Raw genomic sequence first — 72,089 nt, 5'->3', positions numbered from 1 at the left:
ATCACAGGACAGCATTATCACCTAAAGTATATCTCTTCCTGCTACATCAATTCTGAGTCAAGTTTCCTTCACTTTGAATTTATTTCCAATTGGGTTACTTTTCCCTCATAATCTTACTATTGCAAAACATCCCATTCTCTGCTCCAAATGACACCATATCTGTCCTAGCCTTTATCCAAGGAAAGTGCTTTCTCCACCATTTGCAGATTCTGTGAAGTTATATAGAAGTCATAAGTATCTTCTCATTTGAAATTTGTTCTTGTCATCACTCAATACATGCATCACATTCTTTATTGTCTGTTTCTTTGAAAACACTCTCATCTTTATTCAACTCTTAAAATCTAGGTTTATTTTTCCACTTTTTTTTTTTTGCCATTGACCTAAAAGACTTGCAAACCTTGACTATCATCTGTTCCTTGAGAAAGACATTCCTTGGTTTTAAATCTAGCAAGAGACTGGGAAAATATTTACGTCTCAAAGGGGCAGAGGAAGAATTTATAATTGTAAGTTTTCTAAAGTGAATATTTTAAGGGAAAGGGAGGTCAGGGGCCTATTGTTAAGAAGAAACCTATCTTAAGTTTAGTCATGGTGAGGGAACATTAAGGTCATCTTGATCAAGTGTCTTTGTTCAGGAAATACTCTCTGTGAGACCAGAGGTAAATCTTATATGAATTGCTTTTTGTCTCTGGGATGGTCTAAATAATGCCCTCATATAAGGTGTGTTTATAGTCTCTGAACTATCTCCTGAGTAATCAATAATAGAAAGGAATAAAAAGGACCCTTAACCCGTAGTTTCTCCTCAGCTGCCCCATGGCCTTCATTTATGAAATTGTTTACTATAAAACCTCTAAGGAGATTCATAAATTTTTTTAGTAAATATAGATTTTGAAGGGGAAATGTAGAGGGGATTTACAGAAGAAATTTGGATGGGTCCCAAAAGGGTTTGTAGTCTAGAATTTTCAAAATAGGTTTTCTATAGGAACCAAGATCATCACAAAACTGTTTCTAGACCCCCACAGGGAAGTAAATATTTAAATACTTATTTTTCTTCTCTTCCTGCAGCTTGATTTTTATAAATCAAGATTATATATCCAATTTCATTTCAAAACATCTATAATTTCCAAAGTTTGAAAATTGCCAAAAATTTTCAACTCCATATCTTACTGTTGAGAAAAGAGAAATACAAAGGAATGATATGATATGACTAAAGTTTAGTGGCTATGATTATATATTTTGGATAAAAGAAACCAGAGTAAGAATTCTAGTCCTTTGACTTTGTGATTTTGGGCAAGTTATTTACCTCCTCTTAATCCATAAAATGGAGGAAATAGGACCTACCTTATAAGGTTGTTGTGGATACTAGATAACATCTCTAAAGCACAGCCCCTGATTCATAATAAGCTTTCAAGAAGTGATAATGATTATGAGGATTTTGAAAATAATTACCACTTATCTGAAAAAACCTAAATTAAAGATTACACTTGCCATTGACAGAAAAACGAAAAAGAAAAGAAAAGAAAAAAGGGCTGGGTGTTGCACAGCTAAAATACATAAGCTTAAATTTACTTCTAGGGCCAGCATTACATGCACAATTAGGTTAGAAAACAATTTCCATGTTTTTCATGGATTTAAACCTAGCTCATAAGGACTTCTGGTCAATTGGCACTAACATTTTTTTTTGTTTGTTTTATTTTGCCATTTTTCCCATTCTGATTTGGAAAATGTAGGTTCAAAATAAAGATATTCTAATTTGCTGTAGCCCTTGAGCAGAGGAATAAATCTCATACTTTGGGAAGGAATAAGAAAGAAAATCATTGAAATGGTCTTTTCTGTTAGTCTCTGTTCTGGTAGCAAAAGGATGTTTTACTTAATTTGTTCATGTATTTGGTGACTCACATTAATAATCATTTTTATTCATAATAAAATTAAATTCAGTGTGTTGTTTACCATGGGTTTTGAGCAGGATCAGGTATCTGAAATTTACTTAGGGACAGGCTGATATCCCCTTCATGTCAACTGATGGAAAAAATTCTCACTCTTTTCTTTCCCAGCAAGAATATGTGTGAAAATCAAGTTCCAAGTACTGAAAGTGCTAGAATTCCCCTCTATTATATGGGGGAAAATGAGGAGGAAATGAGAACCTGGGCAAATCACTTCATCTCATTAGTTATCGGGGTTCCTGTATGGAATCTGTATGCATCCTGAAATTATTTACTATTTTATGACACCGTGGTTAATAATTTTGTTGCTTCTGAATAGCAAACATGAGTAAAAATTATTGAGACTCCTAGGACTGATCCTACTCATCCCCACATTCCATGCACTCTTGGAGGGTTGTGAACAGAAGTAATTGATCTCTTGTTTTCAATACTACCATCAGAGGACTAGAGTTAAATATTTTTTTTATATAATAGCCTATAGAAATTTAAAGCGTGGATAAGAAATAATTCTGAGTTATTTAGGAAAAAATCAGAGTCGGAATTTGATTTAAAAAAATGTCTATTATTTGTTGTAAGATTTACTTTAACAACTTTTATCAAAATAGTCCAAGGTTGGCTAGGTACACTTACAAAATCATTGGTGATTTTTACTTTTAATAAATTATAAAGAATATGTTACAGTACATCATGTAATCTTTTTGGGTCTCAACGTCTTCCTCTATAATTTTATGTGTTCTTTAAATTACTTTAAGTTTTAAATTGTTGTGATTCAGATGTGTCTGAACATGAAGATTCAACATTCTGATATTAGGAGTATAAAAATGCATATTCAGGGTTCAATTAAATTAGTGCAGCATAATTTTAAAATGATATCTTAAGAATTTAAATATGCATCCTTTATAATCATAAAGTTTGTCTCCAAAGTGGTCTTGAAGTTATAGTAAGCAGATGGTATATTTTCTAGGAAAATGGAATTTTTCTTTTCTGACCATCTTTCTTTGAACATGGCACTGTTCCATCAAGCATAGAATAGTTCTCTTTATTAATAAGCCTCAGTAGTCAAGACTTTCCAGGAGATTCTATAAATAAAATGGTTCTCTGTTTCCTTATTTAAGCAAGATCTGAACTCAGATCATGTCAATAGACTCTTTACATCCAAAAAATCATCAACAGTATAAAAACTCTTCTCTTGTTCTTTATTTCTCTGTTCTTTAGGGTTATATTTATCAAAATCAACATGGAATTTTTTAGTGGACTTATTTATAATACTAAATTGGAGTGGGGGCCAAGAATTTCATATCTAAAATATAATATCACTAGAATTATATCAATTACAGAATTGATTCATTAGTATAATCGCTATCATCAGGCAACATTTATTCAGAATTCACTATTATACATCTCTACCTTGACTGAATAAAAATTTGAATATTTTCTTTAACACTCTTCACTGACTGTATCTTTAACTTAATATTGACCTCTTCCTTTTCCTTCACATTATTGCCAATGAACTATTTCAGATTTGTAGAAAACTTAAGCCTACTCTATATGGGAATTGGAGGCAGAGCATTCTACTAAGGGTCTTTAAGTTTTATTTGTCATTACTATTCGCAAAGCATGAGATTGTTTTTGAATGCAAATACATTATCTCAAAACTATATTTTCAGTTTGATTTTTCTTTCCTAGGGAAATATCAAATCCAGTATCTCAAAAGGTCCTAAAATTATATATGTTGTCCCTTAAGGGTAGTATATATGTGAATGCCTCTACAGTGACCAGGGCTGTACGTGTTCATTATGATAACGTCACATTAGAAAATGGGATGGCAGAGATTCAATTAATTAATGACATATGAGTCTACTGAAACACTAATTTGTATATAATATGTACTTAAGAATTAATAGTCTGGATATGGAAAAATGTATTTAATATATGGGTAAGGATTAATATTTTGGATACATAAAATGTACTTAATATGTAGATGAAGATTAATAGTCTGGATATAGAAAAAAATGTTTGAGGCTGGATATAATCTTACAAATCTTCTAGGTCAAGCTCTTCGTGTTTTAGCTAGAAAAACCAAGTTAGGTAAAGTAATATTCTCAACATCCCATAATTTAGTATGTTAGAACTAACTAGATTCCCATCTGACATTCTCTTTACTGCTTTGTTTGGGACACCAAAAATAAAATAGCCAATGGAAATTATAAAACTATAGTAAAAAATCAAAAGTTGGCTATTCTTACTTTGACTAGTAAGTGAATCATATACTCAGCACCCATCATCAAACAGCAATAACTTTTTAGTTGATTATTTTTCACTAAAGGAAGGCAAGTGAAGAAATGACCCCCAAATGTGTAAACCAAGATATAGCATTACGTTAAACAGGAGAATAATTTCCTCTTTATTTTCTTCAGAAATCTCAGTGCTTAATTGTGAAGATTCTTTCGGGCTATAAATATATCAAAAAATGATATTAGACAATCATACCTATGATAATGATAAAAATAACTAACATGTATTGAGTCCCTGCCAATCATTTTCCATGTGCTAGTTTACTATTCCTTCAATAGCCATATGAGGAACTCCATTGGTAAACAAATCATTCATGCATTTATTTTTTCATTTATTCCTTGAACACACTTCAAAGAAATGTGTACCGTAGAATTTTTTTTAAGGGGCAGTGAGGGACACAGAGATTGTGACTGAAGATAAAGAAATAGTGTTATTATTTCTGCAAGCACTTTTGCTTATACTCTCTAATAAATTCATTTTCTTTATAGTGGATTCCCACCAAGCTTATAGAAAACTCTTGCCAAGACAACAAAATTCATGACAACCAAATGTAGATTGAAGTAGAAGGAAAATTCAGAAACATACCAGTATTTTCCATAAAATGTTTGTTCATGTGTAATATAGCAAAAATATACAAAGATGGAAATTATTAAAGTGTCTAGAACATTATAATTTACCAATAGATTTTTTGTTGTTGTTCAACTGATCAAAGGTAAATTCATTAAGTATGTATTTTATGCTTAGCTTTTTGACTTCTCACTTCTCTGATTTTACAATGTAAAATTTCCTATAAAATATGAATCAGGACGTTTTTAAATGCCAAATAATAAGTCTTATGATAAAGTCATGTCTAGTTTTCCAGCCATAATTTTTTCTAAAAGACAAATTTCCTGGGCATTATTTTCACTATTTTTCTTCTCTCAGTAGATTCAGTGCCAATATGCCTTGGAGCAAGGTGATATTTCACCCTCATCACTTTATCTTTTAGATGACAAAAAGTCTTGTTACCAGTCAACATTTTTATAACCGTGGCATATATTTTGCATATTCTAAAGAATATTGATGGGTTGAAAGAATTGTCAGGATGTATTTACTAATTCTAAAGATGGTGCAATAATGATTGCTTGAAGGAGTAAAATACAGACTAGTGACAAAAATCTGGACCATTGGAAGACTTAGTTTGTAAAGAATTTTTCCTTGTTCTGGCCCTAATCTAAATGGGGCTTAGGATTATCATTTAGAGAAATTTCCTCTCAAGTTGCAGCGTTGTAAATTATATATGAATGATGCAAAATAAATACAATAGAAGGACAAAGGAGGTGATAATCATTTTTATGAGAGCTCTCAGAGGATTTGACTGAGCAAGTTCCACCATGTCATTACCTGGGTTCTAGCCATTGGAGTTTCTAAAACCCTGATCAATGCTTGGCATATAATAGAATACATATAGTAAGAAATGAAGATTTCCAAATATAGTAGTGTAGCTTTTCCCCATTGACATATTGCTTTCTGATGTTGCTTGGTCTGTTTTATTTTGGAACTTGTCATAATGGATTTTAATTCCAGCCATTCTTTCCTTATTTCAACTGAAAGTAAAGAATACAATTATTGTGGCTTGGATTTGTAAAAGGCATACCAAAAAAAAATATATATATATGGACAATGTAATAATCATTGTGGCAAACAAGAAATTAGGATTGTTTACTGCTTAAAACCTACAACCCAGACTGTATATTAGCCAACCCAAAGTAAGAAATTAAGATGATGCAGAACTAAGGATAATAGAAACCAGAAAAAAAAAAAAAAGGAACAGAACACCCACAAAACAAGAATTCAGTATGTTTTTTAATAAAACTTTCTCAGAACTTCCATTAAGGACTAGAACTCTTCATGAATTTCTATAATAAATAAAGGATGAGAAATAGAATACATATGCCTGAACAATTCAGGAGTAGCAGTCATTCATACATAAACATGAAACCTCTGCCATTCAGTTCTCTGTTCAAGGTATAGTATAATAACAGAAGTAAGGCAGAGTTGATTACTGATAATTCAGGGACACACTTCTATTTGTTATGGAATTAGCTACAAGAAGTAATATTGAACCCATAGGTGGATTCAAGTATGGGAGAAAGTCTAATTCTGAAAGGCAAGTCTCATTAGAGTTTCTCTGTCATGTTGTCTTTAAAAAATTAGTTCATAAACCAATCTCGCTCCACCAGACTTGGGGCACTAGACGTGGATATTTAGATCTTTCTCATGAATGGGACAAAGTAGGTTAATGACTGGTATATGGAAATTGAAGAGATAAGAAAAGCCAATGTCCCTGGGGAGGGTTTTTTTTGTTGTTGTTATTTTTTGTCTTTTCTGTTTTGTATTTTTCTAATTGTCAAACCAAAATGTGAGACAAGGAGCAACAAGAAAGGGGGTAAGAAGCAAGAAATCAAAGTGGGAAAGAAGGACATTCAATATAATTACCTTTCCCAATAAGTCAGGAACTTTAAACAATGATTTATCAGAATACTTTAGTCCTTAAGATGGTCCTACTTGAGGAGATAAATTAAAGAAGGAGGGACAAGTGACTTTGCCCTGCAGCTTCACTCTTCCTCAATTGACCTCATCACTACTCTGAGGGTCCATAGCATTCTTCCCCCAAACCTGTCAACAAATTATCTGTTGCTTACAATTTCCATTCAAAATGTAATTTGATACTTTTTACATGTTTAGAAGTTAACTTGAATCATGTTTTATTCAAGATGCTTAGAAATAACAGAAAAATAATAAAATGAAGGGAAAAATAGTAGATTAACTCCCCAGTATTCTTGACTAAGAGATGAGGGTGCTTAGAGAGCACAAATATTTATTGACCTGTAAAAGACAGTCAACATATTCTCTGATTAGTCATATTAACAGAACACACAATTCCCATGGGAGAGTTCATCATCAGAAGCGCCAAAGTATTTTTTCAATTAATACCTAGAAATGTTTATGGGGTAGACAGTTAAACAATTGAGCAATTGTTCAATCTTAGAACTGTTCATCAATTTTAGATGACTTACCATCTATTTTTTTTCAAAATTTAACTCTTACATATAAAAGGTAAAAACACAACTCTTAGAAGTCAATCAGACGTATGTTTGTTGAACATCAATAAAATATTAGGGCTGAGCTAGAACCATTTAGATATGAAGATAAATGAATGTCATTTCTACCCTTGAGGAGCTCATCTCTAATTAGGAGAGAGAAAGATAGAAAATGAGATAATTTGAAGGGGAGTGGACCTAATACACTGTAGCGATGATGGTCACTGATAAAAATGATACCCATATTGAGAATGAGGAGATAATAGGAATTAGCCAATGGAATAAGCTTGGAAGGGCATTTATGCTGAAGAAACTATATGAACAAATTAATGAATCCATGAATAAAAGTCCAAAATAAATGTAAACTTTCAAATGAAATATCTTATTTTAATTGCAGTGGCCATATTTTGTGAGCTTCCAAATTAGACATGTAGTTTTGACATGTGCACTTAATGTTAATAGAGATAATGTGATAGAATGGTGCAACTGTACGTACCTGGAAATTTCAGCATTTATAGTTTCAAGTAACTATTATAATTAGGATGTACCTCCTCAGGACTAAGAACTGGAAAAAGAGATCTTTGGAGAGGGGGGTGGACAAAAGAAAGGGAGCAGTTCTGAGTTCAAACATACAAGCAGAGAAGAAAATAAAAAAGATTTTCTTATTCCTGTTTCAGAAAGAATTGAAAGAAAATAGCTAGGGCAAGTTTGGCAAATATTTTGCCAGTTCGATCAATTGGTAATGGCAATCTAGACTGCTGAGCTAGAGGACTGTAGGGCCAATTCTATGTTCAGCGGGAAAGAGTATTGTAACTGAATGGTGATGCATATCAAACACTCTGAAGAAGGAGAGTTGCTAAAGAAATATCAGATATTTACTATCTCTATACAAGAACCACGCAGAATCATGGAATCTGTTTAATTTTCTCATATGTGTTATTTTTTTTCCCTGTTTGTCTACTGTGATTATTGGAGAAATTTCTAAAAGGAAGGTAATTAAGTTCTAGTATTTAAATCAACCTGCCATGCCGGTCTTTAAAGGACTGAAATCCTCAGGGGATAAATAGCAAGAGACTCCTTTATGGAAAATAATGAGTAGATCTCTGGAGTGCGGAAGGAAAGAAAGGAAAGAATGGAAAGCCCACCTGTATGTGAGAAATAACCTTATACCTTAGTCTATGTTAAGCCCTAACAGAATCCCAAACATTCAATTACTTTGATTGATTGATAGAACTTTGCTCTTTGCCCCATACCAAAAATCTTGCTATGCTCTCATTGGATAGCTCTTAAAATTGAAATACATTTTACTCACAAAAGTTGTATAAATTTATCCACACAAGCTCTCTGTTTCAGTTCAGCAAGGCTTAGCGCAGGGAAAGATACAGATAATGACGCTGTCTTAAAACTTCTTCTGGTCCTTAATCCTTCAGGGTTCTCTGAATTCCAGACATTTGCCTGGTATCTTGTCACATTCACCTTCACATAAGCAGCTCAGCAACCTCAAGATGACGGCAGTCAGACTTCCCACAAAGCAAGAGTGTGCATTGATGCACAGGACTTAAGGAGATGGGTTATGACTTCAAATTTCTGTTTTAAAAATTGGAAAATTTATATCTGGATGAACTTAAGTATATTAATTTACTTTTTTACCTCAGTGCCCTTACCCAGGTTTTTGGAAGAGTTATAGTATTTACCTTATGACATAATACAATATGAGATGTTTTTAAAAGAGTGCCTGGTATATGGTAAGTGCTCCATTGAGGTTATTATTATTATTATTATTATTATTATTATTAGCAGGTCTGCACTTGAAGCTACAAATGTCTATGATTTCTTCAGATATATAGATGGCAGGGCTGCCATCACTAGTATTTAATTATTGAGAAGTAATGTGTAAGTCTACTGAATTCCACTCTAATGAATAAATGAATAAACAAATAAAGAAGGGAACTTGGTGACTCATGAATTTATGGTCCATGATACTGATGTTCCTCACAGTAATAAGTAAAATTAGGCTAATTTTTTTTTTGAGAAGAGCATTTGATGATTATCTAGCTATTTCCATTCACACAGAATTATGGTATTGAAGTTTAGAACAGAAGCGACAAAGGAACAAAATGGCCATGTGTTTAATAACAAGGCATTTGAATATGAGCACAAGTATGTTGACTACACTCGATCTCTCTTTCCTTCTCTCTCTCTCTCTCTCTCTCTCTCTCTCTCTCTCTCTCTCTCACACACACACACACACACACACACACACACACACACACTCCACACACTCTCACACACACTCAGCTCCAGATAAGATCAGAAGCAATAACAGTTAACTTCTGCTGTACCTTTTTTTTCATATTCTTTCATTCATTTACTTTACACTGGTTTGAGAGTCATTATTTTGTAAATTCTTGATATTCTGTGAAATACAAGGAATCAGAAAGTATGTATTTGGAATCGGAAACTATGTATTTGGAGTTCCTACTCTCCAGAAAAAGAAATAAACAATAATTAATATTACAAGTTTATTATAGTAGATAGCAAAAGAAGATTAACTGTATTCTGAACTTTTTAAGAAAAGAGTACTTATATACTAATAGCTACTTTATAAGGTAATAAGTGAGGATTAAATTAAATCTGATTTTACTCTTTAAGACAAAAAGATTGAAAACATAACAGAGTGAATGATATTTTATTTTCACTTCATTGTCTGTAAATACTACTTCTTCAATCCTTGTAATCATTTCTTATGCACTTTGAACATCTGAACTATAAACTCAAAATCAGATGTGGATAGCAGACTCTTAGTACTATGGAAAAAAAGAACCACTGTTGATGGTTGCAAGGAAAGAATGTAATAGAAAGGTTGATGAGGATAGCTCACCCTTTTTATTTCTGCTGCCAATTATGAATCGACATGGGGTGGCAGGATTTTCTCATTAATGGTATCCATTGATTTTGGATAGTTAATGTAACAGTTTTGACACCACAGTTCGACAAGAAACAACTTGTTAAATTTGAGAGTCTCCAACTCTATTTTCATAGCTGTCCTTTTAGAGTTGATTTCTTAGTTTGGATTTGTTATTTTCTTCTTACTCGTTTCCCCTAAAGTGTCTGAAAAAAATTAAAATTCCTTTTTATATTTTAAAAATAATAACATATTTTTTTAGGAATAAGGCAAACTCAATTGGGTAGATTTTCCTTCTGAAGAGGACATTCCCAGTGTTCCTTAACCAGCAGAAGGCAAATTCAGTTTGTGCATTTTTACTACTCAAGATGGTGTGGTTTTTTTTATAAACCTAAATATTGTAGACCCCAAACCACTCACTGTAGAAGTAATTTGCTTCTAGATAATTTAATAAAGAACATTGGGAAGTGAAGAGAAAATGAAGCAGGATAAAATACTTACTTCAATATACCCAGTGTATTATTTTTTCTTTAATTTCCAGTCTATATTTTCTTATTAGATCCACAAAATCCCTAGTCCAGAAACACTGTAGTATTCCATCTTCAATGTTGAACTTTGTGCTGTAGGAGGGAGAATACTGTATTCAGAAGACACATAAGAAATTATTGTATTACAACTTGTATAATGGTTATCCTATTGACTTTTCATACATTTATTTGCATGTCTTTTCAAAAATAATTTGAGTTTCACAAAACATTGTCAATGTCTTATCTGTTTGACTACTACTATCTATACCTGGAATGACTATGAGATGATCATAGAATGGTGATCAGTGAATCCAAGCATTCCTAAATTATCCAGTTATGTATGATTTTAAAATTCTTTATTTCTGTAAACAAAAACAATTTGAATAATGTGTATTCTCATATCCAAATAATAAATGTTGAAAGGAATAGTCTAGTTCTGCTTTGTGATGTAGATTCTGTAGAATGTGTTTATCAATCATGTTGGACATCCTGAGCAAAAGACTGAGATGATAACTTACCTGTTCAAAAAAGAGAATGGTTTCCCTGGTCTACATGAGACCTGTGTCACAAAATAGACTAAATGAATCAGCAATAATGTTTTCATTTTGCCCTTTTTTTCCTTCAGATTTAGTAAAGGAAATATCCAAACATCCATTTCTAATTGGCTTCAGTCCTTGGAGAAAGGTAACAATATTGCACCTTTGTCATATCTTTGGAAAGGACTGGGATAGAAAATTAAAAAGGAGTTATAATAACAGAGAAGGTTCCAACAAATTATTTTTAGTAGAATTTGAAATTTAGTTTTAGTGAGTCAACTAGTACTTATTTTCATCCACAATAATCAAATCAAATTCTTCATAGTTATACTACAGCAACTAGAGCAACAATAGACTTACGTTAGGTATTTGATTAATTTCTATTGAATTAATCTTAAGTGAAGACAGGCTTAAAAGGTCTTACTCTATGTCAGATGATGGTGACATTCTCAATCATGTTCTAAGCTTTCAATAGAAGTTCTTCATTTTTAATTCATATTTTATAGAGTGAAAAAATTGGTTGTGGAAAGAAATAATTCTTGGACATGTCTCTTTATTACTTTGTTCAGGAAGGCTAGCCAAGATTCCGAATACTGGTGCTTATTTTAATAGCAAACACCTCTGTTGCTGTAGAATAAGGATGATTAATGTTCACTGGGATTCTTTTATACCCAGATTCTTAGTGCCCTCTTTGGGTATATCTAGTAAGACAGAATCAATGAACTGTTGTTCCTAACATCTGCTTATGGGGTCTGGAGAACAATTTCAGCTGCTGTTCTCCAGTGTATACTATAATAGACTGTAGAAAACTTGAAAACAAGGTAAAAAATAAGTCCAAGCTATATAGAAATAAAAAGAGAAATGCAGCCTGACTTTATGGGATGTTTATGCATAGACATTTATGAATCTTTCTTGAGGGGATAGACCTCTCTTCAGGTAGAACTAAGCTATTTATAGTAATTTCCAAACACATTAGTATTCTGTCATTATTTGTCTTCATATATATTTTAAATAAAAATGGTATAGATTGTGGAATCACCTGACCACTCTGAATCTCAATACTTTTATGTGTAAAATTAAATATTCTCAATAGTAATTTCAGTCCAAAATTTTATTTTGGATTCTCATTCCACTGAGATTTATTTTTTTATATTAGGGACATTAAATATTAAATGTGATTATATAAAACACATACTTCTGCAATATAGTGTGAATTAATGCAGAATTGTTTTCAAACTTGGTCACTCAGCAATTTATACCCATAATCTGGTAACTGTTAAAGTTTCTTAGAGATACTGACCTCAAGAGGAATCAGCAGATGACATTTTTCTAGTGACATTTTTCTGTGGCAATGAATGCACCAGCTTTTTCTAGCCACCATCTCTTTGAACATGGCACTATTCAACCAAGCATAGAAATGTTCTTATTTTTAGTAAGTCTCAATAATCAAGACAATGCAGAAGAGTTCTATAAATGAAACAATTCTTTTCTTCCTTATTGCAACACGAGTTAAAACAAAGTATCTTTGGACTTTTTTCTCCTAAAAAATCATTAATAATGAAGACACATCTCTTTTTCTCTGTTTTGTTTTTTTGGTGTCTTCATTACACCAGGTAACACAAATATTATTGCCAGAAGGGTCAGCATTTAAGGGGGAAAGGGAAGTCAGAATATTTTAAAGTGAATATCATTAATACTATAGAATTATAGTATGCATACCATCAGCAAGACCACAGTATATTTATTTTAAACCCCTAGATGGAGATAACATTTGAATACTTTTTAGGGGCAATACATGAGTAAAAGCTATAATTCACTTTGATGACACGAGATTATACATATATCTATCTATATCTATCTATCATCTATCTATCTATCTATCTATCTATCTATCTATCTATCTATCTATCTATCTATCTATCTATCCATCCATCTATCTATCTACCTATATGTTGTTGGAATAGTGCTACAGTAATATAATCAATCTCTGAAATGTATGTTTATTCAGTATTCAAATTCTACTAAATTTAATATGCTAATAGATTTGAAAAAATAAGAATACAATAAATTTATGCTTAGAAATTATCCGTCCCACACTTACAGTGATAACAGAGGTGAAATGAGGTTAAATGGCTCACTAAAAGTACAAGTTTTATTGTATTCGTAACCGCGACTAGCTGCACATCTACTCACTTCCACTTAAATTCTCCTTCTTTGTCTTGCTACATTCCCTGGATCACCAAGATATCTGTCATTATTGAGTTCAGAGGAGATCAACATAAAATAAATCTATTGTATCCCATTCTCTCACTGCTACTCTTCTCTAATAATACTCAAACATAAATAGCCTTTAGCTGACAGTTTCTCACCAAAAGTGGACAAGTAAATGAACTTCAATTGATAATATAACTCAAGGAGTGGAAATGAAGTTAAATAAGAATTTTTCCCTCCATCATCTTCATAAAAATTCATTAGAACATGCTCATTAAAATTTCCTCTATATCTAGAAATTTTCTGAGACATTATGTAGAATTATCTAGATTTCATTATGGGCTGATGCTTTTTCTTCTTAATCATGACTTTAATAGCTAGCATATGTTCTGCCTTTTGCCCACATTAACTTTTTGCCACATTAATTCATTATTTTTCACAATAGCCATGTGAGGTAATATTATTAATATCCAAGTCATTCACTTACATATTTAACCCAATTTTAAAGAAATGTGTACTGTGTGTATCATGTTCTAAAACCTCTTGTATTATGCAAGACAATGAAATAAAGGCAAATATATTAGTGTCCCTATTTCAAAAAAATTTTTTTTCTTATACTTTTGAAGAAACTTTTTTCTTTTACAGTAGGCTCTGACCAACCTGTTAACAATCTTGTGCCCTTATTGATGACCATATGTAGTCAGAAGCTTGAGAAATGAAATTTAAAGACACGTAATTCTTTCACAACATTTGTAAAGGCACAAAATGGTACAGAAGAAAACAACACAGACACAATAAAACAAGTAGAATTATATCTTGCACATTTTAATTGTTCTCTGTCAAACGAAAGGAAGGAAACACTCTTGATAAGTTCTCTGTTCCAGTCCCTATTTATTTAGCTCTTCCTGTCTTTCACCTTCTAGTTTTATGAAGGCTGAATTTCATGTTCAAAATGCGAAAGAAGTCTTATTTTAAAGTCATAGGGTCTCATGTTTGATAAAACTGTCCAGACAAATGTCCTTGCTACTGGCGAGAGGGAAAATTCTCCAGTCGTTGCTTCTATCATTCTTACTAAGTTTGTGAGTGCCACGATTGCATAGGACTCAGACCGCTGTCTCAGTTTGCCTCTTAATTTCTGTTGTCAATCACCACCGTCCATTGTCCATAACCCTGATATCTTTGGATACATAAAGTATATTGTTATATAGAAAGAGTAATTAAAGTGCTATTCATTTCAAGGATAGTGTAATTAAGATAACTTGAAGAAGCAATTGAGCAACAAGAGTCCAAACTGGGTGTTAAGAAGTTATTTAAAAAGGAATTCTTCTCTCTTTTAGTCTTTATCCAACCGTGTTTGGCATCTCATTTAGCAAAATGACTTCTCTAGTTAGAATCTTATAAACGCCTTGTGAGTAATACAAATAAATTTCTATGGGAAGGTAAAAAAAAGAGTTACTTTGTAGCAGTGTTCAGAAAAATAGTTAGCAATGAGGTCTTTGGTTAGTTTATATGAGGATCACTTTTGTTATGGCCAATATATCATTGCTAAAGCCTATCATGGTGCTTGATGAAACGTTCTCAATAAAAATGTATTTAATGAATCAATGAATGAATTAATAGAGGAGAGAGAGGGAAGGAAGAGAACCAAAGAAATAGTCTTTAGAACTGCACCTATTTAGAGAGAACAGAAACAAAACAAAAAAAAAAAATGAAGAAGATAAGGATATTTTGCAAACAAGAAATGAAGCCAGAGCATATCCAAGACTGCTGATTTGTTGGACCATAATGACAAAGTTGAGGATTATTCTCTGAAGGAAAGGTACTATTGGCTAAGTTAGACTTTACTCACGTTTATCACTCTTAAGAAGATTCCAAATGGGTTTCATTTCAGGAGCTGCAAGAGTTTAGTTACTGAGTTAAGTACTGATGTTTAAAATTTAATATGTAAATAGATAGAAAAAATTTTTTTCTTTGGTTATTCTATTTGTTTAAGTTTTGTTGTATACCACATCACTTCAGTTATGATACGAAGAAAGTCAATTTAAAGAAGAGATATCTTTTATCACACTTCACACTTATCTATATCCAGTAACAGCTCTTGCTTTAAAATATATATATTTTTAAATAAATAACAGGAGTCACCACTTTTTGACGACAAGCTATTGTGGCAATGTGTATAAGTGGAAAGGCTTGTATTTATGATGTAAAACAATAAAAAAACTTACATTTACTTATTGTCTTTGACTATGACTAAAAAACATAAGTTTAAATTTTCCCCTGGTCTATGGTTTGTACTTCTGGAGTTCTTACTCCTCAAAATCAAAATTACCTGGGTTATAATATATATTAATTTATCTATATACTATATGTATCTCTAAATGTCTTTTTATTTCACTATATATCTATATTTCTCTATCTATACTTATATTAACTTAGATAATTACATTAATTTTTAAAGTAAAAATAATTTAACTTACATTCATTTCAGAGTTACATTAATATAGAGAGATAATGTGTATTATCTCAGGTCACCTTCATCTCAGACTTAGGCTTTGGGACTCACAGGCTTCTGAGGTCCCTCTGTCTTGGCCATAACATCACTTAATCAATAACCTCAGCCTCCAAAATTTCCTTTAGTTCTTATATATTTGCTTGGTCAAGACATAGAATGGAATATTAAAATTGCAACATATATGGATGCAAAGTACTTATATAGAGAATATGTAAAGAATTCTAATAAATCAAAAGAAAAAGGTAAATAATTTAGTAGACATATGGAAACAGACTTAAACAGATAATTTGAAAAAGTGGGTATACAAACCCATTTAAAGTGTTTATTCTCATTAGCAATCAGGAAGATGCACATTTAAACCATGATACCACCATACATTAAACAGAATACTTAAAACTTAAAAGTTAGATTATACAAATTTCTGTGAGACAAATGAACAATAAGAATTTTCATACATTGCTGAAGAGAGTGGAACTGGTAGCACCAAAAGGGAAAACAATTTGTCATAATCTATTATAGCTGAATGCATTTATAATTTATGATCTAGGATTTTCATTGGGAATGTATCAACCCAACAGAAGACTGTTACACGTACTCCAGGAAACAGAACAAGAATGTGAACAGCAGCATTATTTGCCATATAGCAAATAACCTATATGGTCATCAAATGTGAAATAGATGAATAAAGTGATTACCATGTATTAATGAAAATCAGTAAGCAACAGCAACATCCAACCACATAGTTGAAGCACATAAATTTAATATTAATTGAGAAAAAACAGAAACCAAAGAAAAATCTACACGATTATCTATTCCTTGGAGATTTATATGTATATCTATATATCTATATACAATGCCTATGTATTTTGAATATATATAAGTATATATATATTCAGAAGCAAGTGTGAAGAATACATACCTGAGTTATAAAAAGGTAAGGAAAAGTAAAGATGTTAGCACTTAATTCAGGATAGTGGTTACTTTTAAAGAAGACAGGGAAGGGGCTATGATCCGATGGGGGTATGTGTAGAACTTCTGGCAATGTTGAATTTCTTAATGTAGGTAGTAATTACATAGATATTTGATTGATAGTAATACATTAAGCTTTTCATTTATATTCTGTGTTTTATTTTATGATATGAAAAAATATTTTTGAAAAGAAAAGAATGCAAGGGTTTGGGCAAAGTTGTTCTCTCAGAATGTCCTACCCTTGTAATATGTTTCTTGTGTTAAGGCCTATGCTGAGGTAATTTGGTTATGAAACATACCTTTCCCACCTGAGGATAAATATCAGATATTTTTTTATTATTGTTATTTACAAACAATGTGCAATTATTCGCTAACAGAGCTGCTTAGAGTGTTGGCTCTTAGGAAACCGAGTTAACACCACTCAGCAAACCCAGTGTATGATAAAAGAATAAACAGTGTAGCCTCAAAAATCTTCATTACTGAAAATGTTTGCTGCAAAATTTATCAGTAATATCTTTATTTAAATGATATGTATATGAAAAATCTCTATAAAAATATTGTACTAGAAAGAAAAGATGGACAAGGGTTTGATGAATTACAGAATTAAAAGGTCTTTTTGGGATGAAAGCACGCTTATCTTATAGACATCAGTGATAATGGCTCACCCATTCTGGCTAACCTTTGAAAATATGTCCAATAGGGCCTGATTACATTGGTCCAGGATGGTAGATATGCATTTTCTAACACAAAATACTTCATGATCATTATAAAAGCTTTAAATATTAAAAAGTCTTGTATTACATGGCGCCAAAACTTGGCTCTCCTTGATCTGCACCATTTATTTATAGTTCTGTTCTGTTCTGTGGGAATATAAGGAATAAACGAAAACCTTCCCCTACATTTCAGAACTTCTATGAGTGACAGAAACAACTTATATCTAGATCTCTACCTCATTTTTCATGATTGTTCATGTTACAAAAATCAAAGGGATTATAGTGCAAAGTGAGACTGGGAAAAGGAATTTTTAAAGATTTCATAGCTTTGGAAACCTTAGGGTGAGAGAGAAGGAAAGTAAGGCTGAAAAATTTAGAACCTTGCTGAAATGTTCACCATGCTCATTCCTTCTTTATTCTTTATGCTAATGAATTTCCTATTCATTATGATAATCTCCCAAAGTGTCTGTTTTTAAGCAGAACTTTTCCTGGGGTGAGGGTGTGATACAAATCCAAGAAGAGTTGAGATATTTAAATAAAATAATACACTATTTTTCAGTGTTTTAGAACCGCTGAAAGTCAGGATACAATGAAAAATAAAATCTTACGGAGAAGGAAATGATTCACCATAGGACAGAACTAAGTGTAAATAATAAGTGAGGGAGAAGATGGAGCTTGGCCCACTCATATTTAGTGGTCCTAGGGGATGAGCTATATAGACAGAGGAAGGTGTTCATGAATTGCAATCGCTCCAGGTATCCCTTATTAATACCTAACAAGGTACTACCACATCAGTTGAAATATGTAAGTGTGAGACATCTAGCTTGGAATTGGGTGCTTGCTGATTTCCTTAATTTGCTCTGATATTGATAAGGACAGAAAGATTCCAAAGAAAAAATGTAAGCAGTCTTTTCTTTTTTCTTCCTTCTGTGATTTGGGTTTCTTTGTGTGTCTTCTGTTAAATCTTAGTATTTCTTACCTTGATTATTTCCATCCATTCTTGCCTTCTTTCAGTGACAAGTAAAGAGCACTATGCTGTTTTTAATCGGTTGGACATATACCGGGAAATGTATACAGATGACTTGTATTCATCTTTTGTTATCGGTGTATATTGAGTATTACAATTTTAATACAGTTTTTTTTTCTTTCTTAAAATGTTTTTTTTTTTTTTTTGGCACCCTCTCTATATAAAGCTGAGTAGTCAATGTAAAAAGCAATGTAGTGAAAAAGAATTTAGGATGGCATACTGGGTAATACTTACAATTGCTACACGAAAGAATGTGACCTTATGGAGCAATTGAAGAACCCAATTCTCAAAAACAGGACCAACATTAACTGTCTTCTCATTATTTCTATTACTTCATTCATGGCCTCGTATTTCTGTCAAAACATGCCTCTAATGAACAAAGAATTAAACAAAGCATAGTTAAGTCTGAATCATTCATGAGCATTGTGCCGGCTTGGAAGAGTCAGAATGCAATGTGGAGTTCTGAACTCAGGAATAGAAACAGAGTGAAGAACAGACCATGATGGCACTACTGTGTTAAATGAGATTCTGGGACCAATTCAATTTAAACATTTAAACAATTCTATGTTTAGTGTGCAAAGAATGTTGTAAATGATTAGTGATGTATATCAAGCATTCTTTGAAGAGAGTCAGGAATGGGCGGAGAGTTGATGAGAGATAGGAAATATGTGTTATCCCAGACTTAGTGGAATGATTGCAAGAGCTTTGAAGTATTACGAGTTCTTGTATATTTCTCATATTAATTATAATCTTTTTCCATTTATTGATATAGTTCTTAAAATAAAAATAATTCAGTTTCATAGCCAGCCTTTTGAGAAGAATAACCTCAAAGAGTAGAATAGAGGGAAACTAAGGAGGAAAGAAAAATAAGATATCTCTGTAGCTTGTGACAATAATAATAATATAATAAGTTTGAAATGTCATGATTACAATTAACTTTTTTATTTCGTTTTGTGTTTTTAAGATATTCCCTCATATCATCAGATGATTTCTACATGCTAGTTATTGGAATCTTATTATGTTTGCTTGTATATACTAACTTCTGGGATACAAGACTTTAATATAAATATATATATGTATATATGTGTGTGTGTATACATACACATATAAACATTTTCTATATATAAATTATATATGTACATTTACATATAAATTTTATGTATATATGTATAGCTTCTATTATACTCAGGAATTGTGTTGATGAAGGCTAAAGAATGGCTTTGAAGGAAAAGGATTAACAGCTCGTCTTATTGCAGCATCTAACTAAAAGTTATGGGCTTATTTAAACATCTTGCTACATGTATTCTAAAAATAGGTCATGGATCTGCAGGGCCTGCCATGTGCTGAATACAACTCAAAGAATGTTCTTTATGCTGTGCCCTTCGCTGGTGGGGTTATTTATTATGTAACTTGTAATGTGTGGACTAAAGCCACATTAAGGAAAGGGTGCTAGTCATTTAATCTTACAGGTGTTAGCAAGGTATTTAAGCTGGGGCACCATATACCTGGTGGCTCTTTTATGCTGCTGTGATATACACACCTATCATCCTTGGGCTAACCTTCCAATAAAAACATATCTTATGTACAGTGCCTGGGGATATTGAAAAAGGAATCTGAGTATTTATCAGGATGTTGCTGGTATACAGTGCTGTGTTCTCTGGTCTGTGTCAAACTGGACTTAAAAATAGCTTTATTGGGGTCTTATGAGTTTAGTGTGTGATTCACATCTTTAATTCCACTGCAGTGGTCCCACAGTATACCAAAATACAATTTATGTATCCATTCTATCATGGATGGAAATGATGAATAAAGCTAAAATTTGTATTTCTATACACATTCATTATTAACAAGTGTATGCCTACCTAGGGGATTGTTTTAAAATAAGTTATTCGTATGTTTATCTTTTATTGATATTGACATTTTCTCAAAGTAATTATAGCAAATTATATTTACAGAAGCAGTATATGAGAATTCAAGTTTGGTTCACATTTTTCCAATTTTAGCCATTGTTCTGTGTGTGTAAATGCCATATCATGTTGGTTTTCACTTACTTGTTTCTCTCAAATAATGTTGATAAACTTTTCCACATACTTATTAACCATTAGATATGCTTTTTTTGTAAATTTCTATTTGAGTTTTGGGGCCATGTTTTTACTGATTTTTTTTCCCCTACTGATTGGTAGGAGTCATTTAACATTGGCTTATGATAAAATCTCATATAGTTGGAATCATACAGTATGCGATCCTTTCAGATTGGCTTCTTTCATTTTGTAACATATTTAAAATTCCTCCATGTCTTTTCATGGCTTGACAGCTCATTTCTTTTTATCTCTGAATAATATTTCATTGTCTTAATGAACTACAGTTCATTTATCCATTGACCTCCTTAAGGACATCTTGGTTCCTTCCAAGTTTTTGCAATTATGAAAAAAGTTGCTATAAAGTTCCATGTGCAGGTTTTGGTGTGGACATAAGTTTTCAGCTCCTTTGGGTAAATACTAAGGATCACGATTGCTGGATTTTATGCTAAGGATACTTTCAGTTTTGTAAGAAACTGCCAAGCTGTCTTAAAAGTGTCTGTACCATTTTGCGTTCCCATCAGCAATGAATGAGTGTTCCTGGATGGCACGTTGATCCACGTCCTCACCAGCATTGGGTGTTAGTGGTCAGCTTTTGGCCATTCTAATAAGTGTGGCGTGGTATCTCATTGTTATTTTAATTTGTATAATGCAGAACATATTTTTGTATGCTCATTTGCCATCTGTATATATTTTTGGTGAGGTGTCTGTTAAGCTTTTTTCCCCATTATGTAATCAGATTGTTTGCCTATTGTTGACTTTGAAGAGTTCTTTGTATATTTTGAATAATAATCCTGTATGAAATATCTCTTTTACAAATATTCTCTCGGTCTCTGGCTTGTCTTCTCATTCTCTTCACATTGTCCTTCACAGAGCAAAACTTTTTTTTATTTTAATGAGTCCATTTTATTAATTATTTCTTTAATGGATTATGCCTTTGGTGTTTAGATATCTAAATTGTCATCATCATACCCAAGGTCATCTAGGTTTTCTCTTATGTTATCTTCTAGTAGTTTTATAGTTTTTTGTTTTACATTTAACTCCCTGAACTATTTTGAGTTTTGTGTGTGTGTGTGTGTGTGTGTGTGTATGTGTGAGTACAATGTTTGTGTTTAGATTTGTTTTTTGCATGTATTGGTCTAGGAGATTTTCTTCTCCACTTGACCAGCAAAGAGAGTATACATTTTAAAACTATTTTTATTATCCAAGATGGTGAGGTTTTGATAGACCCAAAAGGATTGGATGTTATACTACTATTAAAATAGGCAATTCGTTTCTCTAATAAGTGGTGAATACAATTAAATCTATGTCATACCAAACTCAGAAAAAACAATCAAATGAGGATAAAATGGGTGAAAAAACCTACTTCTTTCAACCTACTTATATTTGACATATACAATATTTTATATTTTAAACTTATTGTCATTCTAAATTAAATAACTTTCTGTTGCTTAAATTTCAATGAGATTCTTTTGTATTACTTCTTCTTAAAATATGGATGTCATGAGTTTGATCAAGAAGATCTTTCAGTTCAGAGCTCTTGTTCTGATGTTAGACAGGAATGGACATTCAAACACTTATTCCTTCAAATCTTTATAAGTAATTAAATCTTTAAGACCTTTATTTTCATAATTTCTAGAAAAAAATATTCTCAGTGAGCTATGAAGAGTAATTGAAATAATATAGAAACAATTTTTCCCTGGAAATTTTTTTAACATTCATTAACGTTGTAGATAATCTGCTTCTAAATATCATTGGCTGGGTCCTCAACATGTGCCTACGTACTACATTTGTACATGCAAGCACATTGGGGGGATATCAAATTAGTTTATTAAAAGGAATGACAAAAATGCAAGGAAGATGAATTGGTACAATTGATGAAAGGAATAGGTAAATCAAACGTGTGTAGTGCATTGGAAAGTCACCCCAAAGGCTGTGGGAAGGCCAGCTAGGGCTGAGTTCTAATTTTTACTATCGCCCCATGTGTACTTGTCAAAGTGATTGCTGTGTCATATTCCAGGTCCTCATCTTTGCAAGTTGATTACACAGCCAGCCAGCTCTGTGACAGATTTTACCTGTTCTCTCACATTGTAAGTCCCAAGGAAGTCATATAAGTGAGGTCACTTTTTTCAGTGGGCTGTTTTTACAATTCCAATAGTGACTAATTCACACATTTTCCCAAGTGTCGTGTACACTCCACTGCATTCAGCTCACTCTCCCATTCTTCCCATTCTGGTTTCTTGGTATCCTGGAGTAAGATTTGGCCATCCCCTTGTTTTGTATCTTTATCAGTTTCTCAATATATTCTCTCCCTTTATAATGTTTGGTAAAGCCGCATCATTATAGTCAAAGAAGTAAGACATGAAAAAGTAAGCATGGGAGGCATAGAACTCCAGGTTGATGTGACAGTTGATGATGACCTCCAAATTCTGTTGCTAGGTCTGGCGCATTCGTTTTTGGGGATGTGTGCCAAGTATGAATAATGGTTCACATTTGAACAGTATCAGAAATAAATCTGAGAAAAGAGAGCAAAAATCAGAACATAGTATTGGGATGCATGATATAAGGTTTTTGTTTAATGACATGCATAGTTCTGCTTACAAGATATATATAACTTAGTTAGGATGACTTCTGGAGTTGTTAGCAAATCCCCATTCTTATTAACATATACACTTTAAGTTAATATATATAAAATGGACTGTGATAATGCACTTGTCCTTTTTTAACCTCAGTGTGTACATCTATGCAATAAAATAATTTCTATGGTAAATTCTAACTTTAAGCTCCTAGGTGTCATAATATTCAGCATTTTGACCATTTTGATATTTGAATGAGAAATATATTTAAAATGTGTGTGAAAAAAATTGATGGACTTATTGAAGCCTCATTTTTAGCTGGATGTTTTACCAAATCAAATTCACTACCGTGTAATTATAATGTCACTTACAGTCTTCCACAAAAAGGGCATTTTCAGATTAGAACAGACAGATGATATTTTTTATGAAAATAAAATAGACTTTTCCTCGTGATGAGTTCTTTGCACATGACACTATTCAAAGCAGAAAGCAAATGGTCTCAAAATTGATCAGCCTCAGTAGTCACAACTATTTGCTGGGCAATATTTAAAATTAAAAGACTGCTTCCTTAATTCGTTAATACAGCTCTCCTTCTCTGTGTATTTTGTTCTTTTATGCAATAACTATAGTCATTTATTTCCAATATTTGGAGAAGCATGATATGGGAGAGGAAAGAAAAACTGAAAATATAGCAATAAAAATAATGTATGAGAGATAGTTAATCAATACATGATGGTGAGGCTAAAATTAATGACATTTTTTTCTCTTTTTATATCTTAACTGTTACATTTCTTCTTACAGCTTTTTGGAGATTTAAACTTTCTGTTCCAAAGGAATTTCACAAGATTAATTTTATGATATAACTCTGGATAGACAAATGTCTTTTTCTTTATAAGGAAATTTTCTAGCAGACATTTTCATTGTTTTTCTCCTTTTTCTGAGGTTTGTATGGTTGTGTGTTAGGGAAGTTCTATATCAAAGTAGATGTAGTAAATGTCATATAGTGATTAAAATAAAATGCTGTGATGCGTGGAGCTGGTCAAAAGGTATAAACTTCCAGTTATAATTTAGTCGTGGGGATGTAATATACAGCATGGTGACTATAATTAGTAATACTGTATTGAGTATTTGAAAGTTGCTAAGAGTATATCTTAAAAGTTCTCATCACAAGAAAAAATAATTTGTAATATGTATGGTGATGGATGTTAACTACACTTATTGCTGTGATGATTTTGCAGTGTATACAAATAAAAAGCATTATGTTGCATACTTGAAATAAATATAATGTTATATGTTAATTATATATCCAAAATTTAAAAAGAGAGAGTGAATGGCAGAAGGACCTCTGGATCTACTGTAGCTATATTGAAATATAGGGTGAGGAGCCTTCTGGGGAAAAAAAGGATAATATATATTAGAATGTTTTGTATTCTTGAAAATGTTATTGGAAGTGCTTCCCGACCCTTAAAGTACTCCCTGTGAAATAGGAAAGAATATGGTTGCTTTATATCAGCAAGTATGAACCAAATTTGATGTGACATCCTGGGACTAATGTTGGCCCCTGGAGGTGACTTCACATGTAAATCAAGAATAGCTGGATCACGGTATATCCTCTCTGGACATTGACACCTTCTACTCCAACTGGTTGCTGCTATAGACTGAATTTGTCCTCCCAACATTCAAATATTGAAACCTAATCGTCAATGTGATGGTATTTGTAGGTGGGGCCTTTGGGAGATGATTCAGTCAGGAGGGTGAAGTCATGAGTGGGATTAATGCCCTTATTAAAGAGGCCCCAGAGACCTTCCTTGCCCCCTCGTGCTGTACGAAGACACAGAAAGAAGCAAGCCATCAATGAACCAGGAAGCAGGCTCTCACCAGACACCAAATCTGCCGGCACCTTGGACTTCCCAGCATCCAGAAATGTGAGAAATAAGTTTCTGTTGCTCATGAGCCAAAAAATTAAATAAATAAAACATTTTTTAAAATAAATAAAATGCTATGGCTGGAAAAGGAGGAGGTAATCACTTAAAAAAATATGCAAAGAAGACATCACATAAAATGGATGAGATTTGGTATTAAACAAATTCCATGAAGGCAGAAATCATCTGTTTTGTTTTCTTGTCTCACGAGAGGACAGCCGAGTATGTGACATATAGTAGATACTTAATACACATTAACTGACTTACTAGGTAGATGGACGGATAGAAGAAAAGAGCAAAACTAAAGATACAATCTTTAGGAATCCCCAATTTATGGAGCAGGAAAAAAAGAGGTACAAAGTAGGGAGCTTTCAGATAAATGCAACAGAAACAGACATGGGCCCATAAAAGGGAAAAAATCATTTGCAGGAAGACTTGTTGGACAACAGTATCAAATGTTAAGAATTGCCAGAAGATGAGGCCCTGTTTGATAAAGTGAGCATAAATTAGGTATCTCATTTTAAGAATATTCCAAGTGTGTCTGACTGTATGATCCTCTAAGTACTAAATTACAAGGATAAACAATAACACTTAAGAGTTGAAATAAGAGTATTCAGAGTAACAATTTACTTTTCAGTACTTCTACGTTTATGTGCCTTGTTGTGTCTGCATCACTTGAGTTTTAATGAATAAAAATCCAATATTAACAACAGAGATATGTGTTATCTCAAGTCTCCATGCCTACTGAAAGCTTTACCTTGAGTTTACATAATCACTAATAGGTGTCATTATTAACTGTCTCTTAGCTATTAGAAACGTGGGCAAAATGTCTAGATGGACAGGCCTGGCTGTCCAAGAATTAGATAGAATATTCACATACATAACGATAATGGTAAAATTCACTTATTTACTTACCACAATCCATATAAAAAAGGTTTGGGTCCACCCTTGGGTTAGTAGCCTGAAAATTGTGGAATTCCTACTGCACCACCTTGCTTATTATCACTATTAAAATCATTTACTAATTGCCTAGCCATGCATGACATTACACGACCAATTAGACAAAACAACTTATAGTAATGATTTTTGACACTTCCAGTTGATGTGGAAATGCAAGTTCAAAGTATTATATCACACAGAATTTCCTATAATTCTTTGTGCTAAAACTTGTATTAAATCTTTTGACTATGAGATTACTAATTGCAAGACTGCAGAGAAAAATTCAATCTGAGAAATTCTTCTCTTTGGTATCTATGTTTATCTTCATAAAACTGCTTGTCTTCTGTTTACACAAATGTCTTTAATAGAGATTTCTCAGTTTACTTAAATCTTTAAGGCGTTCTATCTCAATTGCTATTCACTTTATATTATTTATCTTTTAAAAATCTATGCATTTGGATTTTATATATAATGAATTTCTCTTAAACTTTTAAGTTAAGGCCCTTGTCTCCATTAAATAAGAAAATTCACATTTTAAATTTTACTTTATTTTAATAGACTTGCTTTTTTAGAGCTTTTTAAATACACAGCAAAAGTGACAAGAAGGTAGAGATCCCCCCTGTACCTCATGCCCCCACCCCAATGCACAACCTGCCCCATTGTCAATTTCCACCACCACAGTGGTATATTTGTTACAACTGATGAATCTACATTAAGCCATCATCACCCAGAATCCATTGTTTACATTAGGGTTCACACTTGGGGTTGTACATTCTAAGGGTTTTGACAAATTTGTAATGACATCCGCCATTTACAATGATGGATTTACACCTACATACAGAGTAGTTCCCTGCACTAAAAATCTGTTATACCTATGCATCCCTCCCTCCCCCAACTCCTGGCAACCACTGATTTTTTACTGTTTTCATAGTTTTGCCTTTTCCAAAATGTCATATAGTTGGAACCATATAGCATATTTAGTCTTTTTATGCTGACTGGCTTCTTTCACTTAGTAATGTGCATTTTAGGTTCACCCATATCTTTTCATGGCTTGATAACTCATTTATTATAGCATTGAATAATATTCCATTTCTGAATATATCATAGTTTATCCATTCACCTACTGAATGCCATCGTGGAAGCTTCCAACTTTTGGTAATTATGAATGAAACTACTATAAACATCTGTGTGCAGTTTTGCTGTTGACATAAGTTTTCAGCTCCTTTGGGCAAATACCAAGGAGCGTGTTTGCTGCATCACATGGTGAGAGTATTTTAGTTTTGTAGGAAACCACCAACCTGTCTCCCAAAGAGGCTGTATATACCATTTTGTATTCCCACCAGCAATGAAGGAGAATGCTTCCCATTCTCACCAGAATTTGGTTCTCAGTGGATTTTGGTCATTCTTAGATATGTAGTGGTAGAAATTCATTTTTTAAAAACGTCATATTTTGTACTTGTGACCCTGTGTTGGCCTTTTTGCTGGACTCATTATCTCCATGCTATTACACACCTCACTCCACAAATAAAAATTAACTCATAGTATGCCAAAAATATAAAAGTAGAAAGCTCAAACACTAAAACTTCTAGAAGAAAATATAGGTAAAAACCTTTGCATCTTTAGATGTGCCATTTCTCAATAAAACTGCATGGAAAAAAATCTGATGACTATTCTGTACACGAACCCTTCTGCAAGAGGCAGAATACCCTCCTGTGCCATTTCTAGATGCATCAATTAAACATACACTAATTTTTTCCTTCTGTAAATTGATTGCTAGGAACAGTATAACGGAGGTTCTACTTCTCAAAGATTCCAACCATCCTGGAATTTTTTCTATTCATTAATCTGTTCTCCTGCCAAAATCTGTCCACCTTTCAAGACCTGTCTCTCTTTTTAAATCTTTATTCCATCTGCCCTCCAATCAAACCAAGTATTATTGATTTGTAAACAGTTATTTTACAAGAATAACAGGGGCAATTGGCCCCTGCAACAAAAAGGCAAATCTGATGTGGCAAATAGTGTCACATAATGCTGTTTTCAGAGAAAGAGTGTTTAGAGTTCCCTTGAGCTGTCTGTGGAGTGGGTAGAATAAGGAAGAAGACTGACCCGCAGTTTCTTCCCCTACTACTCATCTATGAAAGCTTATATGTCTTTCACACCTCGTATATTGAATTCATTCATCTAATCCCTCACTGACAGCAGACTGAAAGGACGATATTGAAAAGAGTATAAATAACGTGAGAGTAAGAGTGGAATATAGTTTAGGTCCTTTGTGAGTGTCTCTGACTGAATTTTTCACATTGGGTTTTCTTCAAAACTCAAGATCTTTACAGCTTCATGAAATAAGAGAATTTTTATGGCACGCATAGAAACTGTTTCAAAGATACACATAAAAGTTGGTGATTTGAACTTCCATTTCATCCTAAATCTTTACAAATGTTATGGGTTGATAATTCATTAAAACCTCTCTGAACATCATTGTTTCTCTGAGTGTGTTTCCGATGTTTTCTTTGTCTCTTCAGATTGTATTCTTTTTGGTTTGTTTGCTTGTTTTGCTTTTTAGCATACCTTGTCATTTTTTAAAGCTGGAAATGATGTAGTGGAACTGAGGTAAACAAGCTTTTAGCATGTGCAAGTGTTTGTGTTTATATGGCTTGGAGTTAAATTGTGTTTACTGTAACTGTAACTAAAATTTCCTCTGTTTTCCTTGATTTGGTCTCCCTTGTCTTTAAAGCCTTCCTAGAGACTTAAATAGTGTAAATCTTGTCTTTCTTGTATCCTAATACCCTACTCTGTTAATGTGGAAGTAAAATACGGGGCAAAGGAGCATTCTATAATTCTATGATTACGTTTCATCTTTTAGTAAGGCTATGTCCTGGCTGTGAACTTCACAAGTGCTCCTCAGTTTTCCCCACCCACCCCCCCGCCCCCCCCCCCCCTTAGGTGAGATGGGAAAGCTAGAGAAGGCTGGAGTTGGTTATTTCCATTTTCTCATATTGTTTAGGTTCTGGTTAAACCCGTGATGGTTAGGCTCTGGGGTAAAATAATTTTCTATAAGAAAAGGCCTTTGTTAAGGAGAACAGAACACACTGGGAGTATTTCAAAATGGCTATTTTGAAAGCATGAGCAGATTTTTTCCAATCTTCGTCCTGATATGGCAGTGAGGCTCTTGATGGTAAAATGCATGGAAAAAAAGTGTGAGGTCCTCAATAAAACTGGGCTCCCAGGAGTGTTTACCCCTCTACATTCAGTCTCCGTCAATCAGTGAATTATCCTTGAAGGGCTCCTACCAGTTGGTGAGTGTAGCAGCAGCTTCTGCTCCCAGGAAGCTATGATTCTCTTTTCCTACCTGTCTCTCCAGGTTTCAGGATTGTCGTTTGTTTGTTTGTGAATTCAATACTTAGATGGTTATAAAAGTAGTTATTGATTTTAAGTTTATTCAACATTTTTGTTATTGTTGTGAGGATAAGAATGACGATTTCCAAGCTCCTCCTGGTCATGTTGAACCAGAAACCAACATCAGTGTTTTTAATCACAAAATGAAATTATCTCTAGGGTTGCTTTCAGGTCAAATACTGTATGTTTTGAATTTCACCTTATTATAGAATACTAAAATAATTTTTAGATATTTGGTACTAATACAATTGAATGGTAAATGTGTATATGACTGATGTCAGGGTTCCATTATATCACTGTGGTGCCATTTTCCAGAGCTGTTTTTAAAATATGAACATTTGCTCCTAAATTGCAATGTTTCATTAAGAGGTCGTTCCAAGGAGTTCTTACCAAGAATAGCACACGCAGATAGTGTTTCCATTCACAGTTACTGACTAGCACGCTGAGTGTTTTATTTGAATTCACTCTATTAACCTTTATAAAAGATCTAGGAAGTTGTCCATATGGTAATTTTAAAAAATTGTATCAGCCTCCTTAAAGTCACTTGAAGGACTGGGGGAGGAAAAGAAAATGTTCTTTTCATTAATTCTTTAACCATGCTTTCTCTTACTCTCAAAGCACGCACATTTGTCCATTTTAGAGATATCTTTGCAATCCATTTAGAGAGCTCTTACTGCTGTCACAATCAAGTTCAACATGTGGCAGCAGAGCAATACGTACAAGCATATATTTCTCCCACAAAATTTGGAGAGGCATGATACAGGACGAGTTTTTAAAAAAATGTAATAAAATTATGACTTTCACATTAGGATTCATAAATACATATTGATTAAGTAAAGTAAATAAAATAAATTTCATGAATATCTGTCTTGTGCCAGTGTTTAGAAATAAAATTTTAATTTCGTCTTTCTCATCTTGCAAAATTTCCAAATACCCATCACACTTTTATATTACTTTGATATATATTTTGTATTAGGACCAAGTAGTGTTGTGTTGAAAAGAGTTTTACAATTTTCTGATTCATTTCAAGCACAGTATTAATTATTAAACCTGAAGAAGAAAATGTAGAAGAGTGACAAAATCAAAATTGAAGGTTGTGATAATATTGCCCATCAGAGATTTTATTTCCAATCAAGATTTAAAATATTGTTTCCCGGAATTCCTAATCAAGAGAGGATGACATAAAAGCACAATGAGTCAAACAAATAAAGACCTAAGGGAAGATAAAGGTGGAGGTAGCCATGTTTGCGAGGAAGTTCTAGGAAATTTTTCACAGAAAAGATAATACTGGAGCAAGGGGCATGGACTCTATTGCTTTTGTCTTTCATGGTAACTAGAGCCAAACTTAAGACTCTTAATAAGCAATTGATGAACTAATATTTGAGGAGGATGAAAGAGGAATTCAAGAAGGAAAAATAAAGTGATAAGAATAAAACTTATACTCTCTCCTAAAAATGCCCCCATCATATTAATTCAAAAGCCTAAGTCAGGGATGGCAAACTTTCTGTAATGGTAAAGTGTCAGGTAGTAAATATTTTGGGCTTTATAGGCCACTACTTTCTCTGTTGCAATTAACTATGTCATGGACAGAAACAGCCATAGACAACATATAAACAAATGACTGTGGCTGTATTCCAATAACATTTTATTTACAAAAATTATCAATGGGCCAATTTTGCCTGATAGTCATTTCCTGACAATTGATCTAAATCCACATGGTTTGGAAAAACTTCCTATGTCGTGGCTGGATTATAATTCCATTCTATTCTTTCCTCCCAGAAGCCAGAAGTAGAAAAAAATGTCACAGCAATATCGTGAATATGAACTATGAAACTTTTAATGGTGAAGGTGAAATGATCTGCAAAGAACAGGAAAATATTTCTTTCTTCATTAGATCTGTGACTTATTTTGTAGGCCATTACATAAGTATTACAAACAATGGATAACAGAATGTAATAAAGAGATATATAAGACTGGGATAGGATCATTTTATACCATCGTTCAGAGGTGAGAACATCTGCTCACGTATCTTTGTAATGAATAAGAAAGAAAATTGAATATGAAAACTTGAACAATACAGAAATAGCTGTCATGAAGTTACACAACACTCAGAGAGTTGTTTTTAAGGCAGTGTAATTCCAAGAACCAGTTCCATTTCCCATGGAGTTAGTGGCTACGAGTAGATCATGGTGAACCCTAGGCAATCCAAAAATTTAGAGGAAGATAATTTTTGAAAACAAGATTTCAGTAGTTCTACCCTGTCCTTCACTTTTCAGAAGCCACTTTGGAGTTAAGAAATGAAAGACTCTAGATTTGTGTGATTTCAAACGCTGTGGCAAAAACAAATGCCCTTTGTGAGTGATCCTGAACAAATGCAAAAAAAAAACACTGAATGTGTAGAACACTTGCAATATTCCCTCGCCCGTTGTCACTTTGAATAGATATGTGCAGCAACGTTCAATGGAGGAAAGTATTACTATTAAGGATTCAAACCCCTTTAGACAAAAGTTTGGGTCACATCTCCAGAAAAGCCACCAAACCTGGTGATGTGACAGCTAAGGGTGAAGAATGTTTAGAATGGACAGTTGGGGAAGGGGAGGATAGGTATCAATTGAGACTCAGTGATGAATCGTAGTGAAGGAGGCTGAGATTCCGCCTACTATTATCCTTTTTAGGCTTGGCTGTAGGAAGAAGGATCCATGAGAATCACAGAGGAGCTGCTGTTCAAACCTAGGTGGAGAAGTAAATTTGCATGACACAAAGGGCTGATTTACTTATTTATGTATTTATATTTATTTATTTTAATTGATGTTTATTGGGGTGACAAGTGTTAGTGAAAGTACATAGATTTCAGGTGTATAATTCTGTATTACATCATCTACATATATATATCATATTGTGTGTCCACCACCCAAAGTCAGTTCTCTTTCCATCACCATAGATTTGATTCGTTTTACCCTCATCTACTACTCTTCTCATCCTCTACCCTCTTGTAGCCACTAAACTATTGTCTGTGTCTATGAGCTTTTGTTTCTTCATTTGTTTCTCTTATTCCTTTGTTGTTTTCCGTTTTAGATACCACACATCAATGGAATCATATGGTTCTCGACTTTCTCTGTCTGACTTATTTCACTTAGCATTATAATCTCAAGATCCATTCATGTTGTCGCAAATGGCACTATTTCATCTTTTCTTATGACAGAATAGTATTCCACTGGGTATCTACCCCAAAATCTGAAAACATTCATCTGTAAAGATATATGTGCTCTGATGTTCCTTGCAGCTTTATTTATAAAGAGAAGACTTAAAGGACCACCAAAATGTGACTATAACTAATCAAGGGCTCCAGGTGATATAGACTTTGAGATCCTTTGCTGCATTTGTGCTGAGGCCACAATCTACCCAGACTGGTCCCAGTCAGTGACTGGTTATAGAGAGGTTTCTAAGGCAGACACATCCCTGAGAGATGCGGGATTCCTCAGCTTGCTGGTTTGGTGGGGAGTACTCCACTATGACGTGGCTGAACCCTTTTTAGGCTGCACAGCAGCCTAAGATGCGTCCATCCAAATGTTTCCTTTGTTTCATTCAGGATCAGCCTTGCATCACAGTCTGATGGCTCTCCTAACCTTTCCTGACCCTCTTCTTTTTTGACTCCTACAAGCATTTCTGCTAATAAAATCCCAGCACATTTAATTCTGTATAGGCATATATTTCTTGCACACATAGACTATACACATTTTGCCACTAGTTTAAGTAAATAATTTAAAGTAGTTTTTCCAACTTCATCTGCAATATTGCAGAACAGTTAAGAAATATATTTAAAAATGAATTTTATTATATACATAAAAATGAAGACAACATAACTAGCAATGTTTTCTGACAAGTTACAATTCATTGTGTCCTCATGACAATAAACACAAATTAATAACATACATTAATATATCTTAATTAGAGTGGATATAGTAATATTTATAATTTCAGGGCAAAGGGATTGTGGAACTGAAAAAAAATAGCTAATCTTCCTAATTTGGGATCAAAATTTATATAATCAAATATGATTGAAATCTACCAAAGAAAAGACATAAACATGAGCTTATCATGCTAATAAATGATAGAAAGAATACTGTGACAAAGTACATGAAAATTACAACCAATATATCAGCATAAAGTTATAGTAATTTAATAAAATGATTAATATTTTTATTTAAAAAGAACAAATAAGAACTTTAAAAATCTCAGAAATTAGATTGCTTAGATACAGGTAGATGTAAAATATGAACTGTCCTATCTCAGAAATAAATATTTTAAATTCAGAAATGAAGTCAAAATTAGAACAAATAAAAAAAGTAAAAGACTGAATGGGTAGCACATGAATAAAGGACAGATATGAATAAAGGAAGCATTAAGCATACTGAAAGAAAAAAATTTAATATTCAAAATAAAGTAATATGTATAAACACAGGCAATGGGGATTCAATATATCTGTAACTGGATTTTTCTAAAAGGAAAAGCAAAGAGTGGAATAAAATAATGACCATTTATATAAGTATATAAATGTTCCAAAATACCAAAGCAATTACAAAAAAAAAAAAAAAACAAAAGGAAACTGCAGAGTGAAAGAATATTCAATACTCATATGAACACATATGTGGAAAATATTACATTAAAAAATTGGCATACAAAACTAAATGAAGAGAGAATTCTGCTATAATGGGGATGAGAAAGCACCAGGAATCTCTCTCCCCACCTTGACAACAATTGCACTGGCAGAATCTGTCTGCTGTATCTATTTTAGATGTTTCCAGTCACCAAGTCGTGCACTAAGAGGAGAGTGGCTATTATTGTTGTGCCTTCCCCCATCATTACAAGCTCCTCCCCTTCCAGCAGAAGTGATTTCCAGTGAATTTAAAATGTTGACTCCCTTCCTCCCCCTTTATTTTTCTTTTCCTTTTTTAGAGCCAGACATTAAAGACTAAGCCATTCAAAGCAACTGCATATTTGGGGGCAAAAATTAGAAAGTGATTATGCACGGCCAGGGAACGGCACAGAAAAGACCTGGGAAAGCCGTTAGTGTTTTGCAGCGACAGCATACATAAACAAAAATAATAACAAAAACAACAAACCCTGTGGAAGGGAAAAGAATATGATTTCCAGAGATACCACATTATTAAATTCAAATGTGGAATTTTCCAAAAAAAATCTGAAGGCATACAAAGAAACTTGAAAATATGCCCCATCCAAAGCAAACAAATTTAACAGAAACTATCCCCCTTAAAAGGCCTGATTGTAATCTACTAGACAAAGATTTTAAAACTGTCCTCAAGGTGCTCAGAAAAGTAAAAGAAGATTCTTACTACTGCCATGTGCAACAAAAGCAAAGAGAACCTTTACTGTAGTATGTTCTTATAGTCCCTTTTTTTCTGAAAGAAATTCTGTGAACAGGGAAGGCGTAAAATTAAGCATTTTGTATGTAAATTTTCATGTTAGATTGATGTGATTTTCCCCATAATATTTATTCTTCTTTTAAAATTCGGATGTATTTCATATAACATAAAATTTATCATTTTAAGGTATTCAGCTCAGGAGGATTTTAGTATATTTACAATGTTGTACAAGCATCACCACTACCTAATTCTAGAGCATTTCCTTAATGGCAAAAACCCCTTATCTTACTTAGCATTTACTCTCAAATCCCTCTTCCCCTCATTTCCTGTCTAATAATTCATTGTCTCTATGGAATTGACTATTGAGGATTTTTCATATAAATAAACTCATACAATAGATGGGCTTATGTGTCTGATTTATTTTATTCCACTTAATACTTTCAAGGTATAGTTATACTGTAGTATGTATCAGTAATTTATTCTTTTTATGGCTGAATAATATTCTACTGTATGGATATACCATATTTGTTTACCCATTCATCAGGTGATGGATAGTTGGATTGTTTCCACTTTTTAACCATATCTAGTTGTCTCAGGACTATTTTTTGAGAGGAGTGTTTTTTCCCCATAAAATTATCTTGGCACTTTTATCGAAAAATCAATTGAACATAGATGTATGAGTTGTTGTTTTCTCTAGACTCTCAATTCTAATCTGTTGATTTATGCGCCTCTTCTTATGTCAGTACTACACTGTCTTGATTACTGTGGCTTGGTACTAAGTTTTAAAATCAGAAATGTAAGTTGTCTTTGTTTTTCTTTTTTAAGATTGTTTGCCTATTTGGGGTTTCTTGCACTTCCATATCATTCACTGTATCCCATAAGCTCTGGTTTGTTTTATTTTTGTTCTCATTAATCCAAAGTATATTCTAATTTTTATTTTTACTTTTTTTTGAACCACTGCTCATTTAGGAATGTGTTGTTTACTTTTCACATATCTGTGAATTTTCCAAATTTACCTCTGTTATTGATTTCTAAGTTTATTCCATTGTAGTCAAAGAACATACTTTGTATTAGTTCATTTAATTAAATAGATTGATACTTGTTTTATTCCTGATATATGGCTATCCTGGAGAATGTTTAATGTTCACATGAGAACACGTGTTCTGCTTCAGATGGTTGGAGAGTTCTACATATTAGTTAGTTAATAGACATAGTGAGTTAATAGGTCTACTTAGTTTATAGTGTTGTTTAATATTTCTGTTTCCTTGCTGACCTGTCTAATTGTTGTATCCATTATCAAAAGTCAGATAGTAATGTCTCAAACTATTATTTTTGAATTGTCTCTTTCTTCCCTCAATTCTGTCATGTTTTGCTTCATGCATTTTGGGGCTCTTATGTTAGGTGCATAAAGTTTATAATTATTATGTCTTCTTGATGGATTGACCATTTTTTCTTTATATAATGGCCTTCTTTATCTCTAGTAACAATTTCACCTTTTAAGTTTATTTTGTCTGATATTAGTACAATCACAGCCGTTCTCTTTTAGTTGTTATTTGCATGGACTAGCTTTTTATATTCGTTTGCATTCAACTTATTTGTGTCTTTGAATCTTAAGTGAGTCTTGGGTCATTTATTTTTTAATTTAGTCTACTAATCTCTGCCTTTTAATTGTAAAAGCAATCCATTTATATTTAGTCTAATTACTGAAAAGAAGTAATTATTTCTGCCATTTTGCTATTGGTTTTCTAAATGTTTACTGTCCTTTCTGTTCCTCAATTTCTCTATTACTGCCTTATTTATTTATTTATTTATTTATTTATTTATTTATGTTAAGTAAATAGTTTCTTGTGCAACATTTTATTTCTCTGGTGGTTTCTTTTAGGAATTTTATAGTTATTTTCCTAGAGATTGCAATGAAAATTACAATTAAGCTAAGAATCTAGTTTGTATTAATACCAACTTAATTTCAATATTACACAAAAGTTTTGCAATTTGTAGCTCCATCCTCCTCCCCTTTGTGCTATTATTGTCACAAATTACATCTTCTACATTCTGTGCCCACAGACATAGACTTATTGTTTTATGCAGTTGTCTTCTAAATCATGTAGAAAAAAAGAGTCACAGACAAAAATACAATTATACTGTCTTTTATATTTACCTATAGAGCAGGGGTGTCCAAAGTGCGTCCTGCGGGCCAACTGCAGCCCGCGGGCCAACTGCAGCCCGCGGGCCAACTGCAGCCCGCAATCCGTTTTTAATTGGTCCGCAGCAAATTCCAAAAATATATTTAGTTTACTTAAATAAACCAGGTGAGGCAATGCGTACTTCACCTCGAGTGAGTGGCCTGGCTCTTTGTGCATTTTACCTCATATGGCCCTGGGTGAAAAACGTTGAAAAAAGTTTGGACACCCCTGCTATAGAGTATATAATGATCTTCACTGGTATTTTTTATTCCTTCATGTTGATTCCAGTTATTGTTTTGTGTCCTTCCATTTTAGCCAAAAGGATTCCCTTCCAAAGCTCCTACACATATCTTCTTCCTCAAACTTTCCTTCCAATTTTTTGGTTAGACTATTGTTTACCATAACTCTTTCCCACTGGGTCAGATAAGAGTGACTAAAACATTTGCCTATAAATGTTTTTGAAAAATCCTCCTTGGGAGTGTCTTTAGTACTGCACATGTTCTCTAGGTCAGGAGAAATAAAGATAAACCTTTAACTGGGGTCTTCCAGAAAACCACCTGACAAGATAAATAATGACCATTTTCTAGGAATGACAATTTGAAGAGCTCTAGCCATGTTCTACTCCATCTGGTACCATGAATGTGGACCATTATTTTTCAAGGTTTATGCTGAGCTGAGGAGTAAGGGATGGGACTAAGGTATGTTAAAATGTTACAAAGCTCATTTTTCTTAAGAGATTTGGTGATTTTTCTTGAATTAGTACTCTCTCGGTTGTTGCAGGTCTTTGGTTTACTTCCAAAGTGCTCAACAAGTTAATTCTCTGACAGTTTTCAACAGTTTTTCTATTGCTTTTTGGAGGAGCAGGTTCTAAGAGGTCTTTACCCCATCATTTTGGTTGATGTCACACTGTGGGTCAGTATTTAAACTCTGATCATTCCTCCAATATGCCATCAGCTTGTAGCAAATTCCAACTTGGCAAAATTTAGAGTGCAATAAATATTTGTTGAATAAATGCTACATAGTAATATATTGAAGTAGTCTTCTTCCCATCAGCTGATGCTGAATTCTCATTTTTTTTCTTTTCCACAAAAAGAAAAGCACAGCTAAACCAAAGTCCCTACATTTGATTTAAGTCCAAAGTTTCCATTTATATTTTATAATTTGAAATATTTTTTAAAGGAAAACAATTATTAAGCAAATAAGTTAATCTCTCTTGATTTCACTTTCCTCATTTGTAACATGAAAGGATTAGACTGGAATCTCTAAGAAGTCTCACATTCTTTGTTAATCTAAAACATAGATTCTATGCCTCTGTGATTCATTTTTCTGATGTTTTATAGAATAAATAAATCAGGTTTCTTAGAGTAATATGTGGCCCCTTTTAGTAGTATTAGCATTTCAGGATCTTGGTAGAAATGCAAAATCTTAGACTCTATTCTAGACCTACTAAATCAGAAATGCTGAGGCTGGGGTCTTCAATCTGTTTTTAATAAGCCCTCCAGAGGATTGTGAAGTAGCTAATGTTTGAGAAAAATGTCCTAGAAATGCTTTGACTCTGTGGTAGAAGAGAATTGTTCTTTGACTACAGCATCAACTTCCGGATACTGTGTAAAACTTCTAGCTCTTCCACCTGTATCTGAAATAGTAGACTTGGGCAGTATTCGAATTGGATCAGATGTCACTTCCAGTTCCATAAATAGAATTAAAAACATTGAACCTAGAATTATGAAATTAGATGATTTATTATAAGAAAATTATGTCATACTTAAAAACTTATTGCGTCAAGTATGTCCCACACTCATTAATGAATCCACAATTTCCTGATCATGTTAAATTTAAATAATTATACATTACCTGAATTAAAGTCAATCATTCAATGTCTCTGGTTCTCATTGTTTTCATCTGTAAACAAAAGTGATCTCAATGGAAACTTTCAGCTATAAAATCCTATGATTCAGACATTCAACAGCTTAATATTAAGAGCATTAGCATATGTAGCATGATATGTAGCATACAACAGCAGACAGGACATTTGCAACATTTTCACCATGATGTGTTAGCAATCCAAACACATATCCGTTAAAAGTTCCTTAAAGATTGTTTTCATGAGAGATTATTTAAGGTAACGCAGCCAGGTATTACTTTTATGGGAAAAAAATAATAATTTTTTTGTGACCGTGCTCTTTGAACACAGCACAATTCAACCAAGCATACAAATGTTCTTGCTGTTGTTGATAAGCCTCAGTAGTTAGAACTACTTCCTAGGAGAATCTATAAATAAAAGGCGTTCTCTGTTTCCTTATTTGAAAAACCAGACTGGAAAAAGATCTTTTGACATTTTATTCCTAAGGAATTCTCTACCATGAAGATTCATCTGTTTTTCTTTATTCTGCTCTTTTGGGTCACAATTTTACCAGGTAACATAGAAATATTTATGGGCATATTTGTGCTAATGAATTTGACAAGACACCAGTTGTTTCTTGTTAAAAATATGATAAAAACAGGGGGGTTAAAGATTTTTATACTAAATGCAACATGATACTCTGTATTGGACCCTGGAAAAGGAGGGAAAAAAAGACAATAGTGGGAAAACTGATGAAATGTGAACGAAGTGTGTAGTTTAGTTAATAGTATTATACCATATAATTTCTGAGTTTTGATAAATATAACAGGTTACCATAAGATGTTACCATAAGAGAATGTTGGCCTCTATTATCTTTGCAACTCTTCTGTAAATTTAATATGATTTCAAAATGAAAAACTAAAAAAAAAAATAAGGTCAATAGATTAGTCTCATTACTTTCATCCTGAAAGAATTAGTTAAAATTTATTCTTGCTGAAAAAAAATATTCTTTAGCATAATCAACTGGTAGATGGTTCTGTTTCAGGGAATGATCTATTTACCTTTTCCTTCTTTTTAACCTATGCCAGTATACTGCTCCCAATAAGTAGGAAGACTTTCTTAATATTCTGTCCTTGGCAAATCATGTCCCTTCTTGGCCTTTCTTTAAATAGTTTTAGTCACTACTCTTCTGTCTGACTGCTACAGATCACACTAATGTTGAGTGCAATACCTTGTACATGAGCTGTATTTTTCATGAGAATTTTCCCCTCTCAAGGATGATCTCTTCACACCGGGTATATAACATATTGTCTTCTTCTGAATTGATGTGTAAGTATTAATTGCATAGAAATAGAATAAGTTTTGGAGATGGAGTGATCGTTGAGTCTACTCCCTTCTCCTTAAGAGCTTAAGGACGAGCTCAAGTCTACCCGATTTTTGATACTGGCATTGAAATCAGGTGCAAATATACTAACCCTCAGGAAAATATTCCTTTTTAGTTCCTGAATGATTTTTTTACGCCCACTAGAAGTCATAATAGAAGCCTAGGAGACTAAATTAACTTATCCTTCTTTGTGATTATTATAAAGTCCATGATAACAATCTAAAAATTTACACATAACAAACTGATAAATTATCGTTAAAGGTTGCAAGTGGATAAATTTCTAACTAGGGACCAAGTATCAATGAAGTGACAAAGTAATACAGTTATTAATGTAGATAAGAAAATAACTTCCTCTTCCTCCATTCAAAAATTGTTAGAAAATGATCTCTGGATTTTTTTCTAGATCTAGAAAGAGCCGCCCCACTAAAAAAAAGTATATATTAACATGTGATAAATCCTTTTCTTCTTTTAATTTCAACCATAGCTAACATTAATAAATCCCTGTGCCCAGTGTTTTTTATGTTTCATTAAGTTATTTTTTCCTTATAACAGCCATATCAGGTGCCCCTACTAATAACTGAAGTTATTCAAGGATTTAGCAACAAATTTAAAAGTCATGTGTCCTGCAGACTTATTTTATAAACCAGTTGGGGCAGAGAGTGATATAGATTACAACATCAGTGTTAACTTTTTGTATATTTTTTTTTCTTATATTTTCAAAATGAGGTCATTGTCCCTGTTAATGACACATGTGCAAAATTTTAAAAGAAATCCTACCATTTTAAACAACAAAAAAAATCTCTAAATAAAAGAAAGATGTCAAGATATCTATTTTCTCCGCAAAATTAAATAGGTGTGATATGGAATATAAACATTTTAGAAAATAGTAAATCAATGAGAATCTTGAATCTTGTGTTTCATCTTATAGTTAGTTCACCAACATATGCAGTTGAAATAAGTAAACTTAAATGACATTTATATAACTCTTTTAGAGTTCCTCATACGCACACATACACACACACACACACACACACACACAAAATACAAGGTATAACAATTAAGTTCGCGAACTCATCCTAGAAAAGTGCTACATACCTAATTGCTGAATATCACTACGGTCACCTTCGAAGTACTCCCCTTGGGCAGCTGTGCACCTACACAAGTGCCTACTTCAAAGAAATTTTGGAACTCTTTTTCTGGAATGGCCACCAGAGCTGTTGTCGTATTACCCTGGACGTCCTGAATGTCATCAAAATGCCTTCCTTTCAATATTTCCTTTATCTTCTGGTAAAAAAAAAAGTCACTGGGGGCCAAATCAGGTGAGTAGGGAATATGTTCCAATACAGTTATTTGTTTCCTGACTAAAAACTCCCTCACAGAGAGTGCCGTGTGAGCTGGAGCATTGTCGTGATGCAAGAGCCATGAATTGTTTGCGAAAAGTTCAGGTCATCTAACTTTTTCATGCAGCCTTTTCAGCACTTCCAAATAGTACATTTGGTTAACCATTTGTCCAGTTGTTACAAATTCATAATGAATAATCCCTCTGATACCAAAAAGGTTAGCAACAAGTTCGCACAATTAATTGTCACACCTCGTGTGTGTATGTGTGTGTTTATGTGTGTATTCAGGTGTTGAAAGTTCTAACACAAAATTGAAGTAGAAAAACTCATTCCACTAAGACTGTTACAGATGAAAAAAATGTCTAGATAAAAGTCTTTAGTTTTCTATGCAGAGAAATTTCCAGTGACGTCATTTAGCTTTCCAGTTCATTTTCTAAAGTTCATAAATACAATGAATGTTTAGAATGTGACATTGTTTCATTCTCACCTATTGTTTCACTTTATCTGCCAAATTGAAAAATGCCCTATTACCAATAATCACTTTTCTTTAAATCTGACATGTGCTTTGATTGTAGAATAGATAATATAGTTTTGTGGTGAAAGGGTAGTCATGATTTTTTCCCTGTTTCAAAGGAGGTGAATAGTAGCCAAAGGGATAAAATAGTACATGAGTAAAATTAAAAACAAATTATGAAATGAAATTATTTTTTTAATATCTTGCTCATTTCTAGCTTATATGTTAAGTATGACTTTATATTTGTTTAAAGACATTCTCTAGTATGCAATATGAATGTTGCACATGAAGTGCTTTGTGAGAGCAATGGAAAGAGAGATTACTTTCTTGAAAGTGATCCGCAGAGACTTCAGAGAGAAGATTGTATTTGAGCAATGTATCTGAGGTTAGAGGCAATATATGTTTGGTTTCTCACAGCATCACTAGAACAGTGGTTTTCAATGATAGGCAGCTTCAGTCCCAAGGAGACATTAAGCAGTGTCTGAAGACATTTTAGGTTGTCACAACTGGTATTACTGCCATAGTGGGTGGGTGGAGGCCAGGGATGTTTCTAAACATCCTTCAGTGAACAGAATAGCATCCCACAGCAAAAAAACTGTGTAACCCAAAAGGTCAATAGTGTCTACATGAGACACCCTGCTCTAGGAAATGGCATAGAGCCTAACAAGGAGCCAACAGTTGACCCTTGAACAACAAGGTTTCAAGTGTGTGGTCCACTCATACATGGATTTTTTTCAATAAATACTGTAAATGCATTCTCTCTTCCTTATGATTTTTGTAATAACAGTTTTTTTCTAGCTTATTTTATTGTAAGAATACAGTATATAATACATATAACATCCAAAATATGTGTTAGTACACGATTTATGTTATTGGTAAGGTTTCTGGTCAACAGTAACTATTAGTAGTTGAGTTTTGAAGGAGTCAAAAGTTATATGCAGATTTTCAACTTTGTGTGTGTGTGTGTGTGTGTGTGTGTGTGTGCGCGCGCGCGCGGTGGGGAGGGTTGTCGATGCCCTTATGCCCCACGTGGTTCAAAGACTCCTTTCTGAAAGCACTCCTTTCTTCAAAGGACTTCTTTCTGAAAACACGTGGGCCAACATGTAATGTGAAATATAAAATTAAATATATTTAGCTTGGAATCGTTTTTTACAGCCTATCAGACCAACATCCCACAATTTCCCCAGTATCTCCAACTATCATAAATAATAAAATTCAAGTGATTGTCAGTCTCCAAGCTACAATAGGAAACATGTAGCTTTCAGCACTGGTAATTTTAGAAATCCTATAGTGGCCAACAATGGCCACACCTTCTAGACATTCTAATTTTTTTGTTTTAATCAATGCTATCTCTCATCAGACATGTGTCTAAGTTAGATCATTTCTTCAGGGAAGTGAATCCCAAAATATCCAGGGGAGTTGGAAGAATTCTGACAAATTGCCTAACATTGCCTCTCTCTCAACATATTAGAATAGTAAAATCAAGCTGCAGTAGAAATCTTGAAGAAGAACTCATAAAGCACAACATTGAGTCTAAATAATGTTTGTGAAAGCAGTAAAAGGGGAACCCAGATGCAATTAGGTGATTGTGGTGACTGAGCCTGACAGAAAATAAATTATGAATACCCTTTTCCTCTTGACTTTGGGGACTATTCTTGATTTATTACCTAGTGATTTGTAAATCAGCAAGCTGGCACATCTCACTTAGGTCTTAGAAACTTTCTCATTTCTAGGATTGACCTTACACCAGGGGCAGTACATTTACTTAAACTTTCCTCAGTAAGATTTTCATAGCCATTAATCGGGGGTAGGGGTTTCTTTTGTCCTACTCTATGATCTTTTGCTTCCTGAACTTTCTCCATTTAAAATATGGGTGTGTCATAGCTAGATTGTTAATTTCAGTCACTCTTTCCTTTTTACAGCCAAAAAGAGATATCCCCAATATGGTAGCTTGGATATGAGGAGAGATTGCAGAAAGAGAAATGGTCGATGCAGACTTGAGTGCCATGAAAGTGCCATTAGGATTGCTTACTGCACGAGACCTGCAACTGTTTGCTGCTTGGAGAAGTAAAGAACACAGAAGAAAAGAAAGAGGCACATGGTCCAAGAAGAGAGGACCAGTGATACTAAGTTTTCTCAGCACACCCATCAAGGCCTGTGTATATCTGTAATACACAAAGAATTAAATAAAATTTAATACTGAACCATTCAGAAGTGGTTCTGTATCACACGTGTATCTGGTGCCTGTACATTGCGTTTTCTCTTGATCTCTTGGTACCAGAGTAAGCAGAATTTGTTTTATGGAAGTTCTTCAACAACAATTCAAAGTTCTATGTGCCTTGTGTGAGTTGACATAGTTGTGTTGTGAGAAACCCTAGGTCAAAGAAATAAGAGGACCACATTTCTGAGCTACAAGCCTATAATAGAAATGTGCTGTTATTTTATTATTAAATGCTGTCCTACAGATAATCCCAGAAAAAAATATAAATCCACTGGGCTTGTGAGACTAGACGTTGAGAGTATATGTCCCTTGCATGAGAGAGACAGAGCTGAAGTGAGAGGATGACCAGAACATAAGAACAGAAGAGCAGAGGAAAATCATAACAAAGTCCAATTTCTATTCTGATCTATAATTTAGTGGAGAAAAAAATATGTATCAGGAAAGAGAAAAGGGAATAAGAAAGGAAGAAAAGAATTTCATTAAGGAAAAGAGGCTATACATAATTAAATATTTTAAGGAAGGAAGTCAGAAACTAAGAATAATAGCTGAATTCAGCTTCTCAGTTCTGGGAAATGACTGTCTGAGGAGGCAGACGGCAAAAGAAAGAAGGAGTTATCTTCACTCGGCAGTTGCACTCTGCCCGAGTTCCTCTTACTACTTCCTGTGAAGGTCCACAGTATTTTTCTCAACCATACCTCTGTATCATATAATTTCTATTCAAAAATGCAAAATCTACTTCTTTTATTAGTTTAGGAATACAATTTAGTGATTTGTATTAATTCAGAGTTTTTAAAATCATCAATACCACAACATAGTAATAAAAACAGCTACTAACTTCCCTTACTCCCAAAATGAAATTGAATAATTTTTTGGTTATTTAACTAAAGAAAAATGGAATGTATTGTGTGGATACGTTTGGATCAGACATGAACTCAGAAGGAGATGAGAAGTCAAAGAATTTCCAGACCCCAGCTACTCTCTCGGTATTTTCATTGTGGCATCTCATTTCATTTTCTAAATGTAGATATGAGATCTAAGGATGTTTGTTTATACTAACCATTATCTGTTACAGGGATATGCATGAGGAAGGATTTTTTTTTCTATTTTGATAAAGTTTCTAGATAAATTTTCATCACAAGAGACTGTTTAATTTTTAGGGTTTTGTTTTAATAAATGTGAGTTCCCATTATGAAACAATTATTTGCTAAACATACATTGAAGCCTTATTACATGCATGATCTTTCACATATTTTAATCCTTTCACTGTGTTGATTTGATTTTTTTCCAATGTGTCAAAAATCCACAAAAGAATAGAAAGTTGATATTTTGACTATTGTATGCATTTAATAATAGCATTCTGAGCTGCTTTGACATTATTTTTATTTTAAATCTTTGTTATATAGTAATAAATTTACCATTATATTGAATTTTAGCAAAAAATATTCAAACCATACTAAGTGGTATCAATTAAAGTATAGATAAATTAGAATCTAATGGCATTGATGACATAAAAATTTTATTACAAAACATTACACGATATGGCATACAAAACATCTTTGTTGTTGATAGTGCAAGTCACAGGAGAAGATATTTAAAAATCTTCTAAATGGAGAAAAATCTCGTAAATGGAAATATTCATTTGGAGATAGCTGAACATCGCAGCAAAGGAGTCAATAACAGAATGTAGACTTTGACTACTTAATGTACTCCCTTGTAGTATAAATATCTTCAAAAGTATTTTACAATATTCATTTAAATAGGGTTTCTCAACCTCTGCACTATTGATGTTTTGGTCCAAACAATTCTTTGTTGTGGGAGCTACCTTCTGCATTGTATCATTATATCACTATATTATTAGCTCATAGCATGAGATTATATCATTAGTTGCAGGATGTTTCTCAGTATCCCTAATTTTTACTCACCAAATTCCAATAGCACTCCTCCACTAATTGTGACAATCAAAACTATCTACCTCCATGGCCAATCCTCTTCGAGGGGCCTGGTTTGGAACCCCTGATTTATAATTAGGAACTTATTCTCACAGAAATTTAAAAATGAAAATGGAAACGTCAAATAAAATCAGTAATATTTTCAGGTAGTCAATACATTTTCTGAGTCTTGTGAGAACAAATTTCTATTTGAAATGTTCACACGGCATAGCTGTGGTTCTAAGGTGATATATTATTTGCAAATAACTAAGAAGTTATAGAACCAATTTTGCAAAGCATGCTTTTTGTTTCTGGATCATATAGTTCTATAGATTTCATGATTCAAAAAAATTCTACTCTTTGAAATAATGAGAAAGTAAAAAGAACATTAGTATATTTTAAATGTTAGCAATGATCATTATAAATCTATACTTCTTTTTTCTGAATTAAACGTATCTTAAGAGTCAACAAGTCTTTGGTGGGTTGACAAAATATTAGGGTCTCAGGAATGTTGATTAGCTTAAAAAGTACCCACCCAACAAAGGTTTTTTTTTAAAAAAGTGAAATGAAATCATGCATCACCTTCTTCCCTACTTTAAATTATATCAAGTATGGCATGAAATAACTTTAGATTTTGCCAAAATTCACCAGTGGCCAGGGATTCTGTCATCATGAATTAGCTTTCCATTCTCAAAGCAGTTACATATATTCACATGTCAAAACCTGCTTGACAATTTCTTGCACTTTAAGCTTAACTTAGTTCTCTTTCCTACTAACTTTATTAATGATAAAGTAAGTGCACTTGAAATCTTCTCTGCATTCTACACATTTGAAGTTTCTGTCCAGTTCTCAACCTAATTAATGCTCAGAGAATATTAGGCACTCAAATAAACACCTGACATGTGGAATTGAAATGAAACCATTTTGAATTTCAATTGGATTTGTAGACAGGCAATTAGGTTCTATGAGTTAACATTACATAATTTTAATCTAAATTCAGTTTAATTCATTATCTACGTTTTAGTGAAATTATTTTTCTTTATGTTCCTGGCACATAAAATTTAATATTCCAAATATATTTGGAATAGCTATGTTTATTATATTCTGTCATGTAGATAAGTGGAGTGACTTATCCAAGGTAAGTAAGTGCTATGATGAAATTTGGAGAAAAAAATAATCCTGACTTCATAGTCTCTTTTTTTATTATTATTTAAAGACATTAGTTACAGTATAATTGAATCATTAAGAAAAATAAAATCGTCAAATAACAAAAAATATTTGCTTCCATTTACTGTAGTTTAATGTGTTAACACAAAGTTGTGAGTTTGGAATCTCAGAACACCCTTCTTTGCATGTCCTAGAAGATTCACAACTAACTAAAAGACTAGCGTGTGGCTCCCCTTTTTACTAAATACTTAATGTACACAAAACTGTTTCTATGTGTATATCTAAAGTGGTTTTGTTACCTCAGTAAATTACTCTATCATTAAGTATTTTCACAACTACTATGTTATAATTATTGGGCTATACTGGGTAGGACAGAACAAAGAATCAGAAGAAATCATAACTGTCATATAGGGGTTTACATTTTGGCTGCAAGAATAAAAGTATCATAACTCATGTTTAAGAAAAATACATATAATTAGGTACTAAATTATACATATTGCTCATTCAGAAGTTGTAGACTGGCAAAAGGGACCTATCCGTTTGCTCTAGTATAATAAAGGAATATTGCCATTAAGAGGAGTGAGATCTGGAATGATGAAGAAAGCATTGAACAAATGATTCTGTGTAAAGATAATAACAGTAGATCTAAAAAAAACTGAGAAAACATGAAAATGAAAATTATATGTATTTACATATCTATAAACATTGTCTTAATGAAAACATGGGCGAGTAAATCTGATCTTAATAAAGTAACGAAAAAATTAGGCTGGCAAACGCCCCCAGGAGTCAGCTGAAGTTTAGTCCTGATATGAGATGTTAATATGACAAACCTATTTTGTGTAAATAAAATGTTTATGGCTTGGTCACTTTCTAAAACAACTGATAAATTGTGTTTTAAAACAATCTGATATCCTAGAATCTCCATTTCTCATACATGATCTCATGTCTAGGACAGATTTTTTTCCTCCACTTACTAAGAAGATCCTCAAATGAAAACGTGGATTGACGACTTTTTCTTTATCGATTGCAGCCAGAAGTAACTTTGAACCAAAGTATAGATTTGAGAGATGTCAAAAAGTGAAAGGAATATGTAAAACATTTTGTGATGATGATGAGTATGATTACGGATACTGCATTAAATGGAGAAGTCAGTGTTGCATATAAACTCTGGATAACAGAAGTACTACTGAACATCAAAGTATGGAACAGAGATGCATCTTACTGACGCAAGAGTAGGTAAAAAAAGAATGTTTTTAATGTTTAATGGAAATATGCACTTTTAAGTGCCAAATACCAGTGTTTATGTAAATAAAAATGATTTGCAGTCTATTGTGTCTATTCATTGACTTCTCAATTTCTTTGTATTTCAGATGGATGAACATATTAATTAAGCACAGGAACAGACTTTAATTATGCTTATAATCTCATTATGACCATTTAGACACCCAGAGATTCATGTTACTTATCTGAGTTGCTCTGCTTCTTCTCTAAATGTATGTATGTGACAGTATTGCCAGCTTTAATATGATAATCAGGACTATCTTCATATATCCTTTTGTGCCGCATCAACATTTCTATATATGTACCCTTAATTTTTTTCTTAAAAGAGAATGCATGTTTTCTCCCTTACAAAGGTGAAGACTTCCAATTTTGGTTTGCCTGATGATTTTCTATATTCTTTTAACCAATTCCTGTGAGACGACAATTTGAAATGACACTGTTTAATAGTTCTCTCAGTAGGGCAATTAAAAGCACTTCATGGCACAGTAAAGGGGGAAATGACAAAGTCTAAGAGAGACTTTTTTTATCCATGCAATTCTTTATTCAAATAAAATCCCATAAGGAAGCTCAAGAATAGGTGAGGTGATCTTGTCCCAGCAATTCAGGACTTGCACAAACATTATGATTATTTATTAAATTTTTTTTGTTAAAATTCTCTGGAAAATTGTTTTCTCTCTTCTATTTAAGTCTATATATAACATCCTTAATTTTGCATCTTGCTTGGCAAGGCCTGACATATTTGCCCTTCACAGAAAACATTTGCTGACCATTACATAAAAAGAATCAGTAAAGTTTCCAAGAGCAAAATGTGGTTCCTGAAGCATCAGTCTTCGCACCACCTGAGAACTTGTTAGACATGGAAATTCTTGGGGTTTGGACTTGCTCAACCAAGAACTCATTGAGGTGGGGCCCAACGATCTGTACCTAATCTGTCCTCCAGTTGATCATAATGCCCAGAAAAATGTGCTAAATGTAGCCTAAAAATGTTCTTACTATTGAATTTTGAAGCTCTTACTATTTGAATACAGCTCTTACTATTTAAATATTGAAAATCATGGTCCTTTAATTTTTTAGTGAACTTGGACCAGACTTTTCGAGATCCCTTGACATTACTGATAAAACATACTCAAGTAGAAGTAAAAAGATGCCAAAAAATCTAGTTCTGTCTTTGGAGAAGATATGGGCAAAAGAAAAGCGTAAAAAGAATCTTTCAGATATAGTAATTAGAATTCAGTCTTGCATATTGGTTTGTCAATAGTTGTTGTTTGATCTAAATTAAGAAAAAATAAACTCAGTCAGTGTTTGTATTTTTTCTACTTCCTCAATTGTTCTTCTGTCTCATCTTGTAGTGCTTTAGAAGACGCACATTTCTGAATAAAAGCCCATTTTAATCTCACGTGGAGAAGTATATGAAGTGAAGCTGGCTATAAAACTGTTTTAAATTTTCTTTATGTGGAAATTTCCATATAAATAACGTTCTGCCTCCCTTTCCCTCACCCCAAACCTTTGCCCTTCTCCAGTCACTGTCCCTCTTCTTTCTCATAGGAGTTTTAAGATTCAAAATATTTAGAAGGAGTAAAAAGACATGTGCTAATAACCAATTTTCTTTAACTCTTACACATACTTTGGACACAGAATGTGTTGTATTGAAATGGCAGTTCTGATTTTCTTGCTGATTCCAAGAATGGTATAATGGTCAACTGAAGAAATATATCAGTACAGCCTTAAAGTTTTCCTCAGTTTTAACTAACCTGCAGACAGATTTCTTCCTGACTATATGCCCCTGACTTCACTTTTCTTATTGAATTTCTGTAGCAAATTTGCAATTGTAATTTTTTTCTCTGTATCTTTGAAATATATGTAAATTTTCTCCCACCTTCTGGTCAATTTTACAACACAAGAAACGTTCTTTCTCAAAAACCTGAGAATCATCCCTTTGAATTGTACATTATTTCAAAGGACATAGCACGCTTATATCTCAGTCTTTGGGGCAGGCTAAGAGCATAACTTCAATGGGTGCCAATTATCAAACACCATGGACTAATCACGGAAAAATGCATTTGCAAACTCAGGGATAACTCAGTGCTCAAGGTAGGCCACGATCACCCTCCTACCTCTATTATCCTCCAGTGCTTTCTCACTTGCGTACACCAAAGCTTAAAAACCCTCCACCTTCGGTTTCATTAGACTTGAGTTCAGCCTTTCCCCACTATTGCAGTAGTCTTGAATAAAGTCTTCTTTGACTGTTTAATTTTGTCTAGTGCAATTTTTATTTTGACAACATTGAGAATGACAAAAATTGAGATTGTGGGCTTGAAAGGTTTGTTTAGGAAATATCCTCTCCAATATGGTTCTGATATCAATCAGCACCAAAGAGATATTGTTTGAAGAAAAATTCCCTTGATGAGAGAATGCAAAAAATGCCATGTGAGTTATACATATAAATGTGAGAAGGGAATAGAGATTATGATAATATTTCTTAAAATGGCCAAGGAAGACTTCAGGTAGAAAATGATATTTGAGTCCAGGAACCATTATGTGTGTTTAGATTATCAAATATCCATAGGACCTAGTACAGAGATTGACAAAGACACTTGATGCATTTTTATTGAATAAGTGAATGGATAGGATAGGTGGATGCATACATAAAGAGCCTACCTTGAGGAATACGTACTCATATTTAAGAACATCACTTGGAAAATAAGAGGACAGGGAGTTTTCAAAGAGTTATAATTGAAATGTGGTTAGAATTAAAAAAGACATTTTTAGGAAGAGTAGTCACAGACAGTGCTAAATGATATAGGATATCTTGGAAGATGTGGTGTTTTGGATAAAGTGAACATATAGTTGTATAAATTATTGTAAAAATCTGCTTACACAGGATTAAAATTCAATGTGAGAGCATAAATGCTAACATTCAGAGAGAAAAAAAAAAATCTAATCCTTTGCCACCATCCTCTGATTGAATTCTGTATTTGTCTTTGCCAGGCTAGTTGTCCTCTATCCCTGAGATGTATTAGCAAAAGGCTCCTGAAAAATGCTAGTAGCAAAGGTTCTTTTGATCGTTTTGCATTTCTTTAAACTCTTTATCATATTGCTGAAGCTATTGAGCTTCTTTTACTTAACTTCCATTAATTATTAGCTTATTAGATTCTTGATATTTATGCTTTTTTTTTTTAACGTCTTAGTGGCAGTAACTTCTTTTTGTTTAGACTGGAAATTTAAGTTTTCATATGTTTTTAAAAAATTTTAACATCTTTATTAAGATATAATTAACATCAAATAAAATGTCCATGTTTAATGATAAAATTTAATGTTATTGTTTATTATGTACCCATGAAACCATCACCCAAATCAAGGTAGTGAACACATCAATCACTCTTTAAAAGTTTCTTCATACCGCTCTGCCTTCCATCCCTTCTTGTCTTGCACCCCTACTCCTTCTTTCTTCATCTCCCCAGGTAACCAATGATTTGCTTGTTTTTGTTTCTATATATTAGGTTCCATAGAGTGAGTACTTTAAAAATCTGATTTATTTCACTCAACATAATTGTTTTGAGGTTCATGTATTCTTTTATGTCTATCAATATTTTATTTTTTCTATTGCTGATGAGTTTCAATTGCATGAATATATCACAATTTATTTTTCCATTCATCTCTGGATGAACATCTGGGTTATTTCCAGATATTGGCTATTGCAAATAAATGTACCGTGAACATTCCTGTAAAGTCCTTATGTTTACATATGTTTGCCTTTATTTATTTTGGGTAAATAACTATGAATAGAATGCCTGAGTCATATGGTAGTTGTATGTTTAACTTTTAAAAGAAACTACCAACTTGTCTCCAAACTGTTTTTAAGGTTTTATATAGTCACTGTTAGGCAAGAGAGTTACAATTCCTCCACATAACATACTTGCCAGGAGGATCTTTTTGGAATTTTAATTGGGATTGCATTAAATCTATAAATCAATTTGGGAAGAATTGATATCATAAAACCGTTAAACCCTCTAGTCTCCGGACTTTCCATTTATTTAGGTCTTTTAAAATTTCTCCCAGCAATATTATGTACTTTTCAATATATAAATCTCAACACATAATTTGCCACGGCCCGCGCAGCCAGGAGGCCTTGGCCTGACAGGGAAGGGTGAAGAGATTGAGAAAAGACAGAGACAGGAAAGCTGGGATTGGGAGGTCCACCATCCACGGATAGCGGAGCAATGGCACAATCTTTATTTCACACACAGTTTTTATACAGTCTTAGAATAGTTATCTCCACAAACAAGTATCAGCAGAACAAGCAGGTATTATTAGAACATTTTGTTTTGTGTATTGGCCAGTTTGTACGTCTGTGACTGCATTGGTGTTATCTTGTACTTTCTGGGAAGATTGCTGAGGCGAGGCTTCCCATGGGAGTGACCTTGCAGCTGCAAGGCTCTTGTCAGCTCACAGCCCGCTCCCCACAATAATTTACCAGATTTATCTCTATTTCATATTTCTGATGCTATTCAATGATGTTTTCTTTTAAAATTTTTGTTTCTGATCATTTCTATCATGTACAAATACAATTGTGGTTTTTTGCATTTTAATCTTGAATCCTACAAACTTGCCAAACTCAATTATTTGTTTTAGTAACATTCTCGTATATACCATTAAATTCCCTAAATATTTTATCATATAATCTTCAAATAAAGACAGTCGTACTTCTTTCCCAATCAGGATGTCTTTTTCTTACCTTATTGTACTGACTAGAAGCCTTCAGTACAATGTTGAATAGAAGTGATGAAAGCAGACATGTTTGCCTGGTTCCTCATCTTAGGGAGAAAACATTCCGGCTTTCACCACTGGGTATAATGTTAACTATTGTTTTATTATAGATGACATTGTCAAGCTGAGTAAATACTTTATTTGTAATTTTCTGAGTGATTTGATGAGGAATGGCTTTGGATTTTTTTTTAATTTATCTTATATAATTTTTATTCATTTAATATGGTGAATTAGATTGATTGATTTACAAATGATAAACCAATCTACATTTCTGATAAACCTCATTTAGTCATAATGTATTATTTTTTATATACATTATATATTTGTTATATTCTTGAAGAGTTTATGTTAAATTTATATTTTTCTTCATTGAATGTTTGGTAGAATATTTTAGTGACATTATCTGGGAATGAAGTTGAGTTTATGAGGAGGGTTTAAAATACAAAATTTAAAAGTTTACCTAGAAATGCTAATTTTGTATATATTCTGTGCATAAAGAAAATGGAAGTGGAAAAAATGGAAGATTCTCTTCTAGCTGCAAAAAAATGTTTAAAATATCATATATCACTCAACACATAATTTTCTGCCTTAGTTTGGGTTTAATTAATGAAATTCAAATTTCAATGGGAGTTTCTGTTCTGTTAAAGGCCATCTGAGCCTACATTGTTTAATACAGCCTGCCAATTTCATAACTATAATAAGAAATTATATTCTTGGGCATATTAATCATACGTATTGGCCTGACAAGTGTATATTTTCCCTGTAGGCAATTTACATGGGAAGCCAAGTTATAAGAATTTTCCTTCTGAGCAAAGAATAAGAACAGTTGGAAATAGAGGAGGGGTTTGAATGTTAAGTAGCATCAAAATGAGGGCCTGATTCTTTCATATGCAAAAAAATTTACTGCTAGCAGGTAGTAGCAATATTCACATCAACATACACATATTTTTTAGGCAGCTCTTTCCCCAGAGAAGTTATTTGACAGGCATGATTTGTTTTTGTCTCATGTGGCTTTGCTTCTTGTACACTTTCACCTCCAAGTATATATGTTTGATTAACTCTGTCTTGCTTTAGATATATTGCTATAGAGAGATAGTAGGCAAGGTGTTTGGGATATAGGTCTTAATGTTACACTGTCTGGAGTCAGATAATCTAGAAGTGTTGAGTCTTTTTTTTGCTAGTTGTATAACCTTGAGCAGTTACTTAACTTGTCTAAGTTTTGGTTCCCTTATGTATAAAATGGAAGTAGCAACAGCTAGCTTTCCAGTTTGTAGCACAGTGCCTGGTGTGTGTGTGTGTGTGTGTGTGTGTGTGTGTGTGTATCAATGTAACCAGCAAGACTTACGTTAAATCAGATTTTAATCACCTACTTTTTATTGGACATAACTTGTGTTTCCACAATGTGACAGCATAACTTTTTATGACTTACAATGTACAATCTATATACTATATATTTTGGAAGGGGAGTGTTCAACAATGAGTGTTGAACATAGGAATTGGAAATTTATATCAAATCAAGTTGGGGATGATATGATGTTACATGTGCAGTGAGGATATAAGGGAACTTTGTTAGACAGAGGGTAATGGACCAGGTGAACTGGCAAAAGAGACCAACCAGAGAAAGAAAACAAGTGAGGTGAGTTACTGTCCACCATTCCATCTGCTTCTTCTCAAAATCAGCTTTTGTTTTAATTTGATGTTTTTTAGCCTTAGAATAAATTCTTAGTTTTTCTTGAGTTATATTGAGTGATTTACTTTTTGTTGAATATCATAGTTTAGACCAGAATTGAGAAAACCTTTGATGACATTTCTCAGTGTTTATGTGTGTAGGTGTATATGTGTGTCTCTTGGCACACAGCATATACATATCAGATGTCACATTCAGTTGCTTCATACAGTAATCAGATTAGTCAACAGTAGATACATACTCAAAGCTGAAAGACACCAGTTCACTGGTCAAGTCACATAATCATTCAAAGCTTAGATGCAAATTATTGAGATGATGACATTCAGTTATTAAAAAATAAACAGACTCAGGAGAAAATATTGATTACTATTGCTTTGACTTCTGGTTAATGTATTAGATGATAAGGAAATTCCAAATTTATACCCCTTTTCTTATCTCTTTCAGGACTATTTCACGCGTATGTCCTGGTTTTTAAATAGATTTCCATATTTATATTTGAGATTTCATATCATTGTGCAAAATCACACTTCAAAAACAAAACAAAAATCACAGAGATGTCTGGTTCTGGTAATGTAGCAGAGAGAGACATAATTCAGATCCCATATTGCTATGAATAGCCAGAAGTTTTAGATAAAATACAATTTTAAAATAGGTAATTATCTAGTTATGTTTATTGTATTGGGATAGCTTTACATACTAGACAAAAGTAGAAAGTAGAGTGTTACAAGGCAAGAGGTGAGACAGTCAAGCATGAGGCAGAGGTAGGAAAAGTACAACCCAACCCAGCAAAAGTCTTGAGGTGTTACACGTGAGAGACATAGTCATAGCTGTGAGAGACATAGTCATAGCTCTATGCAAGGGAGACAATTAGGAAAAACACTATTTATAATAGTGACATGAAACTTTTTAGCTGTCATACTAGGGATGTGTAGGAAATTAAGAGTGCATGGATATTCCATTTGGGAATTTTGAAAAATGAGTCGTTAAATTGGTCAGGAAAGAGGAACCCAGACTTCATTTGGAGCAGCAATAATAGCAATAGAAGTGTGGGGAACAAGTGACACCATCACCCCAGGAGAAGATGAGAAGTGTAAAATCACTGAAACATTAATGGAAAGCGGAGCCATGAACAAACAGCAGAGTCATAAGGAAACTTGCAGGTTGTAAAGATTGATTGGCCACTTCAAAGGAGAGCATATTGGCCACCAGGCAGAACACAGAAGCCACAGAAGGACCCTGCAGGGGACAGAAGGGACCTGTGGGCTGCGAGTTTGAAAGTAGATGTCTGTAGCTCAGAGACAAATTGTTCAATAACTTTCACCCACATGGCTTTACTATATTTCCACAGTTAACTGTAGAAGCAGTGGAGGTTGTTCAACAACTAGGGAAATCACATTTTTTAAATGAAAACTGGAGATTCAGAGATCAAAAACTTGAAACCACTGCCCAATAGACTGCCAGGGAGTCGTTAGCAAACTAAACATCCCTGAAAACTACTAAGCCTTGGATGACAACATGAAGGGTCTCTTTCATTTTTTAGAGATGTGTTGATGGAGTGTTTCTCCATCAATAAGCCACAGCTTCAGTTATCTTCTAAAATTCAGGAAACTAAACTGAGTAACATAGGTGAAATAAATACGGATAGGTCATTCATCCCCAAGTCGAGAGGAATTCATATATATAATCTCATTGTTTCTTGCTTTAAAAAACCTTACCAACCATGGGTATTGTTATTTCTAAAGTTTTCATTCTTTTTGGCACACATTTCTGCAAGTAACGCATTTATTGGAATTTCTCCTTGAAAGCTATAGAAGTGCATTCTTGAAGTTCTGTCCGGATTATTAGGCATAATCCAAGCAAATACAGAGCTAGTAAAGTAGTAAAAATAAAGAATCCAGGATTAATTCAGCAGGACATGGCTAAACTTATGATGAAGGACACTAAAATTGAAAGAGTTTGGAAGCCATGGCTGCTAGCCCTGTGATTATGGGCAAAACAGTAATCTTTTATCTTTTTATGCCTTTAACTCTAACTAAAATATAAACCTAAATTTACCTCACTGCTTTATTTTTACTGGTAACATCTCTTCCTTAATACACATTTTTAAGTGTTTTTCTTTGCATCTTATAAGGATAAAACGCTGAAGATATCTGTATCATTCCTTAATTGATTCTTTTTATTGCCCCGTCTATACTGCTACTTATTTCACTGACTAGAAGAGAGATTAATTGGAGAATTTCATTTTCCTTTCAGTTTTCAACTGTAACCAATACCCATGTTTATATTCCATCCCTTTATACCGACTTCCACCATAACAGAAACATGTATTGAAGATGAGTCGAAAAATAATTGTGATTGCAAAAATGCACCTATAATCTATTGTTATCACCACACTCTTGTCAGATCTCCTTCTTTCTCTCTCAACCATCTCTCATGACATGGTTGAGAGGACCCATAGAACAACTCTGCTGGCTTAGATGATGTACTCTAGATCCCCAATACAGTGAGCTCCACATACCAGAGCATTTATACCACAAGAGAGCTTGTAACAAATGGGGCATTTTTGCCCTGTCCTACATCCAATAAGTAAGAATCTACATTTTAATAAAAACCACGGTGATTCATATGTACATTACAGTTCAAAAAACACTGTTTTAGCAACACATCCATCTCCTAATTGATGTATATCTGTTTTCCTGCCCTCTTCCTTTCTTTCTTCTTCCCTTCTTCTTTCTCAAGCATTTATTCTCATCTCTCAACTAACCTGAAATCTCCCCTGTTGAGTTTCTGTTTCATTTTTCTGTGCATTCGATGATAACATTATTGGGGGATGTTGAATGTTCTCTACAGTGTACCTCTATTATGAGATAAAAGAAAAACCCTCTGCTCTAAACTCCCACATGGCTCAGTATGTCATATTATCAGATTGTTCCTTAAGAAAGCACAGAGAGTCCAACCTGAGACTGACCTGAAGAGGGGAGGAGAGGACTGATACATATCAATGATCAATGATCCGACAATGGGTCAGAATTCAGTGACAAGCTCTCCTCATCTGCGGTCAGAACTGAGAGGTAGGAGTTTAGGCAGGTTCAAAGTGAAGAGAACTGAGTAAAACCAGGGGGAGAGTAAAAAGTGAGGAGAACAAAATTGGCAGCTCAGCGAGACACCTTATCTAAGCCTCCATCTCTTTCCTCATAGACCAGAAGTTTCTGAAATTACCTCCTTCCTTGATTCTGCGCCTACTCTCTTCCAAATAGTTCTACCAGGAGCAAGAGTGAATTCATTAACTCTCAAATGGCTTTTATCAAGTAGGTAATAAAATCCATCACCTCATCATAGCCTGAAAAGCCTGATGAGATGGAATCCTTGCTACACCCTGACCTCCCCCCACCACTAAGTGTCAGATCACTGCTCGGCTTCTTGTTCCTCACACACATTGTTCTCTCAGGAATATTTAACTATGTCTTTCTGCACGAGACACCCTTTGTTGGCCACCCTCATCTCAGCATGGTAGAATTCATCCTTGATCACTTATCACAATGCCTTTCTTGATAGTCTCTCTCTTTCCTAACATTCTATGACATTTTATGAAGAGTAATTCGTATCTGAAAATTAAGCTCCAAGCATGACTGTGACTGTGTTATCTTGCCTACTGCTGTATTCTAGAGTCTTGAATGTGACAACACATAGTAAGAGCTAAATAATTTTTAAAGTTATTAATGAGTACATTCATTAAGTTCATGCATTATCTCATTTAATATGCAGTACAGCCCAGTAAGTTTCATATTAAAAGCACCATCTTATAGATAAGGAAACTGAATCTCATAAAGATCACTTAGATAGTAAAAGCATGCTTAAAGTTCAACTCCACTGTTTTTCTAATGTCAGCATAGGCTTATTCTGTATCCTAAAATCAGTCAGTCTAATCAAGGGGTATCAGATGGAGGTGATTTGTCAAAAGTATGGATGATGAGAAGTTGAGAACTGTGTTAAATGGACTTTGGAATTACTTTATAAATCTGTTTCTTCATTTCTGAAAGTCTGTGGTCCAGTTTCAAAGGGATGTGGGCATGCAATTGACAGCTCTCTATATTCTTTAGTTTGATTTTACCTCCGAAAATAAATTCTTACCTGTGTGACCTTATCTTAGAAGCTATTTTTCTCAGACGTGCTATGGATTGTGGTAATTTTTAACAAAATACGGACTTTGAAGTAGGGCCTTTGTACCATGGAGAAGTGAAGAAAAATCGGGCTTCACTTGTGAACATCATTGAAGGACATATTTCTATCAAGAGTATGGAAAATACACATATAGATAAATATTCTCAGATTTTGTTAATTTAATTTTTCTGTGTTTTATTCTTACTTTTTACTTTTGCCTTCTTTTCCATCTCTAAGTACATTTCTGTCAACATATATGCATACATATTCACACACAAATATATATATATGTATTTATACACATACGTTTTATAATATATTATATCATACCGTATCACATTAAAATGTATTTTTTTTTCCATAGGTGGTCTTCTGACTCATGAAGCATGTGGAATTTCAAAGAGTGTGATTCCCTGGTAGAACGGTGGCTTATGTATCATTACGCATAGTAAAATGTAGAGGGGAGGAAACTGAAGGGAAGAAGCCTCAATTTGGGTTGGGGCAAGTACTCACCTTGCATCATTTAATCTTCACATCATCTGTACAAGATGACTAATTTTATTCCCAATACCTCTAGGAAAGCTGAGACTAGCATGGAAACACATTTTCCCAAGGTCCACATGGCCAGAAAGGAGTCAAGTGGCATTCACACACTCAGGTCAGTCTGTCCACAATATTACACTGCCTGAAAAGAGGGCTTAGATATATACCCTTCCAGGAGTATTCTTGTTCTCTGCAACTATGAGTTTGCTTCTGTTTCTTTTGTTCATTGTTTTGTTTTTTTAGATTCCACATATAAGTGAATTGTATGGTATCTGTCTTTCTCTGACTGACTTATTTCACTTAGCATAATACCCTCATGGAATACTACTCAGCCATGAAAAAGAATGAAATCATAACCATTTGCGACAAATGTGTGTGGACCTAGCGGGTATTATGATAAGGGAGATAACAAGTCTTTATCTAATTGTGAAACTGTGAAAATTCCTGCCCTCATGGAGTTCATACATTTAGTAAGATGTGGCGGTCAATAATAACAATAGCAGTAATAGCGATAATAATTATACCAAACTATCTGAATAAATAATAAAATAAGCCAATAATGAACCAAGCTAATTTCAAATAAAGGCAAATGAAAAACACCAAAAAAAATTATTTTAATAAAGCAAGGTTACCCTAATAAGAATAGTAAAAACAAAGAAAAATCAGAACAAAAAACCTTCAAAATCATCTCTGGTAAGATGACAAATGAATGGTAGGGACTAGAACAACACTAAAAAAAATAAGCTATGATTCTGGGTAAAGACTAAAGGACCTCAACTTGAAAGAAGTAGTGTGATTGAAATGCTTGATAATGAGGCCTAAATATAATCTCTCTCTCTCTCTCTCTCTCTCTCTCTCTCTCTCTCTCTCTCAGAAACACACACACACACACACACACACACACACACACACACACAACACAAACACACACAGCCAAAATCCTTCTGAAGAATGAGAAGTTTAAAGTTGGATGAACTTGAAGTAATTTCTATTCAGTGAAGATATGAGTTTTCATCTGAGTAAAATTTTAATTGACACACAAAAGGGGATCATATGCAAAACATGTTTAATGACTACTGAATTAATAATCTATAACTTAGTATTCACTCAGAAGTAAGAGGAGGAAGCAAATAATAACAAGTATCACAGTAGAAAATCAATACTCTTTTGAAAATTAAAAGGTAATACTTTGATCATCACATTAATTTACTTGGACTGATATGGCTCACTGATACATAATACTGAAAGGTAATAAATGTATTCTGATAGTTACAGAATGCCATCTTTCTACAAACCACCAATTTAAGTGATGGTCTAGCAAACAAAGATATTAGGAGATGGTTCAGTAACAAGAATATAGTATATTTTCATTAAATAAGTATTGCTTAAGCATCTACTAAACAAGGGTAAAATCTAAGATTTACATCGTTGCCTTTAACACCCATTTATGGCTCGATATAGGACAAGAGCAACTAGTTGCGCCAAAGTTCTGCATAGAAATTGTTTCTGACTTACCCTCATTGTGAATACACAATATGCAACAGTCTCCTCTATACCTTAGAATGTCAAGGAAGATTCTAGCTGGATTAGAAAAGATACAATTAGAAAAGATTAGGAAAGATTAGGAAAGGTTCCATGTCACACATTGCTTCTGGTATATGGCAATTTCTGTCAAATAAAAACATTATGGCATGTACTCATCCACCTTATTCACAGGATTTGGCACCATGTGACTTCTGGCTTTTCCTCAAAGTCAAAATGACCATGAAAGGTAAACGTTTTGAATCTATTCAGGACCTTGAGGAATCTATTCAGGACATTGAGGCAACCACGACAGTGCAACTAAAGACACTCACGAAAGAGGACTTCCAGAACTGCTTCAGAAAGTGGCAAGAATGATGGCATACATGTGTTAGAAGCGAGGGGAGTATTTTGAGGGAGGTTAATGGCAATGTGTCTTTTAGTGTAATATTTCTTTTTTTAATTTAAACATTCACCATAGGTTTTGATCACGCTTCATGCATAAAATAATGCCTTGTGCATTGTAACTATGTAAAAGGTATTTTTAAAGTGCAGAGAATCAGGCATGGCAGAGAGGCTGAACCTCTCAGACTCATAGCTTCTAAATGTATGAACCAACAATAATTATTGGAGCCTTTTGTAATGGAAAGAATTAGAAATTGTTGCAGAAGATCCAGCCATTGACATCTATGTAATCTTTTGTTCTGTTAGTAATTTAATCCTCATTGTCCATTTGTAGAAAGTTTTATTCTTTTTACCAATTTGAAAATTTCCAAAAGCAACAAACAATTTATCACGGGTAGGTAAAATTAGTCCCATATTGGATTCTTGATCTTTAATCTTAAATCTTGACAGCTATTAGTGAATTGAAAAAGACAACGTTTTTTTTGGAGGGGTAGGGTGGAAGAGAGGGTTGATGTAATGCCTGGTGTTTGGTATCCTGGTTTTGCATGCAAAAAGACGATAATGTTCTAGACTCTTATTCCAGGTATTTGAATGCTAAGACCCAGTCTCAGACCAATAAACCAAGACTATATGCAGAAAAGTGGTAGAAAGTATCAAGTTTTTATTGGAAACTCTTGTAAGAGAATAGCGTTGCATTTAGTATTTTCTTTTTACCGTCTCTCTCCCTAGCATTGAAAAGTTCCCTTGGTAGATCAGCCCATCACCAAGAATTTACAACTCCAAAGTCCTTCTTTGCAGTTTAGAGCTGTATAATTATTAGCTATGATCATCTAACTTCACTAAAAGAAAATTAAAACAGTTTTTCATCAAAAAATCCAAAGTCCTGACTCAAATAAATAGAAACAAGAGAGCTTACTCATCTTAACATTTGGTTCATATACTTTAAAAAAATTCCTCTGTACCTTTTCTTTTTTTCTTTAGTCATTCATTTATATTTCCTTTTCCACATTTTTTTCTGCCTTTCCCCCTGGGGAGGGGGGATGTTTTTATTAATAGAAATCTAGAATCTGGGTTTCTTCAAATTAAGCCTTGAGATATCCGTTTTAAGAAATAAATCAATAAATTAACTTCTCTTCTATGCATCCGTTTTGGTTCTACTTATGTTCCTTCCTTGGGAAAATTGAGATGTAGTCACTTATGTTTGTTCTGTGTGATTCAGATGTCACTAGTCCCAACTTCACATTTAAGCAAAGAAGGAAAAGACCGTGCATTTTCTGAGTTTAGCTGATAGGAGTCCCAACTTGATAGGAGTGTCTTATGTTAGATGAAATGGACACAGCTTCAGGGAAACAAAAATGAGCCCTTTTGTCCTAGGCCATCTTCTAATCCATGCCGTCACTATGATAATGCCCTTTAATTTTTTGTTCTATGTTTCATACTTGCTATTTTGCCATGTTTACATACAATAGGTCTTATTAACTTTCCAGCTGTTTAAAGGTTTTCTTTTTGTGAGGCTTTTTTTGGTGTTTTTAGAAAGATAATATTGAGAAAATAGATTTTCCAATGGTTTGGCTAATATAAATATATCGGCAACTTTTAAATAAGGAATGAAGAAGAGAAGTAACAGGAAGACAAGATTACTGCTTTTAAAACTCAAATTATAGATTACCTTTATAAATTGTTTTCCCTCAATCACAGAGGGACTTAGAACATAAATCATTAAGCTGTAAGGATACATCTTTTCAGATTTTCACACATAGCCAAATTTTCTATGTTTCTGCATTAATTACTTATCAATTATTTTTCACATGTTATTTAGTCTTTACCATAAACCTCTAAGTATGACTGGTCCTACCCACCCAGCCTTTAAGGAGAAAATCATGAAGCTCAGTTAATGAATATTTATTCCAAATATAAAACTATTAAACAGAGGAGTCAGATCTCCAGACCAGTTTTCTAAATCCAGTGCTCTCTCAACTTTTAACATGCTGTCTTCCCTTATGAATGATGTAATCCTACTACTGAGTCATTACATGGTATGTAAAGAATTATACTGATTATTCTTAGAGCATAACTATGAACATTTCCAGTATATCAGCACTAGAACTGTGTTCTAGAAATATTTTCTGTTTGTAAAAATATTGAGTTCCAGAAAAAGTGTCTGGCTCAGGCCATGTGTATGTACAGAAAATAACTTTGTACTATAAACACCCATTACTCAGTTAAAAGAGTGAAGAAAGTGGAGGTTGAGAATATGGGCTGTGGCATCACATTACATTCAAGTTTATCTCAACTCTACCAATCACTACATGTAAGATTTGAAGCAAACATATAATCCGTCTGTGCCAAAGTTTCCTCAACTGAAAAATAAACAGTTTCTATGTCATAGAAATTGTCATGTGGACAAAAGTAGTTAATCTATATAAAATACTTAGAACACTGCAAGGCACATAATGAATGCTCGAAAAAGCATCTGGCCAAAAATGGTGAGGATGCTGATTATGTGCTTTCAGTTAAAGAAGAAGACTTTAACCCCATTATTTGCTTGTATAACTGAAAATGAGTTCACATGTGGCTCATTGAGGTCATAACAGAACCAAATCCTCTAATCTGCTTGCTGCTATTTCACAATACTTAGATGAATATGTTCTCAATCTTGAAAGGCGTCATTAATCAGATTAGTAATAACCCCAAGAAAGCTATAAAAAGAAGAATTCATCTTTCTTTTATCCAAGAATAGCACAACCCAGATATTTTGAGCTCTGCCTCAAATAACTTCACTCAAGTACCTATATCAGCATGAAGATGCTTTATATTTTCCTGACCTTTGTCTTCACTGGGTCTTGTGGTCCATCAGGTAATGCTTGTTAACATCGAAAAAGAAGGAGGGGCAAAATGTGTTTTTTGTTTGTTTTTGTTTTTTGTTTTTTAATAAATGCTCTACTCTGGAAAAATAAAACAAGTAAATTATTGTTAGGAAATGCCATATGAACACAGGATACAATTCACTCTATTTTGCATGAAAGAAGAAATGAGTGGACCTGATAGTTGAGAAGATAATGGGGGGGGAAATTCCCAAGATGTAAAATTAAATCTGTTTGTTGTTTTGTTTGATGAAACTATGAATCCTTACATTCTTCCTGGTGCCTTCTCTTTTTAAATGCAATATAATGAACTGAAATTTTAGCTGTTCTCAAAATTAAGCTTTCTATAACTATCCCAGTAGTTTGTGGTAGGTGAAACAGGTGTTGAAGGTAGATGGCTATTTAGAACACAAAATATATAGACTATTTTTTTCATATCCTTTTCACTTTACTCTTGAGGAAGCTTTCACAGATTAGATATTTAAGGAGATTGTATTTACAAAAAAAAAAAATGCTAGAGACAAAGGAAATGTTGGATAAATAAGTATTTATAGTATACCAATTTATAGGAGGTAAATCCCATTTTTTAAATCCAGTTGCTAAGGCGTGATTTCAGAAACAAAATGATTTAAATCTATACTTTAAAAAACTTTATTTACTCCTCTATCTATTGTCTATCTATCAGCTATCTACATCATCTATCCATTTACCTACTCGAGGGGATTAAACATGGATTTATAATCATAGCTACTTTTTCCTAGTTTTACAGAGAAGAACAAGAGAAAAAACAAGAGAAATTACACAGAGGATATCAGAATGTCATCTTGTTCGTGGTGCTTGCAAGACTTCATGTAATGCGTGGGAATATGTATACAATTACTGCAGTGTTGAGCCCTGCTGTGTTATCCGGGAATACCTAAAGCCAATCACTAAATACAGCACGACGAAAGCTTATAAAGATGTAAATTATAATTCTGCTACACTATACAACACTACATTGAACTAATATTGCTAATAAAAGAAGAGCTTTCTACTTTCTATAAATCTATTTTCGTATGAGTGTCCTCTAGCCTTCTGAATTACACAACTATATCATGGCAGCTAGTGAGTTCAATGTTGAGTTGAGTTCAATGTTGAGAAATAAAGAAGAGTAATAAACAGCCTTTATTAAATTGACAGAAGTTCTCTTCTTTTTTTATTGAGTTTGCTTTGTATAATTTTTTTTATTAGTTTCAGGTGCACAAAACAATGTAATAGTTCTCTTCTATCCACATGACAAATACCCTCCATCCTTAGTAATTCCCTCTACTTCTGGCCTATTTATTTGCCTTATGCTGTAGCCTAGTTATTTTCATATGACCTTGTAAGTATCGACTATCAATCATGGTTTATGATATCTTTCTATAGTTTCAGCAAAAATGTGCTTGGATCTTGGACACAAATTTATATACATCTTAATCACATAATAAGACAGTATTCATAATGTGAGAAAGATCAATCAAACAAAACTTAACAGGGAGTAAAATGTGATGAAATAAAAAGCAAGTTAAAAACATTTTAAAAGTTGTTTTTTTTCTAATGGTAAAATAATAAGAAAATTTGGAAGAATATAGAAATGTCCAAAAAGAAAAAGTCATTTCTAATTCTACCATCCAGAGGTATTAATAATTACCATAATCAATTCCGAACATAGGTAACCAATCCAAGAGTCTTCTCTCTTGGTTCTTAAGAATTTTACTTAACTCTTTCATCTCATAATTTAATATTTAATGTTTTTGTACTTGTCCCTGTTTTCAAGGAACTCATTGTGTTTCCAGTTTTCCACATTAATTCTATCATAATACTGAATTAATGTTAACATAAACTTTCTTATGCATTATAAAGCTTTCCATCAGTAAATGGTAAATGCTTAATATTCAGAATTTAAACTGTCCACTGAGTGTGTTTATTATTATTATTATTATTATTATTATTATTATTATTTTAACGTATAGCTAAAGCACAGATCTGGACAATATAAAAACTTAGGTCAGAGTTCTGATTTAGAGGAAATGAAAGAAGTTTGATGAATTAGGGGTATAAGAGGGAAGGATGATTCCAAGTTTTGTTTCCTTACTTGAAAAAAATTGCTAAACAACACAAGCATTCATTAGGAAATACAATAAGAGGTACAGATTTGAAAGGAACATTTAGGACATGTTAGTTTGGACTTCTCTGCTGTACACCTGAGTGAAGCACAGCAAAGAAAAATGTGTTTCAAATATAGATTTGAGGAGCCCTTCACTGAAGCAATGAGATAAAATCACCCAATGGAAGACTACAGATTGAGAGGGGATAAAACGTCTAAAATCCCAAGAAATAACATTCAAAGTATGTTAAGCACTATTAGACTCTCCAAAGGAGGGTAAGAAGCAGCAGCTACCCAGTAAGAGTTCATTCCCAAATCTTTGTGTCTTTCCAGATGAGGTCCCAGACGAAGAAAAGAAGCAACCCATTCCCACTCTGCTTTGTGTTCATTTTGACCCACAGAATCGATGAGCATAGTAAAATGGATTTTGCTTTAAGCTGTCAAGTTTCTGGATAGTTTGTTGCACAAGAATATTAACCAGAAGTGTGTATAATTTCCAAACTACAAAAGTTAAGAATAAAAAAAGAAATAATACATAATGCATCATAGGCAGGACTTCTGAAATGGTGAAATAAAAAACTCCAAATATCTGCTGCTTCATAAAGCAATAAAAAACTGGGAAGAAATTACTAAAATTAACTTTTTAAGAGCTCTACAAATTAACCACATTCTTGCAAAAATCCAAGGAGTATTTATTCCAGACAAAAATGCTGAATTTCAGCAGAAACAGCTAGCTTTGCACTATTACTGTCCAATACCCTTCCCCCCCACCAAGCTCTCCAGTAGCCTTGAAAATCAACAGCCTCCCAACCATGGTAGCTGTGAATACATAATGAATATCTACTACTTAATAATAAAAACCACATAACCCAATTATAAAATGGACAAAGGAGTTAGGTATATATTTCTCCAAAGAATATATATGCGTACAAATATTCAACAACCACAAAGAAAGATGTTTAACCTCAATTACCACCAAGGAAGTACAAATCAATACCACAATGAGTTACCACTTCCCACCCACTACGAGGGCTATAATTAAAACGACTGATATTAGCAAATATTGTTGAAGCTATGAAGAAATTGGAATTTTCATACACTGCTGGTAAGAATGTAAATTGGTAGAAATACTTTGGAAAGCAGTACAACAGTACCTGAAAAAGTAAAGAATGGAATTTTCTTTTGATTCTGCAATCCCACACTTAGGCACATATGCAGAAGCAATTAAAACATGTGTCAATGCAAAAATTTGTACAAAAATGTTCATTGAAGCATTATTCATAATAGCCAAAAGGTGGAAACAACACAAATTTCCATAAACTGATGACTGAGAAACATTATGTGGCATATCAATACAATATAATATTATTGAGCAGTAAAATGTAATGAAGTATTGATTCATGTTACAATATAGATAAACCTTGAAAATATTATAGTAAGTGAAACTAGCCAGTCACAAATAGTCACATATTTTATTATTGCATTTATATGAAATATCAAGACAGTGGGTGGGAAAAAAGATTTATTTAAAAGCTAGAAGATAACTTACAGAAATTTTCAAAAATTAATATAACTTTCAAATGTTTAAGGAAACCACAGGAGAGAGTGTAAGTGATCTAAATTTACATTTCTTATATTGGAAACCAAAATATATACTCTGGTTATCAAGCAAAAACAAAATATAAAGTAAGTAAGTAGATTCTAATGTTAATAGTAACCAGAACACTTGAAACTAGGAAAATAGAGAGAAATTATTTCAATTCTTATACGGTTTTTTTTTTCCCAATGTTTATTGTGTGCATACATTACTGTGGTGAAAATTTAAAGTAAAGGAAGACTAATTTGGACTTTTCTAGGACAAAGCAAAACTCCATAAATATTCAAATTGCATCTGAAAAAAGGTGATAAAATTTAGTGACAAAAGTGAAGCTTAATATCTGTACTTTGGTAAATGAATAATTTGGGGAAACTAATGGAATTACTGGCTATATTAGTGAAGATTTAGGATATATGGACATATTGATTAATTTAGGCACCAGATTAGTTACTAGAATATATTCTGAAAAGCAACCAGGAGTTTAACTGACATGCTAATGATCAGTTGTTTTACATCTAAAACGGTAAATTAATACTTCTTGTGAGCTACCCCCATGCATGCCCCTTTGTGTTGATGTTTTTTTTTCTGCATTGTTTAATTATATATTGTGCGTTGATGTTTAATTGATCACCATTGACAGAAAGATACCATGTTACAGCTATCTTCTACATAAAGCTCAATTAATTTTAAGTGTTTTCAATTTGGGTAATTCTGCCCACAGCCCTAGTCAATGGAGCAGAGTTAAGTACACAAAAATAAAACAATTTCCGGATAAACAGTCTTTCTTTCATTAGAAAACTATAAATAGTAAATGTCTCTTGGCTTTTTGGAAAGTGTTCTAGTCTCGAGATTTTGTTACCAAATCTTTCAGCAGCTTCTTTCTACAGAATGAAGATCTTTTATTATCTCCTCCATTTTCTGTGTTATGTGAATTTCATTCTACCAGGTAAAAGATATTTTTGGGGTGTTTGTATGCAGCATATAGGTTCTAGTTAAAAATAGAAATACTAGATTATGAATTGGAAAATGCAAACTCTTAACAAAATCTTTTCAATTAAAAATGTCTCTTGATTATGTTGAACCTTTCCTCATTTGGAATAGTGTTATACTAATGTATTTTACTTACCTCATTTTGAAAATTAATATGCAGATAAGGTGAGTTGATCCCTTGTCGTTTTTGGGCCTTGATCTTTGGATATGTAAATTATTTTAAAAATCATAATTTATTAAATATATTTATAAGATTCAGAAGTGAAGGCTTCATAATAAATCTGGCCACAAGGAAGATGAATAGACAACAGTATATATCTCTTAAGATATCAATAAGAAAATCTATAAAATGATTTATGATATTGTCTCAGAATTTGCTGGGTAATGAGGTACAGTGGGAGTACAGGGACAATAAAGACATAGTACCTCAAAAATTCTTGTTGAATTAGTTAATGCATTAGTATAGGAATATAGCAATGGCTTTATAAATCAATCAAAATAAATTATAAAGAAATGTACGGCAATGAAGCTCTTGGCTGTGATTATATGATATTCTTAATAGGTATAGCCTCTGAGGAAATCCAGAGTCTCTAACAATGGCATGTAAATTTATACACAAAAGTATTCTAATTTGGCCCTAGAGTTGAAAATTCAAGAGATGCAACATGTATTAGAAACAGAACTGAATTCAAACATAGAAGACCTAGATTTTATTACTAGCCCCCTGCAATAGCTTGTGAACTTTGCCACTCAGAGAATTTGTGAAATCACAAATTAATGTCCATAACAAACAAAAACAACAACAAAGAGAATACAAGCAGAATCAATAACCACAATTAAAAGAATAAAAACTCTAATATAAAATTTTGTGCTTGTTAATTATATGCATCTCAAACTGCCATTGTGATTTAGTGAAACCATAGATTGGAAAGTAGCCCTACAAACTGAAAATTAGTCGATCAATTTAAGTTCTGTTATTATTATGGGTGTAGCTGTTGTCATAGTTGTTGGTAATAATGAAAAAGGCCTGAATAAGTGAGGACCTTAAATATGATCAGGGAAGGGGTGATGGGGCACATGTTTCTGGTGTGTCGATCAATAATCCTCTAATACTGAGTGCTTAGTGATCTACTGAGCAAAATGCTAAACACTGAGAAAACAGAGAAATAAAAGGCAATGATCTGTAAGCATACTTACAAGCTGGTTAAACTCAGATAAGTCAATGAGCTTTCTTGATTTAGAAGGTCTATACAAGTATGCTTTAAAAGTAAGAATAGTAAAGTTATGGCAATGGTGGAGGTTTGGGAAAATGTTCTGAATTCTCTGATAAAAAAAAAAAACTTTGAAATTGGACTTAAGTCATTTGTATTTAGACGTTAGAAAGTGAGAGAAAGAAAGAAAAGACAAGAAGTAAATATGAATGTCCAGTATGTGACAAACCCTTTTTCATAACTTTTCATGTAGATATTTAATATGAATGTCTAGATAACATTATGAGATGACTGCTATTGCTTCTTTTTATAGAAGAGAAAAGTGACATCAAAGGAGATAATTTTTCAAGTTCACACCTATATGACTGTGTGTGATATGTTTAATACAAATCCAGGCTTTTCATATCCCAGCATATTTGTTCTTTATATTTCATGATGCTTCCTATAGAAGTCACTGAGGTTAAAGAAAAGGCTTAATAGAGAATCTGGTCAAAAGCAGAACAGTCACATGGGAAGATGGCTGCACTTCAGATGTATAGGGTCTGTACCACCCAACTCTACATTTTCTGAGCATTAAAGAAAACTTTTAAATAAAGCTTTGTGGACACTATGAATATGACCACAAGCTTTCCTTTACCTTTTGTCATTCAAACATATGCTAAGTTATAATACCTACTGCAATGGACAGAATGGTTTATATTTGGGCTTTGATGGACAAAAAGTAAAATAAAATAACCAGAAAGGGTAATACAAGGTGTTAGAGTGGGTGCCTTCAAAATAGTTCATAGAGTAACACAAATCTGTTGTACCATGGTGTGATTTGGCTATTGGTAAAACCTTAAAGTCACAAAAGAAGCAATGAAAGGTGTTGAATCTACATGGATACTTTATGATGATGTGACATGAGTGTTTGGTCCATACAGAATGATAGCATGCTGAAGAGACCAGTAGTAGAAAATTGATAGAGATCAATGCCGATGATGGTGAAAACATAAAGGAATGGGCTATATTTTAGGGAAATGCAAGAATAAAAGAATCCGTAGTGATAGTAAAAACAGTGTACTATAGTGGTTTGTAAAGTGAGCTTGCCATCAAATAGAACAGGGTTTATATTAAGGATCTGGGGCTGCTTTGTAGTTCTAGAGAAAGCCCTATAAATAGTTCTCTTACATGTACCATGGATGGTAATATAATTAATTTCATAAGCCTGTGCAAAAATTTAAATAGATAATGTAAATAAAGTGCTTATCACACTGAATGTCATATTGCAATGTTTCAAAACATGGAAGAACAGGAATAGAAGTAGAAAAAAAAGGAGAGGAGAGAAGAGGAAGTAGGAGA

General features: G+C 33.2%; 3 protein-coding genes across 4 annotated transcripts in view; all 3 read left to right on the top strand.

Moving 5' to 3' along the window:
* Nucleotides 1–39,490: 39,490 nt before the first annotated feature.
* Nucleotides 39,491–48,757, top strand: LOC117020860 (beta-defensin 110). Of its 2 annotated transcripts, none has more exons than XM_033103631.1 (2): nucleotides 39,491–39,613; nucleotides 44,200–44,412. In XM_033103631.1, the coding sequence occupies exons 1-2, from the start codon at nucleotides 39,559–39,561 to the stop codon at nucleotides 44,346–44,348; spliced, it is 204 nt and encodes a 67-aa protein (XP_032959522.1). In that variant the 5' UTR covers nucleotides 39,491–39,558; the 3' UTR covers nucleotides 44,349–44,412. The 2 variants fall into 2 exon arrangements, with proteins under 2 accessions (XP_032959522.1, XP_032959523.1); XM_033103632.1 differs by lacking the exon at nucleotides 44,200–44,412 and adding an exon at nucleotides 48,624–48,757 and having other exon boundaries at nucleotides 39,514–39,613.
* Nucleotides 48,758–64,757: 16,000 nt separating this feature from the next.
* DEFB113 (defensin beta 113) lies at nucleotides 64,758–65,828 on the top strand. The gene is made up of 2 exons (XM_033103288.1): nucleotides 64,758–64,815; nucleotides 65,584–65,828. Exons 1-2 carry the CDS (start codon nucleotides 64,758–64,760, stop codon nucleotides 65,826–65,828), a joined length of 303 nt encoding a protein of 100 aa, XP_032959179.1.
* Nucleotides 65,829–69,435: 3,607 nt separating this feature from the next.
* DEFB114 (defensin beta 114) overlaps nucleotides 69,436–72,089 on the top strand; it is a 9,950-nt gene continuing 7,296 nt past the window's right edge. The window contains exon 1 of the mRNA XM_033096423.1: nucleotides 69,436–69,493. Coding sequence (XP_032952314.1) covers nucleotides 69,436–69,493 — 58 coding nt within the window. The remainder of the gene's footprint in view (nucleotides 69,494–72,089) is intronic.

The sequence above is a fragment of the Rhinolophus ferrumequinum genome, chromosome 3 (genome assembly GCF_004115265.2).
Source record: "Rhinolophus ferrumequinum isolate MPI-CBG mRhiFer1 chromosome 3, mRhiFer1_v1.p, whole genome shotgun sequence".
Taxonomy (NCBI): domain Eukaryota; kingdom Metazoa; phylum Chordata; class Mammalia; order Chiroptera; family Rhinolophidae; genus Rhinolophus; species Rhinolophus ferrumequinum.
Note: the sequence above shows the minus strand (reverse complement) of the source record. Positions and strands in the feature narration are given on the sequence as shown.

Bases quoted from the DNA above. Each gene is read 5' to 3' on its own strand.
- LOC117020860 (XM_033103631.1), top strand. From the start codon at position 39,559: ATGAAGATTCATCTGTTTTTCTTTATTCTGCTCTTTTGGGTCACAATT. The intron at 39,614-44,199 runs GTAACATAGAAA...TCCTTTTTACAG, and splicing joins TTGGGTCACAATTTTACCAG to CCAAAAAGAGATATCCCCAA.
- DEFB113 (XM_033103288.1), top strand. From the start codon at position 64,758: ATGAAGATGCTTTATATTTTCCTGACCTTTGTCTTCACTGGGTCTTGT. The intron at 64,816-65,583 runs GTAATGCTTGTT...ACTTTTTCCTAG, and splicing joins TGGGTCTTGTGGTCCATCAG to TTTTACAGAGAAGAACAAGA.